The 72,089-nt window shown below is 34.2% G+C and overlaps 3 protein-coding genes and 1 non-coding gene across 20 annotated transcripts; 3 read left to right on the top strand and 1 right to left on the bottom strand.

Moving 5' to 3' along the window:
* The first annotated feature begins 15,028 nt into the window (after positions 1-15,028).
* Positions 15,029-16,034, top strand: LOC112771531 (uncharacterized). Its single transcript, XM_025816300.3, has one exon. It carries the CDS (start codon positions 15,342-15,344, stop codon positions 15,801-15,803), a length of 462 nt encoding a protein of 153 aa, XP_025672085.1. The 5' UTR covers positions 15,029-15,341; the 3' UTR covers positions 15,804-16,034.
* A 17,061-nt stretch (positions 16,035-33,095) lies between these two features.
* Positions 33,096-56,949, bottom strand: LOC112771120 (uncharacterized). Of its 17 annotated transcripts, none has more exons than XM_072226166.1 (7): positions 56,672-56,949; positions 55,860-55,962; positions 54,955-55,108; positions 54,730-54,826; positions 53,725-53,832; positions 52,258-52,349; positions 36,253-45,046 (listed from the first exon to the last, which is right to left on the bottom strand). In XM_072226166.1, exon 7 carries the CDS (start codon positions 41,240-41,242, stop codon positions 39,629-39,631), a length of 1,614 nt encoding a protein of 537 aa, XP_072082267.1. In that variant the 5' UTR covers positions 41,243-45,046; positions 52,258-52,349; positions 53,725-53,832; positions 54,730-54,826; positions 54,955-55,108; positions 55,860-55,962; positions 56,672-56,949; the 3' UTR covers positions 36,253-39,628. The 17 variants fall into 17 exon arrangements, 16 of the variants coding, with proteins under 16 accessions (XP_072082267.1, XP_072082269.1, XP_072082268.1 ...); XM_072226168.1 differs by having other exon boundaries at positions 52,258-52,342; XM_072226167.1 differs by having other exon boundaries at positions 52,258-52,308.
* On the top strand, positions 41,003-41,110 carry LOC112773531 (small nucleolar RNA R71). Its single transcript, XR_003188078.1, has one exon. It is a non-coding gene; the product is annotated as a small nucleolar RNA R71 (small nucleolar RNA).
* Positions 47,927-51,825, top strand: LOC140181412 (uncharacterized). Its single transcript, XM_072224970.1, has 7 exons — positions 47,927-48,263; positions 48,438-48,995; positions 49,080-49,189; positions 49,376-49,521; positions 49,630-49,655; positions 50,152-50,825; positions 50,917-51,825. Exons 1-7 carry the CDS (start codon positions 47,927-47,929, stop codon positions 51,823-51,825), a joined length of 2,760 nt encoding a protein of 919 aa, XP_072081071.1.
* Positions 56,950-72,089: the final 15,140 nt, after the last annotated feature.

Genomic DNA, 72,089 nt, shown 5'->3' with positions numbered 1-72,089 from the left:
GCTAATCAAAGATCCAATCTATTAGCCCACTTAACCATATTAATCCTACCCTTACCTAAGCCCCATTACAAACCTCAAAAGTCCTCATGATATTTGCATTCATTTATCAAATATTAGTTGATTGTTAGATGACTTGCAAATCTTTGAGAAACATGATTAAAGGAGGATTGAGTGATTAAGCCCTAAACACTGAGCAATTAGAGTGTAAACACATTTGGTGAGGGGTTCAATCGCTCAATTCTATGTTTCCATTGCTTACCTTATATCTTCTTGCAAGTTGTTGAACTTAATTTTGAAAATTTCAAATCAATCTTTGGACATTGATCATATTGCTACATTTTCCTTGTCTTGGCCCTAAGTTCCTACTTTGGATTGATTGAAATTCTTTTGTTTGTTTTTGCCAAACTCAATAGGAATCATAGTGTAGATATATAGATAGCATTTAGTATAGTTACATGCATGTAGGTAGTTGCATTAATAATTACCCCTTCATTCATCTCCTTTGGTTGGTTTAGCATGAGGACATGCTTGGTTTAAGTGTGGGAGAATTGATGAGTCTATATTTTACGATATATTTTGGTTTAATTTGAGTGTATTTCATCACATAAACCCACATTTATTCATCTAAATAGCATGATTTTGAGATTTCTCCCTAACTTGTGTTTGAAAGTGAAAACATGCTCTTTAGGCTTTTTTACTGCTAAATTTTATTCACTTTGATCCCATTTGGTACCTTGATGTATTTGTCAGGTGATTTCAGGTTTTCAAGGCAAGTTTGGGTTGAAGAAGTGAAGAAAGAGCATCCAAAAGGGGAGAAATCATGAAGAAAATGAGATTTGGAAGCTGCTGCAAAGATGCGTATGCACCGTGATGCGTGCGTACGCACAACGTTGACTTCGTGCAAGGATGCATACGCACCAAATGTCGTGCATACGCACGATGGAATTCTGCGCAACCGTGCGTACGCACAATAGGTCGTGCGTACGCACGCATGCATATGCGTAGGTCATTAATTGCAAATCGCTGGGGCCGAATTCTGGGCCTCCAAAACCTAGTCCAACTCATTTTCTGAAGCTATTTAAGGCCAAAGTAAAGAGGAATGAAGGGGGGCAATTAGGGTTAGTTTTTATGATATTTTCTCTTAGTTTCTAGAGAGAGAATCTCCCCCCTCTCTCTAGAATCAGGGTTCTTTAGTTTAATTTCTTGTAATTTCTACTTTTAATTCTTGTTTCTATTTACTTTTCATTGTCATTTATTGTTATTGCTTCATGTTCTTCTTCATTTCTCTTGTCATTTCCTTTATTTTGCTATTTTTATGTTTTATGACACTCTTGTTACTTTAATTTACAATTAATGCAAATTTATGTTTTATGCTCATTTATTGCTTTCCTTAGTTGTTGTTATGATTTCTTTGCTTTTGGTAGTTAGAATTTATTTTCATTGCATTTTAATATTATTTTTCTTTCATGCACACCAAGTGTTTGATAAAATGCTTGGCTTAAATTTTACTTAGTTTTTCCTCACTCTTGGCTTGAAATTGTTGACTTTGGTGTCCCTTGAGTCATTGATGTCCATTCTTATTTGATACATTAGAGTAGTTAGTTGACTTGGTTTCCCTTGACTCTATGTGACCCCTTAGTGTTGACATAGGACTTAGGGATTGAAATTAACTATACCTATTTGACTTATCTTCGATGTAAGGTTGACTAAGTAGGATTAACTCTTCATAATCATCATGTGTTTGTGGTCAATGACTAGGATAGGTAGCCTTAGCCTTCAATTAATTGCCAAGAGGTTTCTTGCTTTTGAAGTTTTATTGCTTTGACTTTTACTTGCTTTCATTTACTTTCTTGCATATTAAGTTACTTTCTTGCCATTTTTTCCTTACATTTAATTGCTTTGACTTTTATTGCTTTGATGTTTAATTTCTTGCACGTTTAATAATTCCTTGGTTGAGAAATTGGATGTTTGGGTGAAATTGAGTTGTGGATGTCCATTCCGCATTGTATGAGAATAGTTAATTGGTTTGGTTTCCATTGATGCTAGTCTTTCACTAAGTAATTAGTGAGTTGACTAGGACTTATGGATTGAGATCAATTATGACTTTTTGACTAATTCTCAAGGAGAATTGATTTATTTAGATTGATTCCAAACAATTGCCATGTTTGTGGTCCACAACTAGGATAGAAAACCTAGATTACCCATTTCTTACCAAGAGTGCTTTAATTGCTTTCTTTTCAATTCCTTGCACGCTTGCTTTAATTCCTTGCTATTTACATCTCTTGCTCCCTTGCTTTCATTCCCAATTCCCCATGCTCTCCTTCATAGCCAATGACATTACATTTCATTGCAACTCCTAGAGAAGACGACCCAAGAGCTAAATACTCTCAGTTTATATTTTGTATTGGATTTAATATTTGATCTTGGGAATTAATTGTTGGTCTAGACTATACTTTCAACGATGGAATTCTATTTTGTAAAAATCTAGACTATACATTAGTTCTCTTAACAGTACGCAAGGTTTTCAAATCATCCGAACGGATGCATGATGCGTACGCACAAAATCCACCTGTAGCACCCTAACTACCAAAGCTCACGCTTTCGGCTACGCGACTCTGATAGTTCGGCATTACGACGACTTTTATATTATTTAATACTAAAATATGAGCATATTTAAAACTTTAAACCACAATACTGCTCCCAAAAATACTTTCGTTCGATAACATACATCCATAGATACCATACAACTTACAAAAACTCACAAAGGATACATCCATATATATACATATATATATATATCATATTACAAGCATTAACCAATACAATTCCTTTCCCTCTTATAGAATGTATCAAGATAAAGGCGAGGGTACAATGAATAATAATCTAAAGCAATACAGAGCATATCAACAACTAAATAAACTCTTTGTGACTTCTGCGCCCATATCCTGAAAGGGGAAAAATGTAGCGGGGGTGAGAACACCATCCTCGAAAGGGTTCTCAGTAGAGGGTTTTTGGGAATTACTGTAATAGGATACGTGAAGATAAACTGTACTAGTGATTAATAACCGTCTTATGCCTCCTTTCCAAAAATAACGGTTTACAGTAAAAGTAAAGTCTGAAAATCTTTTCTGAAAGAAGAATCGTTCGATTCTCAAAAACTCAAAAGCCTTTCAAAACGGTTTATCTATGCTGAACCAAAACAGCCTTTCATATTTTATTCCAAACCAGAAACACAAAACCAAAATCAACCATCGGTTCATCTCATTTCAACCACGGCCCTAGGCCCAAACAATCCAACCATCAACCAATCACCACAGTCCAACAGAGTCCCAGTAGCAAACACAAATAGGAAGATGCAAGCACAAACAAACAGTTATTGCAAGTAGAATAATTAGCAATTAATCACATAGGCACACCAAGTATAATATGCACACCCAAACAATGTCACATAGATGCATATGATGCATGCCTGTTCCTAGTGGCTGATGATATCATCTGTCAGTTATAGAGCCAACCCAACAAGTCCTGGTAGCTAACCATTGGACTGTCCCTCTGTCGCGGCCATACTTATGACATAGGGTCAAAAGAGCTTCGAGTCTCAATCTGGAGCACGTGGTGGCTAGCCACTGCTTTCTCCCAGGGAAACTCTTATCTCCGATAGTGAAAGTGCAACATTCACATTTATCAATGATTCAACATAAACATGCATTCAATCTCATCCATGGATCAACATCCATCTCAGCCATCCGGCTCACGGTTCATTCCAGAACCAGCCAATATTCATATCATACACAGCCATTCCGGCTCACGGTTCAATCCAGAACCAACCAATATGTATAATCATACACAGCTATTCCGGCTCACAACAAAACAGCACTTCCACCTTCAACATCATCAATTCATAAAATCGGCATTTAAGCCATAAATCACTTTTTCCCAAATCATTTCACTTTGAAATCAAGTTTCAACTCTTTTCAGCCTTGGCTTTAGAAATCTCGTTTCTCAAATCATCTCAGGCTCATAAGCCAAATTTACTCAAAGTGAGTTCCCTTTTTAAAACAAAGCCACTCTCGGCATTCTCTTTCCAAAACTTCCAAATCCATGGCAAGTTAAGGATTTATTTCAAAGTATTCAAAATCACACATGCAACAATGGGATTTTATAACAAAAGTTTCTCGGCAGAGTCCCAAGTCTTTAGGGAAGGTCAACCTATATCAATTCCTCAAAATTCATTGAAACTCTTAAAATCATGGATTCTCGGTTCAAGTAAATAAAACTGAATTTATTATGAAACCGACCATACAAAATCACAAGTTCCAACCCGGTCCAAAAATAAACTCATTTGAAAAGGAACCGGTTCATTTGAATCAAACCACTTTCAGGTTTCTTTTTGGAATCCATTTTTCTAACTCTTCCAAAATGCCTCAAACTTAATTACTCAATCAAAAGTCTAGATTCCTTTGAAATTACTAAAAGCTCTTTTTTATATTGAAATCAATATTAGAGCATCATTCTTTCCCTCAGTGATTCAAACGGTAAAAATAGTTCATTTCTAAATAAGTCAAACGCAAGGCATAAAGTTCACTAAATAAATTAAGCTTGAAAATATAAATATTTTCTTAATAAATCAAATAACACAACTTCTCAAATCCAATCCTTTTTAAATAACTTTTTAAACAAGACTAGGATTTTGTAGAAATTTCGGTAGCACCTCCCTTAAAACTTGGACTTTTGCCACCCGGTTCGGGTCCCAACTAAACCGTTTCTCATTCCTTTTCAACAGCTCAAAACCAGAAATCAATTCAAAGCAAGCTAAATCCAACAGTCGCCTCAGTGGCATATCTCAAGAAAACCATTTCAAAGTCAACTCAATATCAACCGATTTAACACATTTCCAAAGCTTTAAAGAAACGGTTCAGTAACAAATCATTTATCCAAGATCAAGTCAAATAAAGTAAACCAGGCTGAATTCAAAAGTGCATTCGACTTTTCACGTCATCAAATAATTGACTCAAATCAAATCAATTCTCAACGGATTAAACTCATATTTCAAATCTTTAAAGAATCACTTCAAAACATTACATTTCATAAAGCTGCACAACGATTCAGGCAAACAAACATCCATAATCATTCGAGTCAATCAAATAATACATAAGGCAGATACAATCACTAAATACACCATATCTCACATCAGTATCCATATGTAATAATTCCAGTAATAAACTATAGTTTTTGGAAAGCGCCCCTACCTCAAAACGCAAATTCCATAACTCAAACGCGTCACAGAGTCCTTTCCGCCTCAACCCGAAATCATCAACAACCGCAACCTCAGCTTCAAGCCACATCTGCCATAACCATAGCGACACTAATCGCAACATACAATAATTAGGACTCGACCCCACGCTATCAGAACTCATATTCATTAACCATACACAACAAAATACTAACGCGAGGCTCTCAAAACAGGAATACTTACTGAAACTAAGAGAGAACGGCTGAACTGAACCGCAGCACCCTCTGAACCGGTTGGGCGGTGGCCCCCGGCAGTCAGCCCCAAGCAGCAGCGGTGATCTGGACCACACGCAGCGACGATGAAGTTCCAGGAAACTCAACAGAAGGGAAACTCAACTTAAAAGCCTTACCGGTAGTAGAGCTCGGTGGCGGCAGCGGCGTTCCCGGCGGTTGAGGCTCGGCCAGAAGCTCCGGCAGCCAGAACAGCGGCACGGCTTCTCCCTCCTTCGGCAACAACAACAGTGGTGTTTTTCGGTAACCACCGATCTCCGGCATCAGCAACAGGAGCTCTAGCTAGGCACTGTGGAGCAGCAAATCGGAAATGCCGTCGGCCAAGGTGCGACGATGGAGACGCCCTCAACCGCGGTGAAACGCGGCGGCTATGGAAGCTCGGCGGCGGCAAACACCGAATCGGCGCTCACGGCACGACAGTAGCGGAAAAGGGTCCCCTTTCGCGCATCCCTCTCTCTCTGTGCGCGAGAATGCGACGGTGGCCACGCGACTCCTCTGCAGCGACGGCGGCCACTCCTGTGTTTGGCGCGGCGGCGACTAGGGACTGGGTGCAGCTTCAGTGGCGACGGCGGAGCAGAATAGCGCGGTTCCCTCCTCCTTCGTGACCTTCTCCCTCTCGCCTGAGCTCTGACGCGACGGCGTCGCCTTCACGGGCAGCATTGGCAGTAGAAAGGCTTCCTCCATGCCCGCGAGGATGATGGCGGTGAGGCGTGAGGCACGGCGGCAAGGTGTGACATAGTGGCGGCTAGCTGAACGGTGGTATAAGCCCCCTTCCCCCCTTCTTCTTTTTCCCGATTCTACCTTCCCTTTCTTTTCCTTCATATACTGTGTGTGTGTGTGTGTGTGTGTTTAGGTTAGAGGGCAGCAGCTGCTGCTGCTGGTTCAGAGAGGGGAAACGGGTACTGGGTCAGGGTTTTAGGGTTAGGGTTTTTGAATAAAATTAGGGTTAGGGGCATTTTGGTAATTTCAAATAAAGTTGGGAATAATATGGTAATTGAAACCCAAATTAAATCCAACACTAGAGGTATATAGAAAATACTACTTGCTCATCAATTTTTTTATAAATTACTTTTAATAAAATGTCCAAATCAAATAATTAGAAATAATATACTTACTTTCTTCATTTTTCCAAAATAGCAATAGTAATATTTAAAATATTACTTATCTAATCCAAATCGTATAAAATCCTTATTATTTCATAACTATCAACTTTATAATTCAAATATAGAAAATAATCTAATAATTATAAAATTGGATAATAATCATAACTTATCTCAAATTCAATAAATCGAAACTTGCCTTAATTACCTTTAATAAAATAATTTCTGAAATTAAGGCTATAAATAACCATATGATTTGAGACTTAATCATAAAAAGACTTTTCAAAGGTTCTGGGTCTTACATTCTACCCACCTTATAAAAATTTTCGTCCTTGAAAATTGATACAAAACGAAAGAAATCTCATAACAGTTCACCCTTGAACACATTTATGGAAGAAGCAAAAATATCTCAACATATAAACATATATACGGTTTTCAAATACTTGGATGGTCGTATGCATAAAGATACAAAGGCAGGAGTGTGATTGTAAAGCAAACGTTATAAGATAGGCTCAATGCACAAGGTCATATGATCTCAATGCCTCACAAAAACTTGAGGTGCCAAAATAGGGTGCAAATCAAGATAGGCGTTCAAAAAGCAAAGATGACATGGTTCAAACATGTGATAGTAAAGCAAGGCATCGAAGGCTATAAAACATGATGGGGTTAAAACAACGTGCTTAACATCCGCACACTAATCTCATATCAACCTCAAGGCTTCAACTTTCCAACTTCGTCAAGAACTTTTCAACCTCATAGCCAATCATAAGCCTAACACCCGCAAGCTCGTTTGCAAGGGACAAAACACCCACAACTCATCATAACGTTACACACCTACCGCTTCAACTTCCGTATACCCATATCACGTCTTAAAGAACTAACACATCGCGTTACTATGTCTACAAGTCGCACGTGATATCAAAATAATTCTCGAGTCTACTCAGAAGGATACCAGATTTAGAAAGGAAAGACATATGTCAAGAGTAATACTCATAGATTTGGGAGAATGTATCCAATCCAGGTAAACAAAGACACTCAACCAATGAAGTTTGCTAGAAATAATTCGATTGACAACTTCAAAGATAACCCTTGTATCAAAGAAATCCAACAGGACCAATGAGAAGAAAATTCAGCGCATTATTTTGAAGCAAACTCAAGCTAAGTTGAGGAAGCATGAGGTTTACAGAAGAGAATATTTCAAACCCAAGACAAAGCTCACAGATCTCAAGAGCATGATTAAAAATACTTCTGAATACACTGTTCATGAAAGAGTCAAAAACTTGCGAAAAAACCACTTTGCAGTCTAGAAGAAAAGTTGAGCAACAAACATTCTTCAAGAGAGTAGCAAAAGCATAAACGTGGCTTTACTTCAATACAATTTCATGTTGAAGCAGATTATGTAAAGTTTTAAAAACAAAATGCACACAAGTTTGGCTAAGAGCTAAAATATTTCCTCAAATATCTTAGAAAGATAATTAGGTGTACAGCCTAACCAAATGCAGTTCATAAAAACTCGGAAGTAATCAAATGCTTGTTCAAAAATCTCCAAAGTCCATATTCAAACAAGCGTGTATAAAAATCTTAGCAAGGTCGAAAGAGAAAATTAAACTCTATTTGGAAAAGAAAATCCAAGGTAAAAGTTTGCTTACAAATTGGTAAAGGAAATAAGTGGTGCGTTACAAACGAACCGGTTTCCACTAAACAAGGAAGCTTTCCAAAACCTCATTTAAAATAGCGCATGCCAAATTTAAATTAACTTCGTCAAAATTGAACAATGATTTCAATCTCAATCAAGCAACAGAAAATAATTTCCGTTTCGTATTTCTTCAAAGAGAATTCAAAACTTCTTTAAAAAGTTCAAAACAAGACTCCAAAAGTGTTCTTGAAATCACCATCTCAGAAGAACATTCAAGAAGTTTAAGATGTACTAAAAAGGAGTCAAGCCATGCAAGAAAGGATCTTAAACCAAGATAGTTCAAACAAGATCCGCTAGGCATGAAACATCAAACAAGCTTTCAATTGATTCAAAAGAATACAAAAGTCATAGGAAAAGACAACTCAATCATTAGTAACTTCTCAAGGATAAATCTTTGACTAAAAACTCTTGTAGAGATAATGAGAGGATAGACGATGCACGAAATTGAAACAAATCAAGCTGACTCACATAAGAATGAGATTCACAAGAGAGGAAAAACCAAGATCAATGGTAATGTTCACATGATGTAAAAGATTAGTTAAAAAACAAAGTCAAACAGGACATTCATGGAGATGGAAAGCTTAAGAGAGAATGAGTCCATTCATAAGAAGAAAGCTGCGAGTCCATCATTTTCAAAAGAACCACCATGACATAAATAATGTAGTAGGCTAAACCAAACTCAAATCAAAATAAATTAAGTGAAGTTCATCAAACGAAACTCAACCAGGATAAAAGCAAGAAATCCCCTTTCTTTCCAAAATTTTGAAAAATACCCCAAATATATAATCAATTGAAGATGTGCATTGGAACTATAGTAAAATTACTAGGAAGTCAAATTGTATTTAAAGTAAATGCAACTCCGCACACCAGTAAAAGTACAGGTGAGGTATTAGAAATAAATAGTTGTTAAACTGTATAAGAAATCTTCAAAGTTTCACATATAGATAAGTGTATATCTAGTCAACAGCAACTTTTTATAAAAATCTCAAAATTGGCTGTAATCACTGTCAAGTAAGAGAAAAACCGAATCAACAATTTCTCAAAGAATGGACTCAGAACCCGGAGTTAAAAGGCACAGTGCATTAAGACAAGTTCAAAGCTATATCGAAGAATACCTGAATCAAGAAGAACTCAAACAGAGAAAGATAGATGTAACAAGGATTGCAAACAAGTATATGCAATTAAGATCAAACAAGAATGCATAGGAATAGAGGAATAGAATTGAAGAATCAAACTACTTTTCAAAAGGATTAGCAAACAAGAACTTCAAGTTAGGACATGAAAGAACAGGTCGACTCGAACAGAATTCAAAATACACAACTGAATAGCCTCGAGAAATAGTTTCTAACATTCCCAAAACCCGCGATTCGCTTTACTCAAAACTCGTATAACATCTATGATAACCCATCAGTGCCTTCATATACATAATTCACTAGTATTAAGCCGGCCAAACTTAATATCAGGAATTATGCAATGCAAGACTAACAGCGTTAATCAATAGATTGCCATGTGCATAAAGCTCTAATTCTCGTCATTCGACAAGACCTAATACATGACAAACGATCAGAGTATGCAATTGAAGCATAGTCGGTCCATTCCTCAGGCTCTACAGGAAAGACCGCTCTGATACCATAATGTAACACCCTAACTACCAAAGCTCACGCTTCCGGCTACGCGACTCTGATAGTTCGGACATTACGACGACTTTTATATTATATAATACTAAAATATGAGCCTGTTTAAAATTTTAAACTGCAATACCGCTCCCAAAAATACTTTCGTTCGATAACATACATCCATAGATACCATACAACTTATAAAAACTCACAAAGGATACATCCATATATATACATAGATATATATATCATATTACAAGCATTAACCATGAATTCCTATCCCTCTTACAGAATGTATCAAGATAAAGGCGAGGGTACAATGAATAATAATCTAAAGCAATACAGAGCATATCAACAACTAAATAAACTCTTTGTGACTTCTGCGCCCATATCCTGAAAGAAAAAAATGTAGGGGGGTGAGAACACCATCCTCGAAAGGATTCTCAGTAGAGGGTTTTTGGGAATTACTGTAATAGGATACGTGAAGATAAACCGTACTAGTGATTAATAACCGTCTTATGCCTCCTTTCCAAAAACAATGGTTTACAGTAAAAGTAAAGTCTGAAAATCTTTTCTAAAAGAAGAACCGTTCGATTCTCAAAAACTCAAAAGCCTTTCAAAATGGTTTATCTATGCTGAACCAAAAAAGCCTTTCATATTTTATTCCAAACCAGAAACACAAAACCGAAATCAACCATCGGTTTATCTCATTTCAACCACGGCCCTAGGCCCAAACAATCCAACTATCAACCAATCACCACAGTCCAACAGAGTCCCAGTAACAAACACAAATAGGAAGATGCAAGCACAAACAAACAGTTATTGCAAGTAGAACAATTAGCAATTAATCACATAGGCACACCAAGTATAATATGCACACCCAAACAATGTCACATAGATGCATATGATGTATGCCTGTCCCTAGTGGCTGATGATATCATCTGTCGGTTATAGAGCCAACCCGACAAGTCCTGGTAGCTAACCATTGGACTGTCCCTCAGTCGCGCATCCCCAACTCGAGTTATACTCATCATAAACTTGATCATAATCATGATCCATATCCATCACCTTCACTGGTGAATATTTATGGGGGCGAGCTCATCCGGGACTTTCACAGTGCCCGGCCACACTTACGACATAGGGTCAAAAGAGCTTTGAGTCTCAACCTGGAGCACGTGGTGGCTAGCCACTGCTTTCTCCCAGGGAAACTCTTATCTCCGATAGTGAAAGTGCAACATTCACATTTATCAATGATTCAGCATAAACATGCATTCAATCTCATCCATGGATCAACATCCATCTCAGCCATCCGGCTCACGGTTCATTCCAGAACCAACCAATATTCATATCATACACAGCCATTTCGGCTCACGGTTCAATCCAGAACCAACCAATATGTATAATCATACACAGCTATTCCGGCTCACAACAAAACAGCACTTCCACCTTCAACATCATCAATTCATAAAATCGGCATTTAAGCCATAAATCACTTTTTCCCAAATCATTTCACTTTGAAATCAAGTTTCAACTCTTTTCAGCCTTGGCTTTAGAAATCTCGTTTCTCAAATCATCTCAGGCTCATAAGCCAAATTTACTCAAAGTGAGTTCCCTTTTTAAAACAAAGCCACTCTCGGCATTCTCTTTCCAAAACTTCCAAAACCATGGCAAGTTAAGGATTTATTTCAAAGTATTCAAAATCACCCATACAATAATGGGATTTTATAACAAAAGTTTCTCGGCAGAGTCCCAAGTCTTTAGGGAAGGTCAACCTATATCAATTCCTCAAAATTCATTGAAACTCTTAAAATCATGGATTCTCGGTTCAAGTAAATAAAACTGAATTTATTATGAAACCGACCATACAAAATCACAAGTTCCAACCCGGTCCAAAAATTAACTCATTTGAAAAGGAACCGGTTCATTTGAATCAAACCACTTTCAGGTTTCTTTTTGGAATCCATTTTTCTAACTCTTCCAAAATGCCTCAAACTTAATTACTCAATCAAAAGTCTAGATTCCTTTGAAATTACTAAAAGCTCCTTTTTATATTGAAATCAATATTAGAGCATCATTCTTTCCCTCAATGATTCAAACGGTAAAAATAGTTCATTTCTAAATAAGTCAAACTCAAGGCATAAAGTTCACTAAATAAATTAAGCTTGAAAATATAAATATTTTCTTAATAAATCAAATAATACAACTTCTCAAATCCAATCCTTTTTAAATAACTTTTTAAACAAGACTAAGATTTTGTAGAAATTTCGGCAGCACCTCCCTTAAAACTTGGACTTTTGCCACCCGGTTCGGGTCCCAACTAAACCGTTTCTCATTCCTTTTCAACAGCTCAAAACCAGAAATCAATTCAAAGCAAGCTAAATCCAACAGTCGCCTCAGTGGCATATCTCAAGAAAACCATTTCAAAGTCAACTCAATATCAACCGATTTAACTCATTTCCAAAGCTTTAAAGAAACGGTTCAGTAACAAATCATTTGTCCAAGATCAAGTCAATTAAAGTAAACTAGGCTGAATTCAAAAGTGCATTCGACTTTTCACGTCATCAAATAATTGACTCAAATCAAATCAATCCTCAACGGATTAAACTCATATTTTAAATTTTTAAAGAATCACTTCAAAACATTACATTTCACAAAGCCGCACAATGATTCAGCCAAACAAACATCCATAATCATTCGAGTCAATCAAATAATACATAAGGCAGATACAATCACTAAATACACCATATCTCACACCAGTATCCATATGTAATAATTCCAATAATAAACTATAGTTTTCGGAAAGCGCCCCTACCTCAAAACGCAAATTCCATAACTCAAACGCATCACAGAGTCCTTTCCGCCTCAACCCAAAATCATCAACAACCGCAACCTCAGCTTCAAGCCATATCCGCAATAACCATATCGACACTAATCGCAACATACAATAATCAGGACTCGACCCCACGCTATCAGAACTCATATTCATTAACCATACACAACAAAATACTAACGCGAGGCTCTCAAAACAGGAATACTTACTGAAACTAAGAGAGAACGGCTGAACTGAACCGCAGCACCCTCTGAACCGGTTGGGCGGTGGCCCCCGGCAGTCAGCCCCAAGCAGCAGCGGTGATCTGGACCACACGCAGCGACGATGAAGTTCCAGGAAACTCAACAGAAGGGAAACTCAACTTAAAAGCCTTACCGGCAGTGGAGCTCGGTGGCGGCAGCAGCGTTCCCGGCGGTTGAGGCTCGGCCAGAAGCTCCGGCGGCCAGAACAGCGGCACGGCTTCTCCCTCCTTCGGCAACAACAACAGTGGTGTTTTCCGGCAACCACCGATATCCGGCATTAGCAACAGGAGCTCCAGCTAGGCACCGCGGAGCAGCAAATCGGCAATGCCATCGGCCAAGGTGCGACGATGGAGACGCCCTCAACCGTGGTGAAACGCGGCGGCTATGGAAGCTCGGCGGCGGCAAACACCAAATCGGCGCTCACGGCACGACAGTGGCGGAAAAGGGTCCCCTTTCGCGCATCCCTCTCTCTCTTTGTGCGAGGATGCGACGGTGGCCACGTGACTCCTCTGCAGCGATGGCGGCCACTCCTGTATTTGGCGTGGCGGCGACTAGGGACTGGGTGCAGCTTCAGTGGCGACGGCGGAGCAGAACAGCGCGGTTCCCTCCTCCTTCGCGACCTTCTCCCTCTCGCCTGAGCTCTGACGCGACGGCGTCGCCTTCACGGGCAGCATTGGCAGTAGAAAGGCTTCCTCCATGCTCGTGAGGATGATGGCGGCGAGGCGTGAGGCACGGCGGTGTGACATAGTGGCGGCGAGCTGAACGGCGGTATAAGCCCCCTTCCCTCCTTCTTCTTTTTCCCGATTCTACCTTCCCTTTCTTTTCCTTCAGATACTGTGTGTGTGTGTGTTTAGGTTAGAGGGCAGCAGCTGCTACTGCTGGTTCAGAGAGGGGAAACGGGTACTGGGTCAGGGTTTTAGGGTTAGGGTTTTTGAATAAAGTTAGGGTTAGGAGCATTTTGGTAATTTCAAATAAAATTGGGAATAATATAGTAATTGAAACCCAAATTAAATCCAACACTAGAGGTATATAGAAAATACTACTTGCTCATCAATTTTTTTACAAATTAGTTTTAATAAAATGTCCAAATCAAATAATTAGAAATAATATACTTATTTTCTTCATTTTTCCAAAATAGCAATAGTAATATTTAAAATATTACTTATCTAATCCAAATCGTATAAAATCCTTATTATTTCATAACTATCAACTTTATAATTCAAATATAGAAAATAATCCAATAATTATAAAATTAGATAATAATCATAACTTATCTCAAATTCAATAAATCGAAACTTACCTTAATTACTTTTAATAAAATAATTTTCTAAAATTAAGGCTATAAATAACCATATGATTTAAGACTTAATCATATCAGGATATATCGGACTATATCGGACTATCACTATGCAAATACCCGTATTAATATGTGAGGTGATGTAATGTACATTAATTAGCAATTATGTATTTCCAATTCTAGTTTCTTCCTAAGCCGTCCGCATTACCACGTGCTCGAGGAAAATATAACATGATTGGGTAGAAATTAATGATGTGGACGTAGATTGAAGTGTCTTTAGCTCCCACTATAACATGAAAGCAACAAACCCACTAACCTTCTTAGCATGGATGAACAGAATTAGCCTGTAGCCCTAATTAAGAAGCTAGTAGAAGTCCCCTTTCAAAGGCTTTATTGTTTTTAGAATTTAAATCCAAAATTATTTATTAAAAAATTAGATTATTTATTTATTCAAATTTTTAAGGTGCATCAAGTGAGATTTAAATTTTTAACAGTTATTTTTTATTTTGTCATTACATTAAGTGAAGCTCAAACCCAAAATTTTTAAGCGAGGAGAGACAAATATCATGTGAGATACAACTCATCGGCAATTCTCAATAATTTTTTAAACAAACAATTAAGTTAACTATTTGTCCAACTCGAGTTAATTTATTATTTCGACCAGAGTTAGGTTTGGACTTTGGGCCAAGTAAAAGTGATCTCTTTTAGGCTCTTCATTGGCCCATTTGTACTGAATTCCCAAGAGTTTGGTACCAATTTCCCAACACTTCGTTTTCTTGAGCTGCTTGGGCATTGGAGGGTTAATCTTTCAATTCTCACAGGTGGACAACCAAGAAAACAGACATTTTACCTTTTTGAAAGCCCTACAGACTAACCCCCCCACATCTAGTTTGCTCTTTAAGAAACTAACCATTTTTTTCATTCCCTTTCTCCTTTTCTTCTTCAAGAGTAATCTCCATTAAATTTTCTATTAGATATGTAATTAACAACCCATGCTTCAATTCTAGGCTTCAATTAAGTTTCCCGGCGTAGCGAAGATGGAAGTTCAGTCCCCAGCGATGAAGCGCCACTACGATCTCAGCATGTCGAGAAGAACGCGGAAGCTTAACTTACCGGTGATGGTGCAATTCAACAACGATGATGATGATGATGAGAAATTCAAGCCTGTAGTGTCACCGAAGAAGAGTGATGATAACAATAACAGTGAACGCAAAAGCTTGAAGCAGCTGATCAACATAGTTGATGAGAAAAACTCATCAAGAAACAAGTGCAATGGCGAAGGAGGAAGCAATAATAACAAAGGAAGGAACTCGCTAGGAGAGCACTTCAACGAGGAAGAGAAGCAGCTTCAGCTTGTTGTGGTGCCACAGAAGGAGAATAACAACAATCTCAATGGCCTCAAGTTCAACAAGTTGGTACGTCGCTATGCCAAAGTTTTAGGACATTTCATGAAGAAACCTGAATCTGGAAAGAAACCTGTTTTCAAGTTATCAACCTAGAACGGATTATAAATATATAAATATTTCAATTATGTATGTGCTCATCATCATATATACTTGGGCAGCAAAATGCCTTCAATTTTTTTTCCTCTGTGCTTGTTCTTATTATCAGTTATATTTCTTGCACTCATATATATTGGGATTATATATACACAGAGACACTAGTACTATTCAAATATGTCATTAACGTATTAGTTTTCCTGATATCAATAATATATTCATATTAAAAGATTCTTCCTTCTTTTACTTATTATTTCATTGACTGTGAAGTTTCTGAGAAAACTCATGTTAATTTTCAGCGTGTGATCTTATGGATTTCCTTCACACGATGCAAGTGGTATATATACAGTTATATATTCTTTCATAATTCATATGCTCTCATATCTGCACTCTTTAGTAATTTATTTTATTTATTTATTTATTTTTAAGTGAACGCTATGAATGTTTTTATATACTTTTGATATTCAAGAAAAAGAAAACTATTTAAGATTTAAATGTTATAGGAATGCTTAATTTTGAGTATATTGATCAGCTTTGTTAATGTGACATTTAGACTTTATTTTTTAAAAGTTGTAGCATTTATATTTAAAAAATTAAATTAAAAATAATTTTTAATAAGCATAAACCATAACAAATGTATTTGATTAAATAGTTTTTAAAATTTAAAAATATTATAATAAATATTAATATAAGAATTAAATTTAAATATTAATTAATGTATAATGATATATTAGACTTTTTAATTTTGATAAGTATAAGCTAACTTTAAAAAATTTCTTTTTAGGTGTTTTCAAAAGCATCTTTAGCTTTTAAAAACTGCAAGTACATGCATATGAGCTTTTTTATTTACCAAACGTAAAATGAGGTACTTATGCTTTTAAAAAGCACAAACATCTTTTCAAAAAGTTTTACCCAATCAAGTCTTAGACTTAGTTTGGTTAAATTTTTACTTTTGAAAAATAGTTTATAAAAATTAACTTTTAAAAGATAACTTTTTAAAAATTATAGCATCTATATTTGATAAATTAAATTAAAAATGACTTTTAATAAATACAAACAATAACAAACATGTTTGGTAAACTAATTTTTAAAATTTAAAAATATTATAATAGACATTAATATAAAAATTAAATTTAAATATTAATTAATATATAAAGTTATATTAGATATTTTAATTTTAATAAATACAAGTTTACTTTTAAAAAATTCTCTCTAATATGTTTTCAAAAATTATCTAAACTTTTAAAAATTATTAACAAAAAAAAAAAAAAAGAAAGAAAGAAACGGACCACATAGACTTGTGGATGATTCAATGGTCCTTGGCATCTTTTTCACCAAAGTTGGGGAAAGATAACCATTCTTTTACGCTGTTGGGTACATTCCTCTTTCAAAAACTATCACACCTTATAATATCTCATTTATTTAAACAGTGCAACTATACATTTAAGTATTTTTAGTAATTAAGAGTTGGTCTAAATTTAACAAAAATTACTTTTATCACCCTAGCATGTATTATATGCGCATTTCAATAACATAACTTTTTTGTTTTTATCTTCTTTTATTTTTCTGTTTCCTCCTCTTCTTTTTTTTCTTTTTCTTCGTTTGTTATCGTAATCATCAACAACACCAACATTTTGCTAACAAAAACTAACATTTTGAATTGAATTTGAATTTATATAATGGACAATATTTAATTTATTTGGTATTATACAATGGTTTTGCTTTGATAATATTTTTGGTTCATTCTAGACGCAGGTGTTTCTGAATTCGAATTTATATAATGAACATATTCGGTTCATTTGGTATTATATAGTGGTTTCACTTTGATAATATTTTCGGTTCATTTTGCAGTTCATGTATATTGTCGATGAATAATTTGTCCACATAATTAGAATGACTTTCAAGACAAATTAAATGGAATGGAATGAAATCTAATACAATTGAATAAAGTGATAATAAATAATTTCATTCTTTTTTGCTAAAAAAGACTCAATCATTAACAAAAACACATCGAATTCATTTTTGAATCTAAATGAATCTCAATTAAACTAAAAAATAAACCGAAATTACTTAAGGAATAAAAAATTTGGTCAATACTTATCAGCAGCATCAAGTGATAATAAATAATTTCATTCTTTTTTGCTAAAAAAGACTCAATCATTAACAAAAACACATCAAATTCATTTCTGAATCTAAAATGAATCTCAATTAAACTAAAAAATAAACCGAAATTACTTAAGAAATAAAAAATTTGATCAATACTTATCAGCAGCATCAAGTGAACCTCAATTAACACATAAATGAACCGAAATAAATTAAGAAATGAACCGAAATTATTTAATGATGGCAGCAGAAAAAATCAGAACTAATAAAGATGTTTGCAAAATGTTGGTATTATTGGTGATGATGATAACGAAAAAGAAAAAGAAGAAGACGCAACATTGAAGATGATGATGATGATGAAGAATATGCATGTGCGAATTTGGAAGAAGAAGAAGAAGAAGAAGAAGAAGAAGAAGAAGAAAGAGGAGGATAAGAATAAGGGAAGAAGAAGAACCTGCGCGAATTTAGAAGAAGAAGAAAAAGAAAAAAGACGAGGAGGAGGAGAAAGAGAAGGAGAAGGAGCGCGTGATTTAAAAAGTTGTTATAACAATTTGGTTAGACTTCGTTAAGTATTTTGCCTGGATGTAGAATTTTATTCTTATTTAAGCCCAATTATCCTGATAATTTTAAAATAACATAAGAATATTTTTTGGGTCAAAATAAAATTAAAATAAACATACTAAATTATTGATAATATGATGTAAAATCTTTCAACAAAAAATGATATAAATTATTAAAATAAATTATTATTTTGGCCCACAAAAAATGAACTAAAAACAAAAAAAAATATTTTTATTTTTTAAAATTAATTTTAGTTTGACAAAATAATGAAATATACATTTTGGGAATAAATAACAAATAATGCATGTATTTAATTCTTTTTTGGGTCATCTAAAAAGTTATTTAAAAAGTATATATAAAAAATAATAATAAATTAATTTTTGAAATATTTTTTAATTTATTTTTAATATTTTGTCAATCGTGTAAATGATATAAAAAATTATTTAAAATAAAATTATCAAATTAAAAATATTTTTTTTAATCTTTAAACAGACTTGCAAAAAATTATATTGATATTTATAAATTATGAGATATCTAGTATATTTTAAAATTTTGTCAAATTAAAATTATACTCTAAAGATAATTATGAGATACTTAGCATGTTTTAAATTTTGTCAAAAAATTTCTACAATTAGAGATTATAGTTCTAAAATAATTATTGTATAAAAGTTCATTATGCTACAGGACCTATGTTATTTCTTTGTTTATTACTTGAGTAAACTACCATTTGTACCCACGAAAGTTGAAAACACTGACATATCTACCCATAGAAAAAAGAAATTACCATTTGTACCCATAACAAATTGTTTTTACAGGCAAAATTATCCAAACCCTAAAAAATTATCTAAAATCCCTAAATTACCCTTCTCTCCACACTATCATCTCCTTCCTCCCTCCTCTCTCTCTCAATGTTCACAGCCACCCAATTCCAGCATCAACCACAAACCACTGTCTCACCCTCCTCATCCTCCCTCCTCTCTCTCAATGTTCACAGCCACCCAATCCCAGCATCAACCACAAACCACCGTCTCACCCTCCTCATCATCGTTCAGCCTTCTCCGCTAGCAACGTCGCGGACCTCCGCCAGCCCAGGAGCACCGCGCCAGCTTCTCCTCGCCACTATCACCATCGGCCTCAAACCAGAGCCTACTGCGTCAGAGACCCTTGTCAGTGACCACCCCTCCTTCTCTCCTTCCATGTCTCGGTCTTGTCGACCAGAGGACCTTCGCACCCACTCCGCCCCTGCTTCGCTGCCGCTAGCAACCCTAGAGCCGCAGTGCCCCCTTCTCCTCTTTTCACCGCCGACCAACCTCACCTACCGGGGCTACCTTCTCTTCATTACCGAACCAGTGCCCTTGACGGGCCACCGCGCCAGCCGCCGCCACCGCGGTCCCCTTTGCGAACCAAAATCGCGGTGAGCTCTCTCTCTCTCTTTCTGTCTCTTTCACCATTTTTCTTTTCTCCTAGAAAAAGTGAATCCAAATACATGAGGCTTCTGTGTTTGATTGTTTAGATTTGATCCTCTCTCCTCACTCTCTTCTCACCTTGGATCTATATTCTTTTTCGCCCTATTTCTATTAGCTTTCTCCATGACACCCTTTTCAATGTTTTGTTCCCTCAAACAGCTTCAGATTCAGCTGAAACCAAGATCCAATTTTGACTCTCACCCATATTCATCCATTTCAAATTCCTCTCTGGGTTGATTTTGATTCCTCCAAAGATGAAGGTTATGGTGATGAAGGAGTGGCAATGAGGTGGTTTGTGGCAGAGAAATGGAGGTTAGATCGGAGAGTGTTCATGTGATGCGAAGAGAGAGATGGGGATGATGGTAGCAGTGGTAATGATAAGGGTATTTTGGGATTTTTAGATAATTTTTTAGTGTTTGGATATTTTTGTTGTGCAAAACTCATGTTTTATGGGTACAAATGGTAATTTCTTTTTTCTATGGGTAGATATGTCAGCGTTTTCAAATTTCGTGGGTACAAATGGTAGTTTACTCTTATTACTTTCATTGAATATAATGTTGTAGACTTTTGGTAGAAATATTTGATATCCTCATTATGCTTGTTTTTTAAGAAGAAATTATTATTTTGTCCATGAAAAGAATTAATTTTTGATAAAATAATTTTTGAAAAAAGGAATGATACTTTATATTTAAGAATATTTTAATTTGAAAAATATATTAAATATTTAGAGATATATGTTAAAAAGTTATAAATATCAATATAATTTTTTACAAGTCTGTTTAAAAGATTAAAAAAATATCTTTTCTTAATTTGGTAATTTTATTTTAAATATTTTTTATATCTTTTACGTGATTGAAAAAATATTAAAAAAATAAAAATAATCTAAAGATCAATTTTTCATTGATTTTTTATATATATGTTCTAAATAAATTTTTAGATGACCCAACAAAAGGTTGAATTAAATACATGTATTATTTGTCTTTTATCCCAAAATCCGTATTTTTTCGAACTGAAATTAATTTTAAAAAAATAAATTTTTTTGTTCATTTTTGTGAGTCAAAATAATAATATTATTTTAGAATTTTACATTATATTTTCATTAATTTAGTATTTTCATTTAATTCTTTTTATCAAAGAAAAAATTAAGGCAAAATACTGGAATAAACTAAAGTGAAGCCAATTTTACTAACATTACCCAAAGCAACCTTCTATATAAATTGAATTAGCATGAGTAGAATTACTTTCAACATGTAAATCGAATCAGCCAATCTCAATTTACAACAACCCAACTAAATCAAAACAGGCCAAGTAGATTTATGCTCGCTCCAAGTAAATCGAACTGGCCTTTTTCGATTTACCATGATGGAGTCCAAATCACATAAATCAAAATAGGTTGAGTAGATTTACTATTGATTCATCAACAAAATTAAATGGAGGCAGCATAATTCGATTTACAAGGAAACCAATGTGTATAAATAGCAGTGGAATGTGTGTTCTCCATCATAGTGAGCCTCATAATGGCTAGTGATGAGAGTCTTTTTATTTTAATACACTATAGAGGGTCGATTAAGAAAAAAACACATTCCGGAATTAAGTTTACGGATAAGGATCCGCTCAGTGTTTTCATTAGAGGTTCGACGAGTTTCACCGAGTTTAAGGATAACATAATTCGAAAAACTGGGTCTGCAACGCGTGAAATGGGTGGAGAAGTTATTCTACAGAATTTCGATTTCGATTTTGCGGGATGATGTGAAGTATGATTCATTCGTCATAAGCAATGATGAAGATTTGGAAGTGTTGTTCCATTGTCGTCGGCAATTTTCGAAGGTGATGATCCCTGAGCTGTTGGCCAAGCTTGTAGATGTGGTCTCTAACTCTGGAGGTTCTAACCGGATTTACATGCATTCAGCCATGGCTGCCGGGTCGAGTTCGAGGCCTGTTGGTGCCTCTTCATCTCTGCTCGTGATTGAGCCTAATGCATGTTTGGTGGCCTCCCCGTCCTTCGCTGCAGACCTGGACCGCACTCGTGACACTGAACGAGTTGAGACCGTGCCGCTAGTTGATGATGTGGTCCAAGATTTCAGACAAGGTGCAGCCCCAGATGGTGTCGAAGATGTATTTCAGGATGACGATCATGATGATGTGGAGCCTGCCACGATTGCCGATGATAGCGATCATGAGGACGAGCAGAGTACTCCAGCTTGGGGTGGTGTAGCTGCCTCCTCATACTCGATATGCAGCGATGGAGCTGCGTGAAGTTAAAAAATACTATTACAATCACACAATTTCACCAAAAAAAAACAAAAAACAAAAAAAAAACAAAAAAAACAAATTTATCTCAAATAATTTTTCTTTATTGTCTTCTTACTTTGACCATACATCTATGAAATCCTCATAATCCCTTATCAAACATCCAATTTTTTAATTTGTATACTCTAACACTCTACCATCCTTCTAGCTAATTCTATTACCCCTCATCGAGATTATCAGATTCTATCCATTATAATATTCACCTTCTAATAAGTTTCATTTTACGTAAATGACTTCTAACACATTGTGATCACTAACTGAAACCTCTAACTACTACTAGAAGTTTATACCTTCTAATCATGTTAATAAACAAGATCTAGCCGATTTATCTCTACCTAGCACATGGCATTTTTTTAACACAACATAAAAAGACATTTTAAGTTTTATTGTACTAACCTCAGCGTGCACACTATCAGCGATATGTGCGACTCCATCTAAACGGTAGATCCGATTCAGGTTGTCTGCCATTATGCTTGGCAGCAACGCTTTCTTTGGATTTGGTGGGGATGTGGTTGGTAAAATGTAATTCAAATGAAAGGGATTCGAATTATATAAAGGGAGACTGCATGTAAATCGAACTAGACTAGGTAAATTTAGTGTGAGGAGAGCTTATCGAATTAGGGAGGCTAGATTTATCATGGGCTAAATCGAACCCACCTATTTCAATTTATTATATGCACGAAACCATGGGCTAATTCAAATTACCATGTGCTTCGAAACGGTGTGCTAAATTCTCCTAGCCTGATTCGAATTATATGTATTTCACCCAAGCCTAATAATTCTAAGCTACCTAATTCAATTTAGTACACTTCTAAATCGATATATGCTAGTTCGATTTATATAGAGAAAGGTTTTGAGTGATCCACAAATCATTTTTTATTTTGGGTGATATTTGTAAAATTGGGCTGCTACTAGGTGATATAAGTATTTTGCCCAAAAAATTATAATGCCATTCTAGAATTATTAGACTTTTTTGTTGAAAAAACTATTAGGATAATTGGGCTTTAGTAAATGGGCTATTGTAGGGCCTAATAAATTTTGAAAGATATTAGCTATTGAACCTAAATACCTATCAGTGTAAGAGAATAATATTTAATCTTTCACCAGCGTTGATGAAATAAGATGCCAGACCATTGAGTCATTCACCCTGAATCATTTACCTTATGGGTGGGTAGTTAAATCTATTCTCCTCTTTTTTATTCAATTTCTGCTCTAGTCCTTTGCCGATGTGATTCTTAATAAGGATTCTATTGTAAGACTTGACAACAGTGATGACAAATCACAAACAATGATATCCAAAAGTAATATAATTCAGTAATTCACTGGCGGATTATGAGCTTATTTGAGCACCGTTAAATTGTGTCAAAGAAAATTTTTTAAAAAAATTTATTTTTATTTTTAATATGTTTGACAAAATTATAATAATAAAAATTAAAAAAATTTAAAAGTTATAATTTATATATTTTTACTTAAAAAATATTTGTAACATAATAAATAAATAAAATTACTTTTATAGTCTTGTATTTAATTATAATTATTAAATAAAAAAATATTTTTATATAAAATATCTAAACATAAAATTATTTATTTTTTTAAAATATCTTTTAAAATTATTACTTGAAATTTTAGTTTTCGTAAAAGCTCACCAAAATAAATTCCTACATATACCTCAGAGGCTATTAAAGTTAAAAGTATCACTTTTCTGGATAAAAAGTTCAAAACTTTAAGAGCAACATAATTTATTATTTTCAGTCAATACTTTTAGTCATAAGTTTAATTCATTTAGTCTCATAATTTAACAATATAGTTTTAGCTAACACTTTAAAATATTGTTATATATTATTGTTTAAAAATAATAAATTCTATTGGCTTCTAATATTCTTTTTTTTTCTTTTTCAATTCTATTAAAAAAATATATTTATAACAATTGAAAAGTTTACTATCAAAATAGATTATTCGAGATTTCTTGGTCATTTTTTTCTCTATTTTGTAACTTTTCAGAATTTGTTTTTTGCCACATAGGATGGTTATTATTTTACTTAAGAAAATGAAATTACTGAAGTCCCTTTGCATAAACTAATCCAATAATAATAATAAATAAATAAATAAATCCATACTAGATGCAGGCAGATCAGTTGGTTGTTTTCCGTTATATTTCTTTTCATTTTTTTCCTTGAAAGTGATTAAGTTGACAATTTCCATTGAGTTTGTAGCCCAAGTATAAATCTTGATAAATTTGTTTAAACTTGTTGAGCTGAATTTTATCATTTATCATTTACCAGTCGTGATGTGTAAGTTTGGTCTGACGATAGGTTCGCAAGACTAACAATTACAGGCCACAAATTTTGATTTTTGCTTTAATAAAAATAGCTAAATTATTGAAAAGGAAAGTATTATAGAAATTACATTATGATTAATGGTTACAACGGCCATTAGGAAATGAACATTTGAGCTACCATATTCTTACAGTCATGATGAAGCTAATGCACAAAATTCTAAGTTACCAAAGATACTTTGAGATATAATCTAATAATTTTAAATATTAGTAGTTTTAAGCAATTATTAGTTTACTTAGGATAACTGTATATATTGATGTTTTTCTTTTGGATAACCAGAGTTTCGGTCAAAAATCAATGATAAATCTCTATTTTTATAGAAATTTACCGTTTAGTGGGAAAAAGATTGACCATAAAACTTGTATATACATGCACTGTTATTCCAAATCTCAAATTTTGGATTGTTATCGTAAATTCTCATGCATATTACCCAAATCTCTCACACCCCTCCTAGTTGCCTTACTTTAACATATTAGTTGACGTTCACCTCGTTTATCAAGGAAAAAAAAGTGACCAACATACAAAAAAAAAAAAAAAATGCTATTTGTACAATAAAATTCAGTTTTTGGTCATTTTTTAATATTTTTTAATTATTTTTTAATTAAAACATATTCTTAATTTTTAGATACACATTTATAATTAAGATTAATTTAAATTTTAAAAACTAAAATTTCTCTAACTTCCTACCTTCATAATTAGTTATTATTTCCTTCTTTTACGTTCCTTCTCTTTCTGTAACACGATTTTTTTCTTTCTTCTATTCTTCTTTCTCGTTCTCCGCTTTTTTTTAAAGTGGCCGTAATTTCTTTTTCAATTATAACACATCTAAAATTATTAACTTATATAGAAAATGTTTTTGAAACACATCTAAAATCATAAATCTAAAATTTAAATTTAAACATTAAAAAATAATTGTAACACATTTAAAATTATGAGGTGATACACATAATATTTCTAAAACACATTCAAAATCATAAATAAAAAATTTAAACCCTTGCAGTGGCCGTAATTACAGATACAACAGTATTGACAATTTGAGGATTGTAATTCTTTAGGTTGTTCTTCTACCTAAACCATTCTCCAATGCAAATTAGGATGTTGTACACGGCATGCAAAACCAATGTAATTGAATAACTAAACAGATACATACAGTTAACCATGAATCGCTTTCTCTTAAACACATCCAAAATACCCGAGGTCCACTTCCGACGCAGAAGGATTAGCGACGCTGATGAGGACTAACGCTACGAGGAGTAGGACGAAGCGAGGCTGCGGACTGATCGGCGAGGAGGAAGGCGATGCCAAGGACGAGCGAGGCAGACGACGGCGTTGTAGAGGAACGGCAAAGCGGACGAACGGCGCGAACGAATAATCAAACAGACAAATTAAATCTTCAATTTTACTGAATTTATATTTTTGAAAGTGTATTTAAATGATAATTTGTTAATAATTAAAAATAATAAAATTGAAATAGAAATTTTAAATTTTAAATTTTAATTTTATTTAGTTTGTATTTTAGATGTGTATTCAATTTTAAAAAGACACTAAATTTATTTAAATGTGTTTGTTTTATTTTTTTTAAATTTTTATAATAAAAAGCTGAATATTATACTATTTTTAAAGAATACCTAGTTGAATTGAAAAAGAAAAAAATACAATACATCAAAAATTAAATCTTCTAAATACTTTGAATTTAAATAATGGGTGATATAAAACATATATGCAATTCTCTGAGGTTTGTGAATTGAGCTTATTAAGCACTTGAGAGTTGAGATCCATTATTAAAACATAAAGAGATAAATTCCTTAATCTAACTTAAGTCCTTCGGCCTGTTTGAACATGGTGTAATGCATTATATTTATGAATAATGCTACACATTTATATTTTTTTGTTAATTAGGTTCAATTAAATTAGTCTAATATAATAAAAATTAATTATGGCTATTGGCTAGTATTATTTTAAACTTTATTATTTAACTTGATTAAATTTAGTTCATAAAAAATTTAGATGTGTAGCATTATTCTATATTTATTATGTATCCACTAAGAATTCTTAATAGGAGCTTATGAACTAGCTCCAGTATTATATGATATCTATCTATTAATATATAATAGGAATGTAGTAGTGGTCTTTAGTTGATATGTGGATTATTTTTTGCTTGACAAGTGTATCTCTTAATTTAATGACATCTGGCAATCTAATACAACACAGTAAAATGAGTTTAATATATAGAGTAGTATACCAACCCAGCTCGTTCTCAATGGATATAAATCAGATTTCAAATTATAGTATAAAAGGTAGTGAAATACTTTCTCACCAATAAACACAGAGCAGTCTAATTTTTTCAAACTTGTGTAAAAATGTCTGAAGGATATGATATGCTAATGAATGTCAATGCCAAGAAGCTTGAATGAAATTTTCAGGTGTATGTTGTTCATATATGGGAAAACTCAAATAGGTACAACCAAAAAGAAATTAATAGCATAGAGATGGTACTTCAAGATATTAAGGTAAGCTGTTAACTTTATTTACTTCATTTCAGTTCGTTGTTGATAAATGAGATTCTTATAGCAAATGAATTTTCTTTTGCAGGGAGGAAGGATCCAAGCGTCAATCAATAAAGGTTTATTCAAGAAGTGGAGAGGTTTTTTTGAGGAGTTTAAAATGTACACTATGAGTAACTTCATAGTTGTGGACAAGATGGAGAAGATTAAAACAACAAGAAATCGGTGGACTTTGAACTTTTCCCACAGAACAGTTGTTGTTCGTGTGGAAAATCCAAGTTTTCCTCTCGAATCCTTTTGCTTGAAGCCTATCCCAGAGCTCCTTGCTGCCGAAAAGCTTGATGATTCTCAACTATTGGGTAAGCAACTACTTTGTATGTTTCTTTAGATAGTAACCATCCTTTCCAGTATCCTTGATATTGTGACTTATTTTATATCATTCATTGTTAGTTAGACATAATCTGGGAGGTTGTTGGGAAGGAGGACCCAAGAGATATAATCACAAGCAAAGGAAATGAGACAAAACGTATAGTGGTTGTGATAGCAGACCTAGAGTAAGTTTCTTGAATAAAATAGACAAGTTTTGTGTTTTTTGAAACATTATACATCAGTTTAATGTGGATTTGTAGGGGTTTTGTGTTACGCAGTAACAACAATCTTGATTGTGTGTTGTTTGGTGACATGGTCGATCACATACTTCCCCATCTTGAAGATGGCAGGGTTGAACCACTAATAGTGGTGTTGCAGTTCTTTAAACCCAGTCGATGGAATGGTATGCATCACATGTTAAAATTCCTAACCCACTCCATTAATAAAAGTGGTTTGTTTACTAAAGTTGGTATGTGATAAAGCCATGTTTACTAAAGGCAAAACTGATTCTTGTTGTTTATGTTTTCAGATAAGGTATCGGTTCAAAGCCACTTTGATGTCTCTAAAATACATGTTAATCCTGACATGAAGGAAGTACATGATTTTCGGAAAAGATTTGTCTAACAGTCAATGAGAAGCACTTTTTTTCTGTTGTGTTCCCATTAACGACGTTGTTTAATAGAATGAATGTGCAGCTTGCTTGGCAGTGTAAGGTCTAATTCGGTCAGAATTAGTCAGGTCTCCGGTCATGGTGTGCAATTTGGTGCTGCAGAACTAAAACGAGGAGGTGTCATAGTGAAATCAATAGAGGATGCACTCAATTCAACAGAGGTCCAATTAGCTAACACTTTTACTAATAACTAAGTGTATTAGGCATTCACTAAACTAAACAATGATGGTTTGGTACTTACACCTGGGCTTGGTGCAGGAAGGTCCTATATGGATTGGCGGAACCATTGTCTCTATCAATGCTGGCAACAACGATTGGTTTTACAAATCGTGTAGGAAGTGTCCAAAAAAAGTAGAAACCCCGATTGGAAATCGATATGAATGTTTCAAGTGTGGTCATACACATGGCAGTGCATCCCTTAGGTGTGAGACAAGACTTAATTTGGATGCCTTTAATAGATTTCCAAGAATAATATTTTCAAGTGACATTTCAGATGCAGTTTAATTAACATTAACTTACTTGCATGAATTGTAAAGAATTGATCCTATTTTATTGGTCTATTGAACTATTTGGCAGGGGAATTTATTAAGAGGAAATCTTTTTTGACAATTGGTATTGCATATTTTATAATAGGTACAAGGTTGAAGTTATAGCCTATGATGGAACAGGAAGTATAACTATGCTAATGTGGGATAGAGAAACAACACAGCTTATAGGGAGGCAAGCTGAACAAATCAAGGATGAAGATGTTTGTTCAGCATATATCCCTTTTAGATATCAAATTTTTGGATATTTTGTGCGTATACACTAATTTTGATTTATTCATTTTTTAAAATTTTCAGTGTTTGGAAGGGGAAGGTTACCCCCCAACCCTTGATAACATGATGGACAAGAAGTTACTCTTTAAAATTAATGTCAAAACAGCCAACATCAACAAGCATGACCAGGTTTACACTATCATGAAGATATGTGACGATGAAGACATTATAGAAAAAAATTGCCCTATGGAATTCATCAGCAATCCTTCTGACTTCTTAACTGTATGTATCTTATATATCTATTGCTGTATAAAATAATAATCATTCAACTCAGAAACTGCCTACAATAACTAAGAAAGATTATTGTGTGCCTTTGTGTAGGAGAATGAGATCAGCAATTCAATGGATGTTTCAGTTGCTGTGGCTAATCTCAAGTCTGATAATAATTCTCAGTGCTCTGTGGTGTGTATTTAAAGTTTTAACTTAAACATATGAAGTACATCTAGGGATAATTGGTTTATTGTCAACTAACACAATATACACTTATGTATTCCACAGGATGTTGTGGAGGATTCTGTCACAAGCCTCAAGTGCAAGACCCCAACTAGGAGAGCTCTTAGTGGAGTAAAACATGCAGTGTCATTGAACATTGACAATGAAAAATATTTCCAACTCTCCACTAACAAGTTAAGCCAAAAGAGTAGCCAGAAGAGGCAAAAGATGCAGACTGTTGAATGTGATAATTAACCCTAATCAATATTTGAGTATAGTTGGAAAATTACACATGATGATTTGCCTTTTGGTCATATAATGTATCAACCAGTATTAATTTAGGTCTGCTAGCGTTTTGAGTACTAATATATGCCTTAATGGACAAGTTATTTGGGTCTTTTAGAAGTATTGCAATATGTGATAACCAGTATTGATTTATATATGCTAGCATTTTGAGTACTATTGTATGTCTTCATGGACAAGTTATTTGTGTTTTTTGGTAGTATTGAAATATGTATTGTTATGGATTAAACACATGAATTAAGACTTTGTCAGTACTAATAGCACTTATAAATTATCAACAATGTCTATAGATTTATAAAATTTAGACGTCATACTACCATTAGCAAGGTTTCTATTTCATACTTGAAAGCACATATATAAGGCATGATGCATGTCTGATATAAAATGATCTACATGACTATATAAATGCCAAATGAATTTTAATTGCTGGACCTAATGCATGTCTAATATAAAATGATCTGCATGACTATATAAATGCCAAATGAATTTTAACTAATACACGAAAACGAAACACTTAATCCATTTAGGACTGAAGTTTAACAGGTTAAAACCTCATTAGTTTTATATAAACCCAAATTGTAGTGAATAATAGTAGATTACATTTTTCTATCAATACAATTTTTTTTCCAAAATTATGTCGTGTGCTGTTTTCTAACATCAAGAATAAGAAAGTTCATAGTAGTGTGATCTGTTGACTTTATAAATCTTTGCAGGATATTCGTTGCACATTGACTAAGAACTAGACCAAAGAAAGTTTTGAAGTTTCCTCTATATTTCAACCTATCGATATAAAAGTATTGACGTTATTCATAGGTGGAGTGCATTTGATATGTAAATGAATAGGAGGAAACACAAATAGATAGTCACCACAGTTAACATTAGTGCAATAAGTATAGTATTAGTTTAAATATGCAACTAACTTGGTAGAACTTACTTAATGCATGCCTTCCGTTTAGATGAATTGAAAGAAAAACTCCAGTGCCTTCGTTATGCCTGACAAAAAAGGAAAGGCTAATTGGTGTCATGAAAATTAACACTATCATGGGGTGGACCAAATTTAAATTCAATTAATCAATCCTGGTGATTAGCTAACAAATTTGGTCTCATCAATTATAATTAACATAATTCAGTTACATAATTAATATAATTAACTTCTACCATTTGATATCTATCTTAATAAAACCTTAAATAATTTCATTATATCATTATCTACATGTCCTAATGATTCAAATAAGGTAACCTTAGATGTAGTAGATGTTCCATTACAATAATGATAGCTATTCATCTAACCTTATTACTTTCTGATATATTTGTCAGCATATACACTAGCCACTTAGTTTTTTAAGTATTCTAATAAAATAATCATAACTATTTAACTTCAAATTTACATATCCATACAATTGACTTTTGTTTTACTCATGTAACAATTTATTGAAAGCAATCAAGTATTATGAGAATCCACATATGACAAGGCATCAATAAGATTGATAATCATCAATCTTCAAACTCTGGGGAAGAGATTTGTTCAACATTGACTAAGTCCAATAGTCAGGAATTCCTAAACATATGAAAGTATAGCTGCACACAAAACATATCCTAAATAGTGAATGGTCTGCATGCATAGAACTTTGGATAGGGAGATCAATTTAGTACGTTATGAGATATTAGCAATTTTTCCTAAATCTATGAAAAGCTAACTTTGAACTTCATCAAGTTCATATCTCGATGTTAGTCCTGCTACAGTTGTCATGCAAATTAAATTTTCTTTTTCAATCCCAAAATCAAAACATGGCTAATGACAATGAAGAAGATAGCGACACCCCATGTACCACACAATATCTTCTCCATGGCAAAAATAGTTCGAGATACCAGAACTTTTTAATTTTATTTAGTTTTTTTTTAAATAAAGGATTGATTAGCCATATTAAATTAGTTATACATGTGAAGATTAAAATTCGTAGAACCCATTTAAAGAAACTTAATAAATACATCAAGTATATAATGGTAGTTTAAGTATTACCATTTTTTTGATGCAACTGATTTTATTATTGACTCTAGTTAGCGTATCCTCAATACATATGACAAGCCATCGATAGGATTGATAATCACCAAATTTCAAAAGCTGGGGAGCAAATTTGTTAAAATTTGACTAAGTCCAATAGTAAGGAATGCCTAAACATATCAAAGATCCCGCTGCACACAGACCTTTTCCTAAATAGTGAATGATCTGAATGCATATACCATTGGATAGGGAGATCAATTATGTATGTTATGAGAAATTAGAAATTTTCCCAAATCTATAAAGCTAACTTTGCACTGCATCAGGTTTATAGCTCGATGTTAGTCCTCCGACATTTGAAGATTCAAATAAAATTGTGCATTTCAATGCGAAAATCAAAACTTTGCTAATCTGAATGAAGAAGGCAGTGAGACCCAATATACAACACAATTAGGATTGAATTATAAATAAAGTTGTGATTATTCCAAATTAAATTACTTATAAATATAGTAATGATTATAAATAAAGTAGTTATTAGTTTACGATTATATATCTATTAATATATAATAGCTCCTTTTTATATATAAGGTTGTGATTATTCCAAATTAAATGAAGAGGAATTTTTTTAGATTGAAATTCGTAAAAACCCACTTAAAGAAAATTACTAAATCCATCAAGTATATAATGGCAGTTTATATATTACTGTTTACCTTAGGAATTGATTTTATTAGTGACTTTTTATAAAAAAAAAATAAATCTTATACTATTGGATAAAAAAATATTCCATAAGTAATAACTTTTATGTATTAAGAAAAGTGTTTAGGGTTTAAGTCTTAGTGCTTAAGGTTATGTCTAAAATGCTTTATGGTTTATTTTTATTATTGACTTATGTTAAAAAATAGTCAAACTGCATCATAGGTTTAGGAAGTACAATTTTTCCAGAAAAAGGACAAGTTGAAAATTTTTTCTTCAAGAAAACCTGTTGTAGTACCTGCAATTCATATGCTTTATAGGCGGCATAACTTGAATATACAACAAAGGAAAATCTACTAAACAAGATAACCAATACCATGCTACCCCATATTCAGTTAAGGCACTTTAAAATGAAACCATTTGCTAGGTCAAGGCTCGAAAAAAATTTGTAATTTGGCTTTTGAATTCCCAGTTAGGTACGTGTCCAAAAGTGTAGGTATCTATGCTAATGACCAATAGATAAAGTGCTCGCATGATGGGTTTACACAGCCATGTGTCATTTGAGATGATGACACATACCTTATTAGTAAATACGTGTATGGGAAGGGAGTCAAAGGATAAAGCAATTTTGAATAAAGCAGTTATGCCTAAATAATAATCAATTGTGAGTGACCATTGGTCAATACAAGTTCTTAGTGGATAAAAACTCGCATAAATGCAAATATACAACCGTTTAAGGAGGTTTATCCCTAAGCAAATCATATCAAGTAAGATTTGCACACAAAAAATTTGAACATTATTTTGAGAATTACTTTCATAAAAAAATTTCTTAAAAAAAAGAAACTCAGGCTATACTTATATGATATTTCAACTAATAATTTATTAGGATGGATTACAACAGCGGTTTATTCATGAAGCTACTAAGTGACCTATATTTTTAGTTACAATTACATTTTATTGGTCTATTAAACTATAGTACATCAATTATAAGAACAGAAAATTCATTAGTTCATGGTTCACTTAATTGCTTTATGATGCTTTATGAAACCCATCAATAGCACACTTCCTGAAATATCCCAACTGTGGTGGTGGATATCATATGCTCAAGCTGATTAACAGAACTGCCATGTTATAATAATATAGATTAGCATTAAAAGATTATGCTACACCAAGTTGTTAAGTATTAAGCACTACTAATACTCCATATATTGAGGAAGGATATATGCTAATGACATAACTATGGATCTAGCACCTTCAAAAAACATTACTTAAAATGGACAACTTGGTGGGCTCAGTTATCTCTTAAAATGGCAGTGTTAGCTATATTTTAGTTATAGGGTTATATATACAATGTTTTTCCATCAAAGGTAGCATTGAACAAGAAAAATGTCAGCATGACTTATGATGAAAAATAGTCCAACTACATCATAGATTTAGGAAGTACAATTTTTCAAGAAAAGTATAATCTGAAAAGTTTTCTTAAAGAAAAGCAGTTGTGAATTCTGCAATTCAGATTCTTCATAGGCAACATAGCATGAATATACAACAAAAGAAAATCTACTAAATAAGATAAACAATACCATGCTACACCATATTCAGCTAAGGCACTTTAAAATGAAACCATGTGCTAGGCCAGGGCTAAAAAAATTGTGATTTGGCTTTTGGATTCCCAGTTACTTACGTGTCTAAAAGTGCATATATATATGCTAATGGCCAACAGATAAAGTGCTCACATGATGGGTTTACATTTATATGTGTCATTTGAGAGCATGAACCTTACACTAATTACTGAAAACATATGCTGGGAAAGGAGTCATAGGATAAAGCAGTTATGCCTAAATAATAATCAATCGTGAGTGACCATTGGTCAATACAAGTTTTTTTTCATGGATAAAAACCAGCATCAATGTAAACACACAACCGTTTAATACGTTTATCCCTAGGCAAATCATATCAAGTAAAATCTTATCACAAAAGGTTGGAACATTATTTTCAAAATTGCTTTCATCAAATAATTTCTTAAAAATTAAAGAGATATCAGGCTATACTTATATGATATTTCAACTAATAATTTATTAGGATGGATTACAGTAGCGATTTATTCGTGAAGAGACTAAGTGACCTATATTTTCAATTACAATCACATTTTATTGGTCTGTTGAACTATAGGACATCGATTATAACAACAGAAGATTCATTAGTTCATGGTTCACTTAATTGCTTTATCAATCCCATCATTAGCACACTTCTTGAAATATCCCAACTGTGGTGGTGGATATCATATGCTCAAGCTGACTAACAGAACTGCTACGCTATAATCATATAGATTATAATTAAAAGATTATGCTACACCAAGTTGTTAAGTGTTAAGCACTACTAATACTCTATATATTGAGGAAGGATATCTGCTAATGACATAACTATGGATCTAGCACCTTCAAAAAACATTACTTAAAAAGGACAACTTGGTGGGCTGAGTTATCTCAAAAGGAATAATGTTAGAAAAACCAATCCTAGTTATGTTTCTGCTTGAGTGGGATTCCAACATATTTTATCATATATCCCCTAAATTAAAATACTTACTCATATTAACTCATATTAATAGATGTTTTATATAGCTCTTTTGCCTTGCAATAAAAAAATATTTGTTTAAAGTAACCACACCCACGTCCTTATAGAATGATTAAACAATTCTGCACATGCACACTATATAAGCTAATTATATAAATAGGGTAGAGTAAACTGTTGTGTGGTATTCCAATTGAGTGGCCATTTCTCTAACTCACTAAACCCTATTAACCAAACATTCAACCCCTTTACAGCCACAATGAGTAATATCCCACCAAAGAGAGGCGATCTTCCATTCCTGAGTGATGATATTATCTTGAAAATCTTTGTGAAAGCAGATCCAAAGACAGTAGAAAAGTGCAGAAGTCTGAGTAAAGCTTGGAATTCTAGACTATTGGTACGCGGAATCGTGATTACACTTTAATTATGTAAAATTCATCGCTATTTCTTTCCCTGGTAATGGCGCCAAAAACATGATGCCAAGACCATGGTTCACAACTCCGTGTAACTAACCAGCAAGTGCACTGGGTCGTCCAAGTAATACCTTACGTGAGTAAGGGTCGAATCCCACGGAGATTGTTGGTATGAAGCAAGCTATGGTCACCTTGCAAATCTCAGTTAGGCAGATATAAATTGATAATGGTGTTTTCGAATAATAATTAATAGAATAGGGATAGAAATACTTATGTAATTCATTGGTGAGAATTTCAGATAAGCGAATGGAGATGCTTTCGTTCCTCTGAACCTCTGCGTTCCTGCTATCTTCATCCAATCAGTCTTACTCCTTTCCATGGCTGGCTTTATGTGATACATCACCACTGTCAATGGCTACTTTCGGTCATCTCTCGGGAAAATGATCCAATGCCCTGTCATGGCACGGCTAATCGTCTGGAGGCATCACCTTTGTCAATGGCTTCATCTTATCCTCTCAGTGAAAATGATCAACGCACCCTGTCACGGCACGGCTATTCATCTGTCGGTTCTCGATCATGCTGGAATAGGATTTACTATCCTTTTGTGTCTGTCACTAACGCCCTGCAATCGCGAGTTTGGAGCTCGTCACAGTCATTCATTCATTGAATCCTACTCGGAATACCACAGACAAGGTTTAGACTTTCCGGATTCTCTTGAATGCCACCATCATTCTAGCTTACGCCACGAAGATTCTGATTAAGAGATCTAAGAGATACTCATTCAGTCGAAGGTAGAACGGAAGTGGTTGTCAGGCACGCGTTCATAGGGAATGATGATGATTGTCACGTTCATCACATTCAGATTGAAGTACGAATGAATATCTTAGAAGCGAAATAAGATGAATTGAATAGAAAACAGTATTACTTTGCATTAATCTTTGAGGAACAGCAGAGCTCCACACCTTAATCTATGGAGTGTAGAAACTCTACCGTTAAAAATACATAAGTGAAAGGTCCAGGCATGGCCGAGATGGCCAGCCCCCCTGATCTAAGAACCAGACGTTCAAAGATATAAAAATGATCCAAAGATGGTTCAAGAGATGAAAGATCTATAATACAATAGTAAAAGGTCCTATTTATAATAAACTAGCTACTAGGGTTTACATGAGTAAGTAATTGATGCATAAATCCACTTCCGGGGCCCACTTGGTGTGTGCTTGGGCTGAGCTTTAAGTGTTGCACGTGTAGAGGTCCTTTTGTGGAGTTGAACGCCAGCTTTTGTGCCAGTTTGGGCGTTCAACTCTGGTTTTGGCTCCTTTTCTGGCGCTGGACGCCAGATTTAGGTAGAAAGCTGGCGTTGAACGCCAATTTACATCGTCTATTCTTGGCCAAAGTATGGACTATTATATATTGCTGGAAATCCCTGGATGTCTACTTTCCAACGCAATTGGAAGCGCTCCATTTCGAGTTCTGTAGCTCCAGAAAATCCATTTTGAGTGCAGGGAGGTCAGAATCCAACAGCATCAGCAGTCCTTCTTCAACCTCTGAATCTGATTTTTGCTCAAGTCCCTCAATTTCAGCCAGAAAATACATGAAATCACAGAAAAACACACAAACTCATAGTAAAGTCCAGAAATGTGAATTTAACATAAAAACTAATGAAAACATCCGTAAAAGTAACTAGATCCTACTAAAAACATACTAAAAACAATGTCAAAAAGCGTATAAATTATTCGCTCATCACAACACCAAACTTAAATTGTTGCTTGTCCCCAAGCAACTGAAAATCAAATAGGATAAAAAAAGAGAATATACTACAAATTTCAAACTATCAATGAAACATAGCTTCAATCATATGAGTGGGACTTATAGCCTTTTACCTCTTGAATAGTTTTGGCATCTCACTTTATCCATGGAAGTTCAGAATGATTGGCATCTATAGGAACTCAGAGTTCAGATAGTGTTATTGACTCTCCTAGTTCAGTATGATGATTCCTGAACACAGCTTCTTTATGAGTCTTGGCCGTGGCCCTAAGCACTTTGTTTTCCAGTATTACCACCGGATACATAAATGCCACAGACACATAATTGGGTGAACCTTTTCAGATTGTGACTCAGCTTTGCTAAAGTCCCCAATTAGAGGTGTCCATGGTTCTTAAGCACACTCTTTTTTTGCTTTGGACCTTGACTTTAACCGCTCAGTCTCAAGTTTTCACTTGACACCTTCACGCCACAAGCACATGGTTAGGGACAGCTTGGTTTAGCCGCTTAGGCCAGGATTTTATTCCTTTAGGCCCTCCTATCCACTGATGCTCAAAGCCTTGGGATCCTTTTTATTTACCCTTGCCTTTTGGTTTTAAGGGTTATTGGCTTTTTGCTCTTGCCTCTTGGTTTTAAGAGCTTTTGGCTTTTTCTGCTTGCTTTTTCTTTTTCTTTCTATATTTTTTTCGCCTATTTTCTTTTTTTTTTTTTCTGCAAGCTTTGTTCTTTGCTGCTTTTTCTTGCTTCAAGAATCATTTTTATGATTTTTCAGATTATCAAATAACATGTCTCCTAGTCATCATTCTTTCAAGAGCCAACATATTTAACATTCTTAAACAACAACTTCAAAAGACATATGCACTGTTCAAGCATACATTCAGAAAACAAGAAGCATTGTCACCACATCAATATAATTAAACTAAGTTCAAGGATAAATTCGAAACTCATGTACTTCTTGTTCTTTTGAATTAAAACATTTTTCTTTTAAGAGAGGTGATGGATTCATAGGACATTCATAACTTTAAGACATAGTTACTAACTACTAATGATCATGTAATGAAGACACAAACATAGATAAGCACATAACATAGAAAACGAAAAAAACAGAAGAAATAAGAACAAGGAATGAATCCACCTTAGTGATGGTGGCGTTTCCTTCTTGAGGAACAAATGATGTCCTTGAACTCTTCTATGTCTCTTCCTTGCCTTTGTTGCTCCTCCTTCATTGCTTTTAGATCTTCTCTGATTTCATGAAGGATGATGGAGTGCTCTTGATGTTCCACCCTTAGTTGTTTCCAATTTGTGTGGAAGAAAATGTATCCCCTGAGGTATCTCAGGGATCTCTTGATTTGCAGTCAAATGTTCTACCACTGAGCTATAGACCCTTGATGGAAGCTTTTTTCTTCCCTTTCCTCTTTCTAGAGGTTTCTCTGGCCTTAGGTGCCATCAATGGTTATGGAAAAAACAAAAAAGCTATGCTTTTACCACACCAAACTTAGAATGTTGCTCGCCCTCGAGCAAAAGAAGAAAGAATAGAAGAAGAAGAAGAAGATATGGAGGAGATGGATGGATGTGTGTATTCGGCCATATGGGTGGGATTGGGTGGGAGAGAGATGTTGAATTTTGAAGGTAGTGGGTGTATGGATGTGAGTGGTGAATGGAAAACAGAAGGGATGATCATGAATGGAAAGAGAGATGATGAGGTAGGTGGGGATCCTGTGGGGTCCACAAATCCTGGGATGATCCTGTGGGGTCCACAAATCCTGAGGTGTCAAGGCATTTACATCCCTGCACCAAATTAGGCATGTAAAATGCCTTTGCACACAACTCTGGGCGTTCAGCGCCAGGTTGGTGCCCATTTTGGGCGTTCAACGCCCATTTGCTGCCATTTCTGGCGTTGAACGCCAGAACCATGCTTGTTCTGGGCGTTCAGCGCTAGGATGTTGCCCATTTTGGGCGTTCAGTGCCAGAACCATGCTCTGTTCTGGCGTTGAACGCCAGGCAGGTGCTTCCTCCAGGGTGTGATTTTTCTTCTGCTGTTTTTGATTCCGTTTTCAATTTTTCTATTTATTTTGTGACTCCATATGATCATGAACCTACAAAGACATATAACTAAGAAAAATATAGTTAGATAAATAAAAATTGGGTTGCCTCCCAACAAGCGCTTCTTTAATGTCAATAGCTTGACAGTGGGCTCTCATGGAGCCTCACAGATGTGCAGAGCTTTGTTGAGACTCTCCAACACCAAACTTAGAGTTTGGATATGGGAGTTCAACACCAAACTTAGAGTTTGGTTGTGGCCTCCCAACACCAAACTTAGAGTTTGACTGTGGGGGCTCTGGTTGCCTCTGCTTTGAGAGAAGCTTTTTCTGCTTCCTCTCCATGGTTGCAGAGGGAGATCCTTGAGTTCTAAACACAAGGGAGTCCTCATTCCATTGAAGGACTATTTCACCTCTGTCAACATCAATCACAGCTCTTGCTGTGGCCAGGAAAGGTCTTCCTAGGATGACAGATTCATCCTATTCCTTTTCAGTATCCAGGACTATGAAATCAGCAGGGATGTAAAGGCCTTCAACCTTTACTAACACATCCTCTACTTGTCCATAAGCCTGTTTTCTTGAACTGTCTGCCATCTCTAATGAGATTTTAGCAGCTTGCACCCCATAGATTCCCAGTCTCTCTATTACAGAGAGGGGCATGAGGTTTATTCCTGAACCAAGGTCACACAGAGCCTTAAAGATCATGGTGCCTATGGTACAGGGTATTATGAACTTTTCGGGATCCTGTCTCTTCTGAGGCAATGTCAGTTGATCCAGATCACTTAGTTCATTGATGAACAAGGGAGGTTCAACTTCCCAAGTATCAATGCCAAATAATTTGGCATTCAGCTTCATGATTGCACCAAGAAACTTGGCAGTTTGCTCTTCAGTAATATCCTCATTCTCTTCAGAAGAGGAATACTCATCAGAGTTCATGAAGGGCATAAGAAGGTTCAATGGAATCTCTATGGTCTCTAGATGAGCCTCAGAGTCCTTTGGTTCCTCAGAGGGAAGCTCCTTATTGATCACTGGACGTCCCAGGAGGTCTTCCTCCTTGGGATTCACGTCCTCTCCTCTCCTCACAGGTTCGGCCATGGTGCTTATGTCAATGGCCTTGCACTCTCCTTTTGGATTCTCTTCTGTATTGCTTGGGAGAGTACTAGGAGGGATTTCAGTGATCCTTTTACTCAGCTGGCCCACTTGTACTTCCAGATTTCTAATGGAAGATCTTGTTTCATTCATGAAACTTACAGTGGCCTTAGACAGATCAGAGACTAAGTTTGCCAAATTAGAAGTATTTTGTTTAGAGTCCTCTGTCTGTTGCTGAGTGGATGATGGAAAAGGTTTATTATTGCTAAACCTGTTTCTTCCACCATTATTAAAGCCTTGTTGAGGCTTTTGATCCTTCCATGAGAAATTTGGATGATTTCTCCATGATGAGTTATAGGTGTTTCCATAAGGTTCACCTAAATAATTTACCTCTGCTATTGCAGGGTTTTCAGGATCATAAGCTTCTTCTTCAGAAGATGCCTCTTGAGTACTGTTGGATGCAGCTTGCATTCCATGCAGACTCTGAGAGATCATATTGACTTGCTGAGTCAATATTTTATTCTGAGCCAATATGGCATTCAGAGTATCAACTTCAAGAACTCCCTTCTTCATAGGCGTCCCATTACTCACAGGATTCCTTTCAGAAGTGTACATGAACTGGTTATTAGCAACCATGTCAATGAGTTCTTGAGCTTCTGCAGGCGTTTTCTTTAGGTGAATGGATTCACCTGCAGAAGTGTCCAGTGACATCTTTGATAGCTCAGATAAACCATCATAGAATATATCCAGGATGGTCCATTCTGAAAGCATGTCAGAAGGACACTTTTTGGTCAATTGTTTGTATCTTTCCCAAGCTTCATAGAGGGATTCACCTTCTTTCTGTCTGAAGGTTTGAACATCAGCTCTAAGCTTGCTCAGCTTTTGAGGAGGAAAGTACTTGGCTAAGAAAGCCGTGACCAGCTTATCCCAAGAGTTCAGGCTGTCTTTGGGTTGAGAATCCAACCATAATCTAGCTCTGTCTCTTACAGCAAAAGGGAAAAGCATGAGCCTGTAGACTTCAGGATCTACTCCATTAGTCTTAACAGTATCTCATATCTGCAATAATTCAGTTAAGAACTGAAAAGGATCTTCAGATGGAAGTCCATGAAACTTGCAGTTCTGCTGCATCAGAGAAACTAATTGAGGTTTCAGCTCAAAGTTGTTTGCTCCAATGGCAGGAATGGAGATGCTTCTTCCATGTAAATTGGAATTAGGTGCAGTAAAGTCACCAAGCATCTTCCTTACATTATTATTATTTTTGGCTGCCATCTCCTTTTCCTGTTTGAAAATTTCTGAAAGGTTATCTCTGGATTGTTGTAATTTAGCTTCTCTTAGTTTCCTTTTTAGAGTCCTTTCAGGTTCTGGATCTGCTTCCACAAGAATGTTCTTATCCTTGCTCCTGCTCATATGACAAAGAAGAGGGCACAGAAAAATAATAATAATAATAGAGATCCTTTATACCACAGTATAGGGATCCTTGTGTGAGTAGAAGAAGAGGGGGAGACAAAGAATGTAATGTAATGGAAGAAACACAACTGTGAGGAGGGTTGAGATGTGAGATGAGATGTTAGTAGATGAATAAGTAAATAGAATAAGATGGGAGAGGGAGAATTTTCAAAAATAATTTTTGAAAAAGGGTTAGTGATTTTCGAAAATAGTTTTTGAGAAAGGTTAGTAATTTTCGAAAAATTTTGAAATCAAAAATAAAAATAAAAATAATTAGTTAATTAAAAAGAAATTTTTGAAAAAAAGGGAAGATATTTTCGAAAATTAGAGAGAGAGAGTTAGTTAGGTAGTTTTGAAAAAGTTAAGAAACAAACAAAAAGTTAGTTAGTTAGTTGAAATAAATTTTGAAAAGATAAGAAGTTAGGAGGTTAGAAAAGATATTTTGAAACCAACTTTTTGAAAAAGGTAAGATAAGAAGATATTTTTGAAAAGATATGATTGAAATTAGTTTTTGAAAAAGATTTGAATTTTTTTAAAATCACAATTAATGACTTGATTCACAAGAAATCACAAGATATGATTCTAGAACTCAAAGTTTGAATCTTTCTTAACAAGTAAGTAACAAACTTGAAATTTTTTAATCAAAACATTAATTGTTATTGTTATTTTCGAAAATTTGATCTAAAAATAAGAAAAAGATTTTTGAAAAAAAGATTTTGAAAAAGATAAGATTTTCAAATTGAAAATTTGATTTGACTCATAAGAAACAACTTGATTTTAAAAACTTTTGAAAAAGTCAATCCAAATTTTCGAATTTGATGAGAGAAAAAGGGGAAGATATTTTTTTGATTTTTGAATTTTTATGATGAGAGAGAAAAACAAGAAAAATGATGCAATGCATGAGAATTTTAGATCAAAACATGTGATGCATGCAAGAATGCTATGAATGTCAAGATGAACACCAAGAACACTATGAAGATCATGATGAACACCAAGAACATAATTTTGAAAAATTTTTAATGCAAAGAAAATATGCAAGACACCAAACTTAGAATTCTTTAATGCTTACGCACTAAGAATTCAAGAATGCATATGAAAAACACCATACAACACAAAACAAAAAATCATCAAGATCAAACAAGAAGACTTACCAAGAACAACTTGAAGATCATGAAGAACACTATGAATGCATGAAATTTTCGAAAAATGCAAGATGCACATGCAAATGACAACAAACTTATAAAATGACTCAAGACTCAAACAAAAACATAAAATATTTTTGATTTTTATGATTTTATGATTTTTTTTGGATTTTTATTTTATATTTTTCGAAAATCATTTTAAAAAAAAAGAAAAATAAGGATTCCAAAATTTTTAATATGAATTCCAGGAATCTTATGCTCTAAAGCTCCAATCAAAGGGCCAGGCATGGCTTAATAACCAGCCAAGCTTTAGTATGTATCCAGACATGACACGCCTAACATGCCCTACAGTCGTGGCTTTACAGCCAACCAGGCTTCAACAGGATTCATGAAACACTAGAATTCATTCTTAAAAATTTTGAAGAAAAATATATTTTTGAAAATATTTATTTTTAAAAAAATTTTTTTTTTTCGAAAACAAAGGAGAAAATTTTGAAAGATTTTTGAAAAATTTTTGAAGAGAAAACAAAAAGAAAATTACCTAATCTGAGCAACAAGATGAACCGTCAGTTGTCCATACTCGAACAATCCCCGGCAACGGCGCCAAAAACTTGGTACGCGGAATCGTGATTACATTTTAATTATGTAAAATTCATCGCTCTTTCTTTCCCTGGTAATGGCGCCAAAAACATGATGCCAAGACCATGGTTCACAACTCCGTGTAACTAACCAGCAAGTGCACTGGGTCGTCCAAGTAATACCTTACGTGAGTAAGGGTCGAATCCCACGGAGATTGTTGGTATGAAGCAAGCTATGGTCACCTTGCAAATCTCAGTTAGGCAGATATAAATTGATAATGGTGTTTTCGAATAATAATTAATAGAATAGGGATAGAAATACTTATGTAATTCATTGGTGAGAATTTCAGATAAGCGAATGGAGATGCTTTCGTTCTTCTGAACCTCTGCGTTCCTGCTATCTTCATCCAATCAGTCTTACTCCTTTCCATGGCTGGCTTTATGTGATACATCACCACTGTCAATGGCTACTTTTGGTCATCTCTCGGGAAAATGATCCAATGCCCTGTCACGGCACGGCTAATCGTCTGGAGGCATCACCTTTGTCAATGGCTTCATCTTATCCTCTCAGTGAAAATGATCAACGCACCCTGTCACGGCACGGCTATTCATCTGTCGGTTCTCGATCATGCTGGAATAGGATTTACTATCCTTTTGCGTCTGTCACTAACGCCCTGCAATCGCGAGTTTGGAGCTCGTCACAGTCATTCATTCATTGAATCCTACTCGGAATACCATAGACAAAGTTTAGACTTTCCGGATTCTCTTGAATGCCGCCATCATTCTAGCTTACGCCACGAAGATTCTGATTAAGAGATCTAAGAGATACTCATTCAGTCGAAGGTAGAACGGAAGTGGTTGTCAGGCACGCGTTCATAGGGAATGATGATGATTGTCACGTTCATCACATTCAGATTGAAGTACGAATGAATATCTTAGAAGCAAAATAAGATGAATTGAATAGAAAACAGTATTACTTTGCATTAATCTTTGAGGAACAGCAGAGCTCCACACCTTAATCTATGGAGTGTAGAAACTCTACCGTTAAAAATACATAAGTGAAAGGTCCAGGCATGGCCGAGATGGCCAGCCCCCCTGATCTAAGAACCAGACGTTCAAAGATATAAAAATGATCCAAAGATGGTTCAAGAGATGAAAGATCTATAATACAATAGTAAAAGGTCCTATTTATAATAAACTAGCTACTAGGGTTTACATGAGTAAGTAATTGATGCATAAATCCACTTCCGGGGCCCACTTGGTGTGTGCTTGGGTTGAGCTTTAAGTGTTGCACGTGTAGAGGTCCTTTTGTGGAGTTGAATGCCAGCTTTTGTGCCAGTTTGGGCATTCAACTCTGGTTTTGGCTCCTTTTCTGGCGCTGGACGCCAGATTTGGGTAGAAAGCTGGCGTTGAACGCCAGTTTACGTCATCTATTCTTGGCCAAAGTATGGACTATTATATATTGCTGGAAAGCCCTGGATGTCTACTTTCCAACGCAATTAGAAGCGCGCCATTTCGAGTTCTGTAGCTCCAGAAAATCCATTTTGAGTGCAGGGAGGTCAGAATCCAACAGCATCAGCAGTCCTTCTTCAACCTCTGAATCTGATTTCTGCTCAAGTCCCTCAATTTCAGCCAGAAAATACCTGAAATCACAGAAAAATACACAAACTCATAGTAAAGTCCAGAAATGTGAATTTAACATAAAAACTAATAAAAACATCCCTAAAAGTAACTAGATCCTACTAAAAACATACTAAAAACAATGTCAAAAAGCGTATAAATTATCCGCTCATCAACTATGCACCAACTTATTTATCAAGAAAAACTATAAGGAAACCAAAGACAGAGACCGAAGCGTCATTGTCGGCATTGGGTCCCCCCAAGTGATCAAAACTCAATGTGGTATGTTCGAGCCTCAGTTGATACTGGGCGGCAATTTAATTTCAATGTGCCGATAGAAATTAACCATTATGGCTTCTACTCGATCATAGGCTCCGACCATGGAGTCATTTGCTTGAGGATTTCCATGGGGGTCTCAATTCTAGGCTACTTATGTGGAATCCCCTCACGGGAAAGAGACATTTTGCACTAGACGAAGCTAGCAAGCACTACTGTCACGTTGTATCTCTTTATGCCTTTGGGTATTTGGAAGATAGTGTGGAATACCGCATTGTGCATGTACATATCAACCGATACATTAGCACGAGAAATTCCAATGATTGGTAATGAAATACATTGTAAATAATTCACCAAACACTTATCTGCCAGTACATATCAGGTAAACAAATTAACTTTTGGATATTCAGACTTTGCAAAGCATGCTACGATAAAAAGAGCATCGAAACGAGCTCAACAAAAAATACCAGTGTATCTCAAAGTAAGGAAGGTAAAATTTATTTTGTATGACCAGATAAGATTCAACCTAAATTGCTAAAATCATATATAGATAATCAGGTTTTGGGTGCTCCTAAAGAGAACCAATCTGTATCTCAATTAAAGAGAGATCTATTTATGATTAACAGGTACACCAGCTATAACTACATCGAACCAAAGCAACATGGATTAGACTACAATTCAATGTAAGTCAAATGACATCATGCTTTATATTATTACTTTAAATTATGCAAGAGATAATTACAGTTAATGATGGAGACAGTGCATTTCAAAATACAGATTCAAGTGGTCCAGAAATAATTCAATGTAAAGTGGACTCAGTTCAATCTACCAAGACAAAAATATCAAACACTATTAGTGTGAATAGTATGGCGGATAATACAACACAACAGAAGAACTATGCACGAGGTACATGGAACACTGACCATCCTTATTTTTTAAAATATAAATGAGGCCATACTTCTTTTTTATGAAGATAATGTTGCCTATATGTGTACTAAAACTATCAAACCAAACAGAAGAAATTAGAAATGCTAGGAGGAGCAGAAGGTTGAAATTAAATGCTTCAAGACAAAATGAGACCAGAATCTTCAAAGAAGGTATTCATACTTAATTCTTTTAAACAAGGTATTCATACTTATTAGCCATGAAATTAAAATCATACTCAACCAATCACTTTTCTTAGTTGTGGATTGTACTTTTCAATGCTTATGATTTGTTCGAAAGTGGTAAGGACAATTGTTTGTTATTTTAGATGTATCCTCCTATTAATAAGAAGGTGTCAATTATCAATAAATTCATCAATATAAAACTAACATTGTGTAATTTCTTAAAATGATGCAGGAACAAGATCGGGCCTAAGATCTTCCAATACCACTAAAAAAATAAAATCTAGAGAAGGCGGTACATACTAGATAAAACATGTTTAACTGATACAAATATAAAAAATCTAAGATCTTCCTAATAATATCGTATCGACTGAATTAACCCTTCTTGCTGCTTCCAGAGTATTTACACATGGGGGATGCAATGTATGAATATGAGCATTGTAATGCTCTTTTCTGGTATGACGAAAAGTCAAACAAAAATTATAACACAAGCCAACCTAAATTCACTCTATGTTGTAAAGGAAGACAAGTTCAAGTTCCACACTTACAAGAAGCTCCTAAAGTGTTGTATGAGTTGTTATATGGTAATGGTCCAAAGAGCAAGCATTTTCGTAAAAATATTAGATCTTACAATAGCATGTTCCAGTTCACATCCATGGGCGCGAAAATAGATCGTGGCAGGAATAATTCCAGAGGACCACCAACTTTCATTCTCTTTGGTGAGAACTATCATTTAATGGGTAGTTTCATACCACCCGAAGGAAGTACGGCCAAATTTGCGCAATTATATGTATTTGATACACAAAATGAAGTCCAAAACCGCATGGCTGCCATCAGGTTTGTCATCTTTTGTTTAACGCATTATTAATTAAAATTTTCATAGCCAAAATATTGTAATTTATATGCTGCTATTATAATATTATACTTGACTTGCTGCCGTAGGGGTGAAGAGAACAAGCAGATTCATGAAGATATTGTAAGAGATTTGAAAAAAAGCTTGATGACAATAATATTTTGGTCAAGGCATTTTGTATGGTCATGGATTCAGTTGCTAAGGATTCGAATAACTCAATCAAGCTACTCGGCAAAAGAAGAAAGGATGGTAGAAGATATAACTTGCCCTCAACAGATGAAGTGGCTGCTTTGATTGTTGGAGATTTTGATATAGGTAAGATTGATCGGGACATTGTAGTTGAGACACAAAGTGGAAGATTGCAACGGATCAATCAAGTCAATCTAGCTTATTTGGGATTACAGTATCCTTTGTTATTTCCTTATGGGAAAGATGGTTACAAAGAAGATATACTTCTTAATAAGTGGAATCATAGTGGTGGGAAAGGACGGCAAGAGGTGTCCATGAGGGAGTTTTTCGCATTTAGGATTCAAGAAAGATTAGCTGATGGATCTCCCCTCTTATATGCAAGAAGACTATTCCAACAATTTTTGGTTGACGGATATTCTATGATTGAATAAGCCAGGTTGAACTATATACGTCAAGAGCAAGATAAATTCAGATGTGAAATGTACAAGGGAATAAAGAAAGCAGTTTTCAGTGGAAAAACAACACCATCATCATGTGGCAAACGTATTATATTGCCTTTTTCATTTACGGGGGGTCCCAGATATATGATACAGAATTATCAAGATGCAATGGCTATTTGTAAGGTGGTAGGTTATCCTGATCTTTTCATTACCTTCACATGCAATCCTAAGTGGCCTGAGGTTGAGGACTTTCTAAAGAACAGAAAGTTAAATTCCGAAGATAGACCTGACATTGTTTGTAGAGCTTTCAAGGCAAAACTAGATACTCTAATTAAAGATATTAGAGCCAACAAGATATTTGGGAAAGTGAGTGAAGGTAAATTTTTACTAATCAAAGTTACTAATATACATATTATGTCACATAAGCAAAGAATTAACTTTACATTAGTGTTACTAATCACAGTCACTAGAAACCTTTCATGTTATCAATATATGTATTATTACACATACATACACTATTTAATTAAATCTTCATTAATGGATTTTGCAGTTGTTTACACAATTGAATTTCAGAAACGTGGATTGCCACATGCACATATACTACTTTTTCTCCATAAGGATGACAAATATCCAATAGCAAAAGACATTGACAGAATTATATCAGCTGAGATACCAGATAAGAAGACAGATGCAGATTACTTTGAAGCAGTGAAAAAGCACATGATGCACGGCCCGTGTGGTTTGGTTAAGAAAGATTCACCATGTATGGAGGATGGTAAATGCATTCGTCACTTCCCTAAGAGATTTATTGATAACTCAACCGTCGACGATGAAGGTTATCCGATATATAGACGTAGGGAAGATGGAAGAACAATTAAAAAGTCTAGCATTGACCTTGATAACCGTTATGTGGTCCCTCATAATAGGCTCTTACTTATGAGATATGGAGCTCATATCAATGTTGAGTGGTGCAACCAATCAAGGTCAATGAAGTATTTATTCAAATATGTGAATAAAGGACATGACCTCGTCACAGCCTCATTCTATAAAAGTGCTACATCAAACACCGAGTTGGATGAATACGATGAAGTGAGCATGTATTATGATTGTAGATACATATCTCTATGTGAAGCAGCCTAGAGAATTTTTGGGTATAACATCCATTATAGAGATCCTTCTATTGTGAGATTAGGTTTTCACTTACCCGATGAACAAAATGTGATATTTAAAGACGATGAAAATTTAGATGATGTGGTGAAACAAGCATCCGTCAAGGAATCTATGTTCATTGGATGGTTTCAAGTAAATAGGGATTATATGGAGGCTAGGTCATTGACATATGTAGAACTCCCTACAAAGTTTGTATGGAAAGCAAAAGAAAGAGTGTGGTTGCCACGAAAAACACATTATGTTATTGGAAGAATCTTCTTTGTGCCTCCAGGTTCGGGTGAAATTTATTACCTCAGACTAATCCTTAATTTTGTGAAGGGACCAACTTGCTATGAAGATATCAGAACCATAGATGGTGTTGTTTATTCATCATTTAAAGATGCATGTTATGCACGTGGTCTTCTAGATGATGACAAGGAATATATTGATGCAATAGAAGAAGCTAGCCATTGGGGATCTGGAGCGTATCTGAGAAAGCTCTTTGCAACACTTTTATTTTCTAATTCAATAGATAGGGCAGAACATGTATGGGAAAAGACATAGACTCTACTATGTGATGACATACTTCATAGGCAGAGAAGACTACTTGATAATCCAGGTATCAATTGTTACTTCAATTATCATAATTAGATATTTTCGCTATCTCAATAGGTAAAAAATGATATTTTAGTAATTAATCAATAAATTCTATCACAATAGTTTTAGTATTCCAACCAACCACAATATAATAATGAAGTAATTTGCATGAATCTGTATATTTGTATAATTGTGTAATATTTAATCAAAATACAGTTGCGATAAATTTATAAGAAAATAAAGTAAAAGGATAACCAATTGATGGTGAGGGATAGGCATTTTTGACAAATATATTACTAACTTAAAAAGGAAGGCTCTTATGCTAATTAGACTAACATTTTTAATTTGTAATAAATTGTCCTGTCCTGGAAAATTGTGTTAACAATGGTAACTCAAATCAAATACTTAATATGGTCAGCGTGGCTATTGCAGTGCTTATATAAGTCATAGAGAAATTTTTCCACACGTAAGTGAGTTATTACATTGTACTGATTTGAATTTTCCTGTTATGCACGCAGATTTAGTTCTTACAGACGATGAGTTAAAGGAGCTAACACTCATACAAATTGAAAATGTGCTAAACAGTTACAACAAGAGCCTTAGAGACTACCCACCAATGCCAGTACCAGATATGAGTCAATGTTCGAACCATCAACTAATAGCGGATGTCATTAACAGGTTAATTTGTGATGAACTTCGGTATGATAGAAGGAAACTAGCCGCGAATCATATTACTTATATGCAAAAACTGACAGATGAGCAAATGATGGTATACGAAAAAATAATGGAAGCAGTTCATAGTGGGAAAGGTAGAGTATTCTTCCTGTATGGTTATGGTGGGACTGGAAAAACTTTTGTTTGGCAAACATTAGCTTCTGCATTGAGATCTCGATCACAAATTGTACTCATTATTGCATCAAGTGGGATAGCATCACTTCTATTACCCGGTGGCAGGACAGCACATTCACGTTTTGCAATCCCACTCAATTTGGATGAATTCTCCACATGCAATATAAGACAGGGGAGCGCCTTGGCTGAATTGTTGATAAAAACAAAACTAATAATTTGGGATGAGGCTCCTATGGTAAATAGGTACTGCATTGAAGCTCTTGACAGGATGATGCGAGACATTCTAAGATTCAAGAATGTGAATAGTGAAATGGAGCCATTTGGAGGAAAGACAGTTTTGGAGGTGATTTTCGACAAATACTACCAGTGATCCCAAAAGGAACTAGGCAAGAAATTGTTAATGCCACAATAAACTCATCGTATATTTGGAATAGCTGTCAGTTGTTGACCCTCACAAAAAAATGAGATTGAGAGTAGGTGATTCCACTGAAAGGTCGCATGACTTGAAGCAATTTGCTAATTGGATTCTAGGTATTGGTGATGGAAGTTATGGTACACCTAGAGATTCAGGTGAAAGAATTGAAATCCCAGATGACATTCTGGTAAAGGATTGGGATGACCCAATAGAGACAATCTGTAAGGTAACCTATCCAGAACTATTTTCAGGAGAAAATCTTGATCAACACATAAAAGACCGAGCGATACTTGCACCAACATTGCAAATTGTGGATGAAATAAACAATCACATGATGAGCTTAAATCACATTGAAGCACATACCTATTATAGTTCTGATAAGGCATGCCCAACAGAGTCTAATAATGATTTACTGGCATCCATACACACTCCTGAGTTCCTGAACACAATCAATTGCTCGGGTGTTCCAAACCATCAGTTGACATTAAAGGTTGGAACCCCTATAATGTTACTTAGGAACATTGATCACTCGACAGAATTGTGCAATGGTACACGCTTAATTGTCACCAAGCTTGGAAAACACATCATAAAAGCACAAAGCAGCACAGGAAAAAACAAAGGACAAAGAGTGTTCATCCCAAGGATGACTTTAAGTCCATCCGATCATCGAATAGCATTCAAGTTTCAACGGAGACAGTTTCCTATAATGGTATCTTATGCAATGACTATAAACAAAAGTCAAGGTCAATCATTGTCAAAGGTTGGGCTCTTACTCAAAAAGCCTGCTTTTACACATGGTCAGCTATATGTTGTAGTTTCTAGAGTCACAAACAAGGAAGGACTTAAGATACTACTAAGTCATGATGAGAAGAAAAAGAATGAGACGGATAATGTGGTATTCAAAGAAGTCTTCAGGAATGTTTGTTGAATGCATCAACAATGATCTTTGATATAAAGATGAGTTTTAGAGTTATTTTGAAATAATGTAATCAAGTTGAATCATGGATCTTCAGCACTTTGTCTGATGGTGGAGAATGTTTCTTCAAGACACTAATCAGTTTGAATTATCTCCATGCACAAATCAGGTACTTAATACTATTTTGTCCGACATATTGTTAGTATGACCATTAGCAGCATTTTTCTTAAATCCAATTATTCCTTAAGACTTTCATGTTTAACCACTAAAAAGGAAGAAACTATGCCTAGATTGCACATGTTAGATTATATGTCTTATATCTAAAAAGGATAAATGAATTATAATTGACATTTACTCGATAATAAGGATAACACCCTAAATACAAGTATCATCACAAAAGAGATATAACACAACAAAATTAAAAACTAAATAGGTTAAACTAACCTCAATCTGGGTCATCCATCATAGAGGTTGCTCCCAACAAGATACTTTAGTCTTCATGAATTAAAAAATCAACTTATAATCAAATCTATGAACTTGAAAAATAAATTCATATCAGAATTACATTTAAATATTTTCTTTGTCCGATCTTTGAGTCACACATCATTGATTAGCAACAATAGCAACATTGTAACCAATAAACTTGCAAAAGCAATAGACTGCAGTAACCAATAATTTTGATTTCTAATGTTAAATGAATATATTTGTACTTAAAAGATAACAAAGATAAACATGAAAAATATCAAATCATCAAAATCACTATAAGGAAAATATTATCCTTATTCTTAGGTAAGTGAACAAGGGAAACTTGAAAGTTGTCAGCCTAGATCGTTGCCTAGATTATGATTTTGCAATATATATATATATATATATATATATATATATATATATATATATATATATATATATAAATTTTAAGCCATTGAATGTTTTGAGCCTAAAAGGATTGACATTAAGAAAAGAAAAAAACCTAATGAATATCATGAAAGAAAGTTTTTCACCATTGTAAATTAAGATTACTCGTACATCAAATTAAAGAGCCTAAGTCCTAAAACAACAACAAAATGCAAGAAATATAATCAATATATTCTTATTGGAACATCTTGCTAAAAGATGACAAAAGATTATATTCTTTAATAAAAGATGTGGAAAAAGAATATCTTGCTAAACCAACCTGTTATTCTCCTATTAGTACCAGATTCGTACAGAGAAAATGCTCACTAAATTTAAGAAATGCTCACTAAATTTAAGAAGTAGAAGAATCTTTCCAGAATTTGAAACAAATCAACTACCATTTGTAAATTCTTATTGAAATTAAAAATATATAAACGGGCGGGATTCACCGTATCAGAAGAAATAAGAATATTTCCCAATAATTAAATTCTTATGAAAGAAAAATCAAATGACATACAAGAGACAACTCATTTTTTGAAGATTTCATTTCCTCAACTAAGTAATCATTATGAAATTGAACACCAATTAGAAGATTGTCATTAAGTATCCTATTCTGCATCTAAAAATTCAGTCTCTATCAACACGGCTTAGCAGAAGTTATCAAAAGAACACTAAAAAAATCATCAAAAAATTAAAATTAAAGTCAATGTGCTTTATAGAATTCCTAACACTTTTAACATAGTCAGTCCCAAAATGAAAAACATAGAAATAAAAAAATGTAACAAAGAAAATATACATATAAAAAATATTAAAAATTAAATAAAATATAATGAAAAACACATGAAAGGTACACCCAGTTGATATAATAGGCACCGATAAAAAAGCAAAATTGATTCCCTAACCAAGGATCAAGATAAAAAGCTTTTAACATAAAGGCTTAATGCAAAGTTCAAAATAACATATAAAATCAATGTCCAAAACATATAAAACTTTTGGATAAATATACAAATCACTCACTTGGATCTTAAATCTTCATGAATATCTCAACTTCAGCCTCTAGAACACTATCTTCTTGAATTTTACTATCTCTCGCAAGTCCTCTAATCAGAAAAATATGAAAAGTTCCTGCAAAATTACCAAGGGCCATAACAGATTTTCACTTTAAATATTAAAAGAAAAAGTATATTAAAAGTGGAGCATATAATATTCACGACCTCATAATGATTGGATTTAGTATAAGGGCTCAAATCTCTCCCAATTTGTCGATGTTAGCACTTTGAAGTAAGTCCAGAATGATATGCATATAACTATACATTGAAGCTTATTACTGAAATATAAGTTCAAACTTCCATTTTTTTATTAGAGCAAAACAAAAAATAAATTAGAATTAAGTGTCAGTTTGTTAACTCAAAACAATTGAACTTATTAATAAAGAGGAGAGCATAAATATATTTTAGTGTTAAATCCAATTAATCAAAACCCAACTAATCAATTAAGAATCGTTAACAATGTGATGATGGGTGCATATTCAAAACACAAATATATTTTAATGTTGGATCCAATTAGTCAAACAAAATGATATAACATTCAAATATTTTTATCCTTTCTTCTCTACATGTCATATTATTCTAAAAAATATCATTTCAGAACTCAAATCAAATTGTTTATTAATTTTATACAGTAGTTAATAAATACATATGTAATTTCTCAAATCTCTATTAAAAATAAAAAATTTGGTACCTAAAAACTTACAAAATTGCCACTGAAAATAACAGCTTGAAAAAAGATAATCCTACCGATATATGTGCTACCCGACTCGAACAAAGTTTTGGTAGTATGAGCATCCCAAATGTTTCGCATTAATATAGAGATCATCAAGTGTTGTCCATCTCACATCAACAGAATCATAATAGATAACAATCTCCCATGAATACATCAACAATATATCATTTTGACACTTTTAAATGACTCTTTTTATCCTTATTCAAGTGCTACATTATATTATCTTTCACAATCCTTTACCTTTAACGTATCTTCATGTCCAATTCTTCCATCCGGATGAAATGTTATTGAGCGCACCCCTGCTGATGAGAGAACCTTTATGGAAATATTCGTACAACTGGCAGAAAAGGAAACAAATGTTTAGAACCAACAATATACATAGAGAAAAAGATCATTAGCCTATGAAAAATGAAGTCATTCCAATTTTATTATACATGCATATTAATGAGAAGCTATGATCAGTACCTCTTCCATGGTAGTGCCAATATCAAGTCTGTGCAATTCATTCAGTGAATACTATGCAGTGAACCCTTGATGCCAGAATAATTTCACTAAGAACAATTTCAGCAGCTTCATCAGCAGCCTTTGAACTTTCAATAGCCACATTGTCTTCAGTATTCTGACATCAACGAAAACTCTTTTAAATTCATATTATAGAGTGTTCATTTTGAAATCTTGAGATAGAAATGCTTACATACTGGGAGCATGCACAGATTAATGCACACAAAAAAATTCAGGAATTTGGCAAGCATAGGCTAAAACAAAAATTGTCATACGGATAATACAAAATCACAAGATGCTACAATTACAAATAGTGATACACAAAAAAATAAGCGATCAAATTTCTAAACAGTTGTAAAATTACAATTCACAGATTATTCCAATCATCCATTTGCAAACTTCACTCATAAATCCTAAAAGAATATCTTCGTGACAAAAATAGAGTGGATGCAGATAAAAAATACAAAACAAAGAAAAAAGAGAGCATCTTTTTTTCCCACAGTAAGGTGTTCAAAATATATATATTTCTCATAATCAACGCTATGAACTTCAAAAGTAAATCTAAAGAAAACGGAATCCTGAAATTTCAAAAATATACGACACAAAAGCCACAATTGGCCATCCACACCAACTGTTTCTCCCCAAACAACATCCATACTCTTAGCCTAAAATTTTAAGAAAAAATAAGTCTCAATAATTGTATATGTATATTTGTATTTCTACATACCTTGAGGTACATCAGTTATTCCGCCAAAAACTAATGTTTCAAGTCATTAAGAACTCTCATTGAGACTCTTAACTTAGAACTTTAGCCACATCAAAGTTTCCATTCAGATCAAGTAATAAATATTACAAGTAAAGTAATGAACCTCATTATAGAGATGAAATATAATTGCAATTTTCTTTCTTCGAAAAGATTTCTGTTTTTCTACAACTTCATATAACTTCAAAGAAAGCTGCAACTTCACAAACCTGCTAAATCCAAACCATTAATTAGTCATTTATTAGCAGAACCAGAATAAGATTAATCAACTTGGTATAGAGATCACTAATTATATTAACTATATTTACTTTCTACGGTGATTTAATATTACTTTTAAAATATTCCTAAAATTATTCATATTATCTAAATATTCACGGTATCTATGTAGAATCTACTTATACTCACAAATTAATGTTGAGCATCATAGTATCATAAAGATAAATTGTTTTTTCCTCCATAAATATTTAAAGGGAATCCGTTTTATAGTTGCATGCATAGATCAAATAATGGTATCCGATTCAAATTAAATTTACCATAAATTAAACCAAAATACAAAATTATCATCAGTTCTAAAAAAATAGATATATATAACAAATAAAAAGTACGATCAATAGATAATCAACTAAAATAGAAAATAAAAATTAAGCACAAATTAAATAAATTTATAAATTAAAAACAACAAAACAATACAAGCTTGAGCTACTTCTGAAAAGCTAACCCATATTAAACCCATTTTAAAATAGAAGCTCCGATGCATCTACTTCTTCAACCCATTTTAAAATAGAAGCTCCGATGCATCTACTTCTTTAGGAAATTAAAAGAAAGGGGATTAATGCTTTGAATAAACTATACAAATGCATAGAGGATAATAATATCGTCTTTACGCAAAACTTTATTTACACAACTTTATTAGTTTACCTTTTTCGATGCCCAAATTCGAACTTTTTAAACATCTTCTGAGTCAACAAAGCTTCTACTCGAAGAAAATAGTCAGTAGCTAAAAAAATCAAATAGGTGGAGGCTTAATTTGAAGGAATATTTTAGCCAGCATCTTTCTATGCCTTTTTGTTTCTCTTGATGGATGTAGTAGGTAGGATAATTAATTATGAAGGAATGCTTCTTATTAAGAGTTAGTGGATTTTAATAAAATGGTGGGTGGATCTTCTTCAACTAACACCTGTAAACATTTAAGACACATCATAAGGACAAGTGTTTGCTTCAAATAAATACAAAATTATTTAATTCTAACTTTATCCTTTTTTTTTTTGCTTTTGATTATAAATTTTTTTATTCTTAATAAAAAGGTGATTAATCAAAATTCAATTAATCATATCCTTATACATTCAAATACTAGAAACTTTTACTTAACTAATATTATTAAATTTATCAAATTCGTAATTATAGTTTTTATATTACAATTTTCCTTAGTCATTGATGTGTATTGATGACTTTTGTTACATTCTTGCACATGCTCTATTAACTAATTAATACTAATACTAATATAAAACCTTTAAGTTTTACACTAATTACGCCTCCACAAATCTCTATTATGAAAATATGTGTGTTCTAACTTCTAAGTACCAAAAGAATAACTAAATAAAATAAACTAAATCTTATAATATTAAATAGATAAAACAACCAATACTAATAATTATTTATGTTCAACATAACACCGTAAAATATTTAATATATGGATTCTTACGTTAAATTTATTGATTATAATTAAAATCTTGAAAATTTATCATAATTTTAATTTATGATATTAGATAAAATTTTCAAAAATATAATATATTTTGAAATGTAAAAAATAAATTTGATTTAACAGGATAAGATTAGGTAATTTTAAAATCTTAAACTTTGAAAATGAGTGATTTTATGTTAAAGATTAAAAATTTTAATTCATAGATAAATATTAGTCAATCTATTTCTCATATACAATTTTTTTGTATATAATGATTTTACATAAATATAAAAAAATAACAATTAATAACTTAATAAAACCTAATAAAAATAATATATAAAATATAAGTTATTTAAAAATAACTCCTAAAAAACAAATAAAATTTATTCTTTATATATAAATTTTTATGTGTATATTACATTAAATATCAAACTAAAAAAATAACAAGATTATGGGACAACCCGCGCGAAGCACGGGGAACACACTAGTTAATTTATAAAAGACAACTAGTGCATGTCTATTTGCTTGACAAGTGTATAGCTGGAGTTGTTGACACATGACAAAATAAAAAGGAAAGTAACAAGTTATAGCTGCTCATATACAACAAAAACGTAGGGTAAAAAGGTAAATTCACCACACCTACATGTGTACTTTAAAAACATGATAAATGGTTGTAGTGTGTTTGTTTAAAAAGTAGTTCCGCCACTGAAAGATTGTTATTCTCCTACAAACATTTTCCTTCATAAGCCTTGAATCCTTTATCCTGTGCAACCTGAAACATCATAACAGAAAATTTTGATTTTGTTACTGATGTGAACGCCAGGAAACTAGATTGGAATTTCAAAGTTTATATTGTTAGGATATGGGAAGTTCCAAGTAAATATAATGAGAAGGAGATTGGTTCAATTGAAATGATTCTTCAAGATTGTAAGGTAACAATAAATCTAAAAATTGTTTATCTAGATAACATGTTTGTTACCAGTTTAGTATATCATGTTTCAAGAATGTTTTGCCTCATATTGATGCCGATTTATTTTTGCATTGTTTAAAATAGGGTGGTAGGATCTATGCCACTATTCCGAGGGCGCTAGCCAAGAAATGGAGTGGTAACATCATAGAGTTTGAGATGTACACAATGACAAACTTCATAGTATTTGACAATAAGACCATCTTGAAGAATGGTGTTAGTAGGATGGTACTAACATTCTCTCATAGAACAATGGTTAATCATGTGGATAACCCAAGCTTTCCTCTAGAAGCATTTAGGTTGAGGTCTTTTAGTGATCTTCTAACAGTAGATAGATTGGAACATTCTGAGATGTTTGGTGAGTGTATTTTTGTTTGGTGTTATTTGCATGATGAGTGTATTTGTGTACTTGAGTTATAACATCTTTTTGTTTTATAGATTTTATTGGTAAGGTGGTCGGTAAGGAAGACCCGCGAGACTTGATCACTAGAAGGGGTTTAATGACTAAGCGTATGGTTGTTATTTTGGAAGATCTTGAGTATGTATTGTGCGACCATGAATGTATTGATTTGATATCGATTTTCTCATAACATAACCAACAGACTTCTTTCATTTGCTATTTTATTCTCAGGAATAACAAAATGAGTTGCACATTGTTTGGTCAGTTGGTGAACCACATTCTTCCATATCTTGATTATGGGAGAGTTGAGCCACTTATTGTGGTCCTTCAATATTTCAAAGCAACAAGGTGGAGTGGTAAAACTTCGGTTCAGAGCAATTTTGATATCTCCAAAGTTCACATAAACCCAACACTAAAAGAAATTGATAGTTTTAGATGCAGGTTAATGTAATTTATAAAATTCATGTATCACCTTTTAAGGTTGGATGAACTGAGCCTTCATATGTATGGGACCTCATTCATTATATGTGGATTACTCAGTGGTGGTCCATCGAGCTCAGCTAGGATTAGCCAGGTGTCCTCTCTGGCTGCGTGGTCTGCAAATGATGAGTTTAACCGTGGATCTGTCAGTGTAAAGACTATCGAGGATGCACTAAACTCTGTTGAGGTGTTATGTTTTAGTTATTTCGATGGAACATTTTCAAAGACAGTTGAAACCATTTATGTTAGTGTGAAAAGTAACCACGACACTATCTAAATATTATTTTACTGTTTTAAAATCATTGCAGGAAGGTCCCATATGGATTGCTGGGGAAATTGTTTCAATAAATGCAGGAAAAAACGATTGGTTTTATAAAGCATGTAGGAGGTGTCCCAAGAAGGTTGAAACCCCTATTGGTGATCGGTATGAATGTGGGAAGTGTGGCCACACACATGGAGCAGCCGCAATAAGGTTGTGAACAATACATAAGTCAATATACTATTTCTATCGAAATAGTGTATGTATAACTGCAATATAATATTAACCAATTTTCCCATGTCTCATCATATGTTAGGTACAAGGTTGAAGTAATGGTTCATGATGGATTAGGTAGCATCAACCTGCTTTTGTGGGATAGGGAGACAACTCAGTTGTGTGGGAAGTAGGTAGACAAAATCGTTCTCGAGGATGTAAGTGTGATTGTTTGATGTAACATTAAAGTAAATGTTTAGAACTAATTATGGCTAGGTGTGAGGTTTTGTAGGCAGTTGGAGATGATGATTATCCACCATCTCTTAATAACATGATGGATAAGAAGGTGCTTTTCAAGATTAATGTTAAATCTGCCAATATAAAGCAATATGATCCAGTTTACACCGTGATGAAAGTTTGTGAGGATGAGGATATTATCCTCAAGAACCTCCCAAAAAATATGCCCTCTAATCAATCTACTCATGTCCATGTATGTGTGTAGTCTCATGTTATAGTCATAGAATAGATTTTCATACAATGTTGTTTGACTATTGAGTATAATATCTAATTTCCATTAGGGTTTGAATTCCCATAGGTGGCCGACTGCAGCATCTCTCTTCACTCACGCAACACAACACACACAAACACAATGCACCCACACACATAGAGAAGGAGAGAGCATGAGAGAGAGCAGAAGAGGAGGGAAGAGAGAGGAAGGCATCGCTCCCCAGCCATCATCCAGCTCGTCGCCGTTGCCATGTCACTGACGCCATCGTAGGTGTAAGGTCCCACATCGGTTGGAGAGAGGAACGAAGCATGCCTTATAAGGGTATGGATACCTCTCCCTAGCATGATGCGTTTTGACGAGTGAGTGTATGGGGCTTCGACTATCATCCCTATCGTCAAAGGCAAAACCGTGAGGCCTTGTGTGCCAAAGCAGACAATATCGTGTTAGCGGGTGGTCTGGGCTGTTACAGATGGTATCAGAGTCGGAGCCCGGATCGATGTGCCAGTGAGGGCGCTGGGCTCCCTTAGGGGGTGGATTGTAAGGTCCCACATCGGCTGGGGAGGGAAATGGATGTCTTATAAGGGTGTCGATACCTCTCCCTAGCATGACGCATTTTGACGAGTGAGTGTGGGGGGCTTCGGCTATCATCCCTATCGTCAAAGGCAAAACCGTGAGGCCTTGTGTGCCAAAGCGGACAATATCGTGCTAGCGGGTGGTCTGGGCTATTACAGCAAGAGCTTCTAGTGCTGCCACCAAGTCAAGAACTAGCGAGAGGGAGAGAGATCCATTGCCGTCGGAAACCAGGTTCAGAGAGAGAGAACGCGACGAGGAGGAGAGGGAGAAGAAGCTGTGTCCTGCGCCGGCGCACCTCGACGCCATCGCACTTCGTCGCTGCCACCAAAGCTCCCCTCACCGCCGTCGACGCCAATTTGAGTAGAGGAGAAGAAGAAGGACGACGAAGAGGAAAGATTGATGGGACGGAGGGGAAACAGCGCCACTGTGGTTGCTGCTGCGTCGCCGCCGGAGCTTCTCGCTGCCGCCCTGGTCACCAGAAGTCAATATCAGAATTGCTGCCGCTCCGTTGTCTTACTTTTCTTTAGCCGTAATAATTTGTTCTTACCTTGAAACCCTCACCGCTAGTGTATAAGTGTTCTGATATGAGTTTTGTTAAAGATTCTGAGATTTTGGTAACGTACGGTCGAGTTCCGGTTATCGCATGTTACGATTAAAGCTGCCGCTATTGCTGCAGAAGTGTAATGGAGCTGTGATTGTGGTTGTTTCTATTGCGAGCTAGGAGAAAAGGAATTTTTGTGCGTTTTATAGCTTTCGGGGTTCGACTATTCGAGGTAGGAGCTTTTCTTAAAACTCATTTTAATTATAAGAATTGTTACAAGTCGATATCAATGAAAATATTTATTAGTTATGATTACGTGAATCTTATAGATTGAACAAGGTTGTTTGGATTGATATAATTATTTGTTTAATTGATTTACCAATTGATTTAGAATGTTTAATTGGTTGTTGTTGAAGTATCGTTGTATTTGTTGTGGAACTGAGAATTCTGATTCATTGATTGATTTAGAAGGTTAGATATTTTGGTTGTTGATTGATTTTATTAAATTGGTGGTGGGTGAATTGGTTTTCTTGATTTGTTGAAAAATGATTCAATATTAAAAATGGTTTGACATAAAAAATGGTTTGATATTTGAAAATCTGAATTGTGTTTTATTAGAAAATAATTTAGTTTGGAACCCGTTGAAAAGGGTTGAGAAATAGTTTGGATAGGACCCGAAAAGGATTGTAAAATCCAAATTTTAGGGAAGGTGCTGTCGACATTTTCATAAGTTTGGATTAAGCTGAATAATAAAAAAATGAGAATTTATTTAATTTAGATTGGTTAATTAAGAAAATGGGTATTTAGGAATAATTAAAGTCCTTGATTGTTTTGGAAGCTTGGTTGAATTGAAAAAAAGTTTTAATCGAATTTTAAGAACCATGGAAAATACTTCGTTTTTTTAGCATTCTTGCGACTTTAAGAAAATTGTTTAAAATCAAAATGATTATATAGTTTCAATTAAGATTTTGGTTTGTAAATAGGATGATTTTTAGGTCTTTAAAAGAGGTTGTTTTTAAAGTTGAGATTAGAGACTTGGTTTGAAGTATTATTTGAAAATTTTGGATTGAAAAATCATTTTATTTGAATTTGTTTTTGATGCAACAAAATGATTTCTGATTCTCTTGGAAATGTTTTAAACTTAGAAAAGAAATTGAAATTGGCTTTGGGAACTTGTTTTGAATAAAGGTGGTTTTGGGTACTTCGTTAAAATCGAAAGAGAGTTCTATTCAATTAAATATAATTTAAGAGTTTGGTTTGATTAATTTTATCAAAAGAGATATATCTTGAGTACTTTTAAAGATTTTAGAGTAATTAAAATAATGAATTTGAAGATAAATACTTTTGAAAATTTTAATTTTTAACTGGTATGTCTTTGAATCTTGTTGGAAAAAGTTTTAGAGTTTGAAATGGCTTTGAAATTAGTTTGGATATTGTTTCGGCCCGACCCGCCAGCGACCCGGGTCCAAGCCCGAGCGGCCGATCCGACGGTCACATTACCCGAACCAGGAGAGAACACTCTTTTCCCTCCTTACCATGTGGAGCCTGGACAGCTAGCGGAAGCTTCTAGGAAGGTGGGCCTGATCACAGCGGGCCCACCCGAGTACAGACTATTAGAGGGGAGGCACCTACCCCTCCCCAGAGGTAAGTCACCTACCCTAACCCTAATATCCGCCTTTTGTACGGACACTGACTTAAGCGTTGGAGTCCTTGCAGGTGGCCCCACCACTTCCTCAACTCGGTGACCCGGAGGAGCCTCCATACCAGAATCCATCCAGGACTAGTCTCCCGCAACATCTTTACTCCGGTGAACTTTGTACCCGACCTGTTTGGTCCAAGTGTAACCGAACAGATATTTTGGTTTAAATGATTTAGTTTAAATGGAAAATAAGTTCTGTGATTTTGTTAATTCGTGAAATTAGTTTATAATTGAACTCATTTAATTTTGAGACGACGGTTAGAGACTATGAGAATACTTTAAATTGGAATTTTGATTCTTAGGAAAATTTTGTAAGTTTGTTTAAAAAGATGAGATTGGTTGTCGCTCCCCTAAAGTTTAGAGACTTTGCCATGGAATTTAATTTAATCTGATTTAATAACTTATTTTTTCTTGGATTGATTTAAGAAAAGAATTATGTTTTGGGTTTTTGGGGAAAAGTTTTGAAAGTTTTTTTGTGGTTTTCAAAAGCAATTGAATTTGAATGGTGGAACTTGACATGGTTTTGAAGTTAATTTGAGACTTTTGATTTGGCGAAAATAAGTTTTATGAGAGAGATTCGATATTTGAAACACCTGGGTAAGATGTAAGGGCTGTGACTTAGTCCCACTTGCTCCAGGTTAAGATTTTAAAGGATTGTGGTTCTGACTATGATTGGAAACATTATTGAAATTTGATTATTGATTGGCAAAGATGGTGGTTAAATTTTTATTCCTATTTTCTTAAAGTTTGTGAATTAATAGGATTAATTCAAATTGTTTTTAAGCATGTGATGTATTTATTTCCATTGAGATAGTTTTTTAATAAATTAATAGTTAATTTATTTTAATTATTTAATTGTGATTAGATTGTCATTCTTTTAATATAAAAGTTATATTTATAATTAAATATTTTATTTGATTTTATTTATATATTAAATTTTACTGTGATTTTGATCACAATAAAAGGAATAAGATGAAAAATATCTTTTGTTTGTTTCTTATATATATGTGTATATATAAAGGTCAAATTTGATTTGATAATTTTTTAAGGCTAAACTTTAGTACATGAAAAATCAAATTTTGATTTGATTAATGTGTTTTAAACAATATAATTTTAGAAATTAGTTTCTTTAATGTTCTTGATTATAAAGAGCGGCCTGATAACCAGGAGTTTTATTTTCAAGATAATAATCAGTATATACATTTGACGTATTAGGGATTTAATTTTATATTTTTACTTAGACAACCTGGGAGTATAAAATTTAATCCATGAGTACTGATAAAAAATTCTCTAACAATAGAGATAATCCTAAAAATTAGGAGATTGCCAAAAAATAAATTTATCTCTTGTTTACAAGGAACGACCTGACAACCAGGAAACTCGTACTCAAAGATAGAATTTATTTATGCATATGATGATGTATAAGGAGAATTAATTTTATACTTAAACCTAGATAACCTAGGGGGTATAAAATATAATTCAGTTAAATAATTGTCTGATAACCAGATAATTATTTGGGATTATAATTGTATGAGATACAATTTAATCATGTTTATTTAGAATAGGTATGAGTAACAACTTGACAACTAAGGTACTCATTCATAATTCTAAATAATTTTGATAGAAATATAGATTTCTTAATTTACTTTCATATTTTAAATTTTTGAATATGTTCACCTTTTGCGTGACATACTTGAAAGTAATATATTGAATACAATTTAAGAATTGTATTTCTAAAATGTTATTATTGAGATGTTAATCCTACTGAAATAATATCTTCCAATAAATTTTTTTATGAAATGGTTAGAACTTGTTTTATTGCAATATGGGTTGTTTTGACAACTACGAGTTCTAATTTCAAAGGCATACCTACTATTTATTACTAAATATCTTGAAAAAATGTATGATGCACAAAGTAAGATAGTACGACTATCAAAGATTTTATTTAAACTAGTGGGAGTATTGGGCAATATATTTTGAATTAAACAATTTTAGAAGTTGAAATGCCACTAGGCAAATGGCTTTTGCAAGAATTGTTCTTGCATGCATTTTTAGAGATTTATTTTGTTACAAACAATTTATAATTGGCCTTAATATGATTAAGATTTGTGATCTTTTTGGAAAAAACTCAATACGAGTATTGAGGATGTGAATCAAAATTGCTCTTAAGGGTTGGTTTGACCAATAATAAAGATATATATTGAGTATTTTTATTATAAGAGTTTAAAGTAAAATATCTAATATCTAATTGATATTTTATTGAATAGAGAATGAGATTCACTTAATGCACAAATACTAGTACTCTCTGTACTTCATTATGTTTAAGAAACAAAGAATTTGATTCAGCTACTAATCTTTCGTTAAATATTTGGATTACGTTTTAGAAACGTGGCTAAATTAACAAAATTTTTACTAAGTCAATTTTAAATCCATATGAGATGTGGAAAAGGGCATAAGCCGAAACTCAAAAACATTAGAATTTGGAGATGTCTTATATGTGTTAAGAGATTGCACAACAATAGAATTGATATTAGGTCTGATAAATGAGATTTATTGATTACCCTAAAGAAATAATGAGTATTATTTCTATCACCTTTCTTAAGACAAAGTATTTGTGATAAGAGATTGAAGTCCTGTTTTTTAGAAAAAAGGGATTCCCTCCCAAAGGAAGATAAGGTGAACAAATAGAACTTGATAAAGTCAAGACAATCGAAAAGTTTGATTTATACAATGTTAAGAGAAACTTTGTATTTACAAAGAAAAAGTGGGAGTACAATTACTTTTATTAGAATTATTTACCACTCAATAGAGGATATACTTTCTCCGGAAAGTATAAAAGGTTTGATCGTCAAACTAATTTTTCGAAAAAGTAGCCTATTTGTATAATGATACAATTCTATAAAGATAGATCTAATGGTTACTTAGATTTTTTTATAATCATGATCAATAAGAATTGTCCTTAAAATAAAATTATGCACTATTGTAGTGGGAGATTTCATGTTTTGAGAAAACGTGATATTTATTATGCACTAGGTTTATTTTACAAAAGGTAAAGCACACATGCTCAAAAGCTAAGGTGTTTAAGGTTAAAATAGTTTTGATAAACACAAATGTGCATTGAAAAGTTATACACATGATTGATTGGCTCTGGTGCGAGTGGGAGATTATTGAGATAATAGTATGCCCAAGATCCAATCTATCATGATTGGCTCTCGTGCAAGTGGGAGATTGTTGGGAATAAGGAGTATGACCACAATTCAATCAATCATGTGTCAAATAATTTGTTATTGTTATTATATTAAAATGTTAATATAATAAGGTCATTGATTAAATTTAAAGATTTATCATTGTGATAGTGATAATAATATTGAGAGATAAATCTTTTATAATTTAATTTAAATTGTTCTTGGTCATAGGATTATTAAAAAGGACATTAATAATTCGGAAAGATCAATATATATAGGTCTTCATTGAATGAAGATTAATAGATCTCATTTATTAAATTATATATATAGATGGTGCATATAGAGATATAACCATTGAATTGACTCACTCTGAGAATTCCTAATAGTTATAATTACCGCATATTTGTCAATAGGATATTCTCAAGATGAATATAGTAATAGAGTTTTCTTTGACCTACGACTATCATAGTAATTAATAATGTATTTATTATACTTTGATTCCGGACACCTAATACCCTAGGGTGCTAGTTGAATAGATATTGGGTATGATTTAAATACTTGTAGTGTAACACCCTAATATTCAAATCCTTATGCTCAAGTCATAAGTCAATGATATTATGGTGGTACGACTCTCAGGTGGATTTTTAATATATAAAAGTAGGTAATTTCGAAAGGAGTATTAATCGAGAAGCCTGAAAAGAGTAGAAATAAAATCGCGAAGACGTATCACTCACGTTTCGACAACAAAAGATAAACCGTGAAGCTGAAAGCGATATACGGACAAGGCGTAGAGGAGATTAAGAGGTAGATAACAGATAGATACATATAACATAAGTAAATAGCCACTAGTCGCGACCCGCGAAGTTTTAGGCCGGCTAGGATACAGTATGAAAGTAGTTGACAACAGTATATCCTAATCTCTCCCGAAGGAAACATGAGAGCCTCTATAGGCAAATTCAAAAGAGTTCAATACATAATATAATCTTTACAAAACAACAATGGAGAGATTCTAAGCAAAACACAAAGTAGAGAAAATAAGGATCTTCGCCGTCTCTCAGACGACCCACAACTCACTTCTGAGCACCTGGACCTGTATCTGAAAAATAAGAGATATATACGGAATGAGAATCCCAGGAACATGGGTTCCCAATACGGTAAAAGTGCCAAATAAATACAATGCACTGCAATAAAAACTCACTAAGCATCCTAAACTCCTTCACCAATTATCCATCCTAGGTCCTCGCTAATCCATGAATAGGCAACTGTCATAAGGGAGTGCTAAATCTAATTCATGTTTCACATGTTTCCCAACTCGCTGAATCTTCCACGAATCAGACTCAGAATCATAAGCAAAACTATCACCAGTTGTTCTATCTCAACAATTCTATATCAATACATCATACCTTCACCTGGAGCTAGTGAAACCACATCACTGCGTCTACCCAGGGAGTTCAAATTATCTCATTCAATAATCATCATCATCATGCAATCGCATCATCAATTCATCTCATCAAGAACAACCCTCAACATCCACCGACACCAGCATGAGGGGCCTCTCAGTTGTACAAACACAAGCAATACAGGCAAGTAATATACAAATATGGTACAAGTAGAACAAGTAGCACATAGTCAGGTAACATGGCATATATAATGTAGAAATCCAAAACAAACAGGCAAACCCAAACAATTCAAACATATGCAAATGATGAATGCCTGCCCTATGGCTGATGATATCATCTGTCGGTTATATAGCCAACCCGACATGTCCTGGTAGCTAACCATTGGACAGAAACACCCCTTGCAGAGCAAGTAGGTTTGAGCTACAACCCCCTTGCTACTGCCCGCTCAACCCAGAGCCAGTGAAATAATCACTACTGCGGCTACTACCCAGGCGGGTGTCTAAAAGCTCAACCTGGAGCGAGTGGATTCACCACTACTGCCGCTACTACCCAGGCATCACAATCTCTGACCTGGAGCAAGTGGGATGAACCACAACCCTTGCTACTGCCCAGGATCTCAAAACATATATTCGTTCAGTTTAAAAGCAATCATCATTGTTATCAAATCTCAAACATTAACCTGGAGCAAGCGTGATGAACCACCACTCTTACTACTACCCAGGTATCACAAATACTCATTTATTCAAAACTCCATAATTTAACTCATTTATCATAAACATCCTTTCCCGTCTCATACCCGGAGCAAGTGGACAACGCCACTGCCTACTACCCGGGGTCACACATCACATTTCAACATTCTCCATTATTATCCATTTAACACATTCATTCATTAATCATATATGCTTTTATACTCAGCCATAACCAATAATGGCTTTACCATAACCCGGCAATAACTCAGCCATCCGGCTCATGGTTCAATCAAGAACCAGCCATTTATCAATAAATATAGCCCTTCGGCTCATGGCATACACGGTACTTCCACCGTCATCCTCCATATCTCATATAATCACCTTTGATCATCATTGATCACAACTTTTTCCATTGCTTCACTCGCAAGTTACCACATCCCCTAGCTCCTTTCTCATTGCTAGGCATATCATAATGATTTAATACATAAGGGGTGAGATCGGAGGCTTAGAAGCATGAGATTTGGCTTTTAAAACTCAAAAATCAACTTTGGCATGAAAACAGGGCCACGAGTACGCGCACGCGTGGATGGTCACAAAACTCATCGACGCGCAAGCGTCATACGCGCGGATGCGCGGATTGAAAAATAGCCAAACGGCGCGTATGCGTCAGCCACGCGTACGCGTGGGTGCACTTGCGCCCCAGGCACAAAACTGGCACAATTCTGGCACAATTCTTGGAAAAATGGCTGGGCATTTGGTGCAGCGCATCGACGCGCCCGCGCACACCACGCGCACGCATGGATGGTGCCTTCTTGAAGAACGACGCGTACGCGCCAAGTGCGCCTACGCGTGGAGGGTCATTCTGCTAAAAATTTTCTAAGTTAAAAGCTGCAGAATTCACAGATTCAACCCCCAATCTCCCGACGGACATAACTTTCTCATTTAAATCGTTTTTTGCCCGTTCTTTGAACGGCATGGACATCTCGGATCCAATTTCACTTCTAAATAAGTTTGGCACAAAACTAAAATCCGCAGTCCAAGTTATGTCCCGTCAAAGTATGCCCAAAAACCATGTTTTCACACAAAACCACAAAGTGCCATTTTCAAAACAAGCCATTTCCAACTCTTTTCAAAATCAACCAAAACATGCCAATTTCATCCCTTTCTTTGAAATCAATCAAAATATACCAAAATCAACATCAAGCCTCCTCAACTCACACATTAACACTTTACCACAATTCACAAAACATCATCCCACCATTTTAACCCACTTCACCCAAGTGGCTCAAACTCAAACACATTTACATATCATATACTCTTCCTCATGCCAAATTTCAACAACACTATTTCCAATCAACCATCATTATACATAATCAATATCATACTCACTATCACGTGGTTTCACCCACAAATCAACCTTAATATTTCCTCAAGCATATATCACAACATACGTATCTCTAATGCATCATCATACCATCAAGCTAAGGCATCAATAATCGTAATCACATATATGACCACATAATATATCTCAACCAAAACCAAACATACCTCATCTACATAATTTCACCCAAAATTACCAAATTCCACACTCTAACTCCCCAAACCTTATTATTCAATAACCAATCCAATTATTCATATATTCATTATCTGAAATTTATCCAATCACTTGTGTCATCATATAATGCACACGTCAACTTACCTTCCTTACCTCTTTCTGGCCTCTGGCCCAATTTCACAATTTAAATGCATAAACCACAAATCAATACTCATTACCCAATACATCAAATTTTCAATACACCAAGCATACAAGGCCACACAATTCTCAACCCAATCATTAAATTCATATTACATACCAACTATGCATATTAGCACCAACCATTTACACAATCCAAACTTAATCCTAGGGGCATCTAGCCTAGAAATTCTCATCACACCACACGGTACTTAAATGAAACTTAAACCGTACCTCTTGTAGCCAAACCAATTGAGCCTCTTCTTTGGAAGTCTTCACCAACCTTAGCTCCAAGCCTCACCAAAGCTCCTCAAGCAATATCAATCTCCCAATTGTGCACCAACATCACCAAATACACTAACATAACCAATATCACATACATACATCAACCTAGGGCTCATAAAAATGACAAATCACAAGGATTTGAGCACTTCTTACCTCAGCCCATATGAAGTAGGGATATAACATGCTTAGAATCCATGTTGCAGTATCCCTAAACACCAAAAATCACAAGATTTCAACACTAACTACCCAAAAATGTGTAACAGAAGAGAATTTCGAAAACTGAGCAGAGATAAATAGAATACTCACCACAAACTTAGATAGAATTGTAGAGGATGAGAAGAGCAACACGTGGCCGCAAACGGCTCGTCAATCGGAGCTCCGTAGCTCAAGTTATGGTGGTTTGAAGATCAAAGAGAGTTAGGTTTTCTCTCTTCTCTTCTCTCTTCCCAAATCAGCGCCCCAACCCTTCCTTTTAGGGTAAAATGAGCTGAAATGCTCATAACTAATGTTTATATATGTTGGGCCTTGGGCCCACTTAGGCCCGGTTCACTTATTTTTGTCCGTTAGCCCAATTTTGGGCCAAAACCCTTTAAGATTAGCGCTCTAAATCGCACTTTAAAAATTTCTACCTCTCTTAATTATAATTCCTCATTCCTTAATCTTATTTACTCATAATCAATTTCCTCAACTGTAGTACCAGACATATTTTAGCCGGTACTGCCGGTCAAAATTCTACTGCGCGCTTTTACGCAGAAAACTATGTTTTCCAACTCGAAAAAAATTCACTGAATCCAAATATCATATTTAAATTGTCAAATTCCAATTGCCAAATCTTCCAACCATATTCGCTCCTATTTAACTTATTATTTAATTAATTTCAGTTAGACCGGGTATTACATGTAGAATTAATGATTAGTCAATAAGGAATCCGTCAACTCTCGGTAAAGAGTTTGAGCTCTATGATTATAATGACTGAGATGAATAAAACCTTGGCCAAGGGGATTGAATGAATGAAGAAATGAGTTTCTTAAGTCATTCACAATTCATTATAATAATGGTAACAAGTTAGAATTTGACAATTAAACCATACTCTAAGGGTTAACCAAGAGTTGAAAAGATGGAAGGAATTGTACGTTGTTCTTCTCAGGTTCTTAGTAAAAATATATTACTTTATACTATCGGGTCGTTAAGGAGTGTTGCTAGACGCCAACCTTGATTAGTAAATTTAGTATGACTAATTTACTACCCACTTAGTATTGAACCTATGAGGTCACACACTAACGAGTGTTCTAATCTTTGCTATAGAATTATTTAATTATTATTTTGATTTGATCAAATAAATAATTATATTAATTCAAAATGGAATATTATTATATTTTTTTTCTAGCACCAAGAATATAATAATAGTATGATAATTGAGAATATTAAATGAGATTTGAGAATAATTAGTTATTCTATTTCTAAATTTGGATGAGATCCTAAGTGATTCTGTTTTAAATTGAGTTATGATATGATTCATAAATTTGAAGGATTCAGATTTAGAATTTCAACATAGAATTTAAATTTGAATTGAGATTTAAATTTAAAATCAGTAATAAATCTCATACTATATATATGTATGCCAAGAGTACAAAGTACAAATGAGAATAAAACAAAGAATTTTATTCCTTTACTTCTACACACATAAATGTATGTGAACCTAATTCTTGGAGAAGAATTTTATG

This window comes from Arachis hypogaea, chromosome 18 (assembly GCF_003086295.3).
Source record: "Arachis hypogaea cultivar Tifrunner chromosome 18, arahy.Tifrunner.gnm2.J5K5, whole genome shotgun sequence".
Taxonomy (NCBI): Eukaryota; Viridiplantae; Streptophyta; class Magnoliopsida; order Fabales; family Fabaceae; genus Arachis; species Arachis hypogaea.
Note: the sequence above shows the minus strand (reverse complement) of the source record. Positions and strands in the feature narration are given on the sequence as shown.

What these genes read in the sequence shown, in the direction of transcription:
- LOC140181412 (XM_072224970.1), top strand. Translation starts at nt 47,927, where the DNA reads ATGTACAAGGGAATAAAGAAAGCAGTTTTCAGTGGAAAAACAACACCA. An exon ending in ATTTGGGAAAGTGAGTGAAG is followed by an intron (nt 48,264 to 48,437) that starts GTAAATTTTTAC and finishes TGGATTTTGCAG; the next exon opens with TTGTTTACACAATTGAATTT. An exon ending in GAGGAAAGACAGTTTTGGAG is followed by an intron (nt 50,826 to 50,916) that starts GTGATTTTCGAC and finishes TATTTGGAATAG; the next exon opens with CTGTCAGTTGTTGACCCTCA.
- LOC112771120 (XM_072226166.1), bottom strand. Translation starts at nt 41,242, where the DNA reads ATGCTTTTCCCTTTTGCTGTAAGAGACAGAGCTAGATTATGGTTGGAT.
- LOC112771531 (XM_025816300.3), top strand. Translation starts at nt 15,342, where the DNA reads ATGGAAGTTCAGTCCCCAGCGATGAAGCGCCACTACGATCTCAGCATG.